This window comes from Crassostrea angulata, chromosome 7 (assembly GCF_025612915.1).
Source record: "Crassostrea angulata isolate pt1a10 chromosome 7, ASM2561291v2, whole genome shotgun sequence".
Lineage (NCBI taxonomy): Eukaryota > Metazoa > Mollusca > Bivalvia > Ostreida > Ostreidae > Magallana > Magallana angulata.
Window position 1 is genome coordinate 14,550,224 of NC_069117.1, and position 58,658 is coordinate 14,608,881.

The 58,658-nt window shown below is 33.2% G+C and overlaps 4 protein-coding genes across 4 annotated transcripts in view; 2 read left to right on the forward strand and 2 right to left on the reverse strand.

The window, feature by feature from the left end:
• LOC128156791 (uncharacterized) overlaps positions 1 to 949 on the reverse strand; it is a 9,274-nt gene extending 8,325 nt beyond the window's left edge. Inside the window, exons 1-2 of the mRNA XM_052819090.1 lie at positions 794 to 949; positions 1 to 417 (exon numbers count right to left, since the gene is read on the reverse strand). The exon at positions 1 to 417 is cut by the window's left edge and continues 718 nt beyond it. Of these exons, the coding sequence (XP_052675050.1) occupies positions 1 to 249 (249 nt within the window). The 5' untranslated portion in view covers positions 250 to 417; positions 794 to 949. The remainder of the gene's footprint in view (positions 418 to 793) is intronic.
• Positions 950 to 4,549: 3,600 nt separating this feature from the next.
• On the reverse strand, positions 4,550 to 28,331 carry LOC128156872 (N-acetylneuraminate lyase B-like). Its single transcript, XM_052819195.1, has 10 exons — positions 28,271 to 28,331; positions 24,491 to 24,555; positions 20,920 to 20,990; positions 20,671 to 20,758; positions 20,269 to 20,323; positions 20,091 to 20,166; positions 19,854 to 19,946; positions 18,757 to 18,896; positions 18,153 to 18,324; positions 4,550 to 4,913 (listed from the first exon to the last, which is right to left on the reverse strand). The coding sequence occupies exons 1-10, from the start codon at positions 28,277 to 28,279 to the stop codon at positions 4,738 to 4,740; spliced, it is 945 nt and encodes a 314-aa protein (XP_052675155.1). The 5' UTR covers positions 28,280 to 28,331; the 3' UTR covers positions 4,550 to 4,737.
• A 451-nt stretch (positions 28,332 to 28,782) lies between these two features.
• Positions 28,783 to 29,452, forward strand: LOC128156874 (von Willebrand factor C domain-containing protein 2-like). Its single transcript, XM_052819196.1, has 2 exons — positions 28,783 to 29,083; positions 29,253 to 29,452. The coding sequence occupies exons 1-2, from the start codon at positions 28,825 to 28,827 to the stop codon at positions 29,405 to 29,407; spliced, it is 414 nt and encodes a 137-aa protein (XP_052675156.1). The 5' UTR covers positions 28,783 to 28,824; the 3' UTR covers positions 29,408 to 29,452.
• Positions 29,453 to 36,931: 7,479 nt separating this feature from the next.
• LOC128157061 (T-box protein 2-like) lies at positions 36,932 to 51,738 on the forward strand. Its single transcript, XM_052819418.1, has 12 exons — positions 36,932 to 37,009; positions 37,631 to 37,661; positions 38,136 to 38,548; positions 41,442 to 41,709; positions 41,829 to 42,028; positions 42,927 to 43,046; positions 43,195 to 43,238; positions 47,629 to 47,727; positions 47,917 to 48,000; positions 48,549 to 48,632; positions 49,644 to 49,745; positions 50,269 to 51,738. Exons 3-12 carry the CDS (start codon positions 38,151 to 38,153, stop codon positions 50,325 to 50,327), a joined length of 1,458 nt encoding a protein of 485 aa, XP_052675378.1. The 5' UTR covers positions 36,932 to 37,009; positions 37,631 to 37,661; positions 38,136 to 38,150; the 3' UTR covers positions 50,328 to 51,738.
• The last annotated feature ends 6,920 nt before the right edge of the window (positions 51,739 to 58,658 follow it).

The following is a 58,658-nucleotide window of genomic DNA, read 5'->3' on the forward strand; positions in this document are numbered from 1 at the left end:
GGGTGCTGGCTCCCAAACCTGCCTTGGTGTAGCTACCGGTTGAGGTTGTCTGTCAATTTGCTCCTCCAATTCTCTTCTCCGGCGATACTCTGCATCTCTGGATGCTTTTAAGGTCTCCAGCTGTCTCCGCAGGGCCTCTACTTCATTGACTGAAGCTGTGGCTTCAGTGATCCCTTGTTCTGATTGTTCCTCCTGTATTCTGCCTTGCTGAGAGGAACTTCTCAATTCCATGTTTGATGGGCCTGGCATGGTAACAGTGATGATATAATATTATGATGAATCTGGAATCTGGGGAAAAAGCTCGGATCGTTCCACTACTCCACCAGTCACACCCTTTTGTTATTCGTCTTGTTATTTTGGTTATAAACAAAGACTTGGGCAGCTTCTCAACCCAATGGATGTATCCGTTTGTTGAGGCTAGATAGATTAAAAGAAGGCAGGAATAAAGCAAACGTCCGGCTGGTTTTATTCAATGATGAAAAGTGACCAACAAAGCTATAAAGAGCGACTCAAGGCCTTACAAATTTACCAATGTTATTACAAATTTCATTCCATCAAAGTTACTTAATTTAAACATGTTAAAGGTATAATAAAAAGAAATTAAACAACATATCATAAATCAATATCTGGATTAAATCAAACCAAAAATAAAACAATGTTATAAAACAAACCTGACATAACCTTTTTCTATACTTTTTCATGTAAACAATGTAACCAATAAAGTTGGGATCAGAGACTCGGCGATCGATTACGTAATACAAATAACTGAAAAGCTTTGCAAATTCTACTTTACCTGACATTGCTTCAAAAATGCGAAAACATGCATAATGCTTAAATGCTTTTGAGAATATAAATGCCATTATTATGTAATAGATCATTAATAACACATCGGCGATCATCTCACTAATATTTTCTAACAATAATGAAAGTAAGTCTGTCCATTTTTGGCAATAATTCGCACCTCGATCCCGATCCCATTGAACATAAAAATTTACAAATTTTACTGTGCAACATAAAAACTATTTCACTACATACCTTCACTCTGTAAACAGGTTTGCATTAGTGATGTATACAAAGGTAACTAACTACACTATAATTATTTCTAACTTAGACAAAGACCAAAGTGAGCAATGACCAAAATTAAAAAAAAATTAAACTTTTAATTAAATCCTTTACTAAATTAATTTCAAGCTCTAAAATTTCTTAATTCGAATGATTTTAAAGTTTAACCACAATAATTAATTACCTAAGAAAAATAGAACTAAAGTTACCTAGATAGATTAAAAGAAGGCAGGAATAAAGCAAACGTCCGGCTGGTTTTATTCAATGATGAAAAGTGACCAGCCGGGACGCGCAACCTGTTTGAATCAAATTTCTAAGATGTCCTTTTTAACCAATCAAAATGATTCTGGAGATATTGGTTGTCCAAAAAAAAGAATTAGATTACAAAAGAACATTTGGTCAATGCGTGTCCACTTAATCTATAAGTCTTTGTGACGCAACTAATTAAACAACACTTGGCCAGGTAAATAATTCTAGGGGCATCGTTAATCCCGTAACAAAGAACTTATTACTCATGGACTAAATCAAATGGATGCTATAAAAACATTTACAACAAAATTACCTCAAAAATCTTGTGAAGCCCACGTTCGAAAAACATTTATCAGGAGAACAAAGAAACCTTAAGTTTGGCATACCCGATAAAATAAAGTTGACATGTGCAATAAATAAAATGACACCTCAGAGTAACCAGACAAAAGCTAAAATAAAAAACATAAAAATTTCTGAACGTTTTTTTCTTAAAGCACCAAAATCATTAAATTCTGTAATAGTTAAATTTATCATAAAATATATTTCAAAGAAATGAAAATTTAACTGTTTGAATTACTAGATTTAAATACATATTTCAGAGATGAATAAGTATATTGAAAAACTGTAAGTTTTTCTCCACGACAAATATACCAGTAAAAAATCTTTTTCAAGCTGATTTGTCTATATTCTTATCCATTATAAGCATAAATAAACAGTTTCTAACGTGTAACACATTCATTTTAGGTCTAAAATTGGAATTTTCACTTCAACATTCAAAATGTAAACAAAAGCTTTGTTTACATAGCAAAGAATTGCAAGCTCTGTAACTTGCTTATATACTAGCGGAAAAAAAGAAAGTGTGCATTATTTAATATATGAAAAAAAACATTTAAAAATTACACTCGAAATTCACTGTTACTATATTTGAAATTGAATTAACAAAATTAATAACGCGTGTGACCACCATTTGCGTTCACGCATGCTTGACAGCGACACCTCATTGATGCCACTAAAGTGTTCAGAAATGCTTGAGGGATGTTGTTCCAGATGTTGGTTAAAGCCTGGCCAATGTCACTGGCTGATTTGGTAAACGGCGTAAACGTCTTTCCATTTCATCCCAGACGTGCTCGATCGGCGACAAATCGGGGGAAACAGCTGGCCAAGGCAAGACATCGAAATTCTGTTGAACAAACAAGTCCCTGACTACACGTGCAACGTGTGGCCTTGCGTTGTCTTGCTGCAGAGTGATGTGATTTTGATGTCTCTGTATGAAGGATATCACATGATGTTGAATAATTTTATCTCGATAGCGTACGCCGGTGAGATTTCCATTGACAATTTGTCGAGGGGTCCTTCCAAATGCTGATATTCCACCCCACACCATAACGCTACCTCCACCAAATTGTCGACGTTGCACAACACAAGCGTCCTGGTAACGCTCCCCAACGCGACAATACACCCTACAACGGCCGTCACTGCTATCTAAATGAAATCTGGATTCATCAGTGAACAGAATATTGGCCCAGTCCTGTATTCTGAATCGCAGGTGTCGTGTGCACCACGCTAGTCTGGCGATACGATGACGTTGAAGCAGTACTAGGCGCACTGCTGGACGTCTTGGTCTGATGTTTTGCTCGTGCAGACGATTACGCACAGTTCTTGGACTAATTGGTCGAAGCCCTGGAATGCTACGGGCAGTCAAACTTGCTGTCTGGAAACGATTTCTCAGATGCACAAGTCTAATGTGGTTGTCCTGTTGACGTGATGTCTCACGAGGTCGCCCAGAGCGCGGTCGATCCCGAGTGTTGCCAGATTGTTGAAAACGTCTCCATAATGACTGGATGGTATTCCGATGAACTCCAAAGTGTCTTGCTACAGTATTTTGTGCCATTCCAGCTTGCAGCATCGCAACAGCACGATTACGTTGGTTTTCGTTGAGTCGTGGCATGACATAGGGGTAAATTTTGTTGAAACTAAAGTGATTTCCTTGACAAAAAAAGTTTAAACAAATCCTTTACAGTTCTTATTCCAAACAGTATTGGCCTGTAAAACTCGTGCGTACAAATTCTTCAATAAACAACAGGTGTTCACCAACCATGAAAAAGTCCGTACACCCGGACGGTTACCATCCGATATTGTCAAAAACATTACCATTATCGATTGTTAACAATAGATATAGAAAAATTATACTAAATTTTATAATGCACAGTTTCTTTTTATTATTTTTAGTATAACTCAACGAATGACACTCAAATTTTAGTTGCCTATTAAAAATGCCTTCCTAAAGCATTGTAAACATTATAATTGGAAAAATAATTTTTGACCAAAATCGTGACCATGTCCCTTTAAAAGGCGAGTGGTTATTGAACATAACAAAATGCGTATGCCGAACTTATAGTGTACGTGACTTCACCTTTCAAAACACGTTCTTTAGATAAAATTGTATTATATTATTATACTTTGAGTTTCAGGTTAAATACAGAAATCTGATTGGTGAAGACGCAGTTTATAATCCTTTCTATTCTCTCAGCGTTGGCAACACACTCAGTTAAAGTTAATCGCTAACACAGTATCACCGACCTTTCTTCGGGTTTTTCATGGACTTTGATGACGTGACCAACATGTATTTATATTACCATATACATCCAAAAATGAGACCTCATATCTTACATAAACCATTGGTATCAATTTGAAATTGTAGGGTATAAAATACATGTAAAAATACATATAGGATCTCTCATGATTTGCGATGGTATATGATTTTTATCCAACGAGTTGTGTGTTTTCTGACGAGGGGATAGAAAACACACAACGAGCTGGATAAAAGTCACATTCCATCGCAAATCATGAGAGATTCTTTTTATCACATGTTTTACCTCATCATTTGTTAAATCTTAATTGTGTCTATAAAATTATTATTGTTAGCCGCACAACACATTTACTACAAGACGTCAACAACTTTACGCACGGAAAAAAGTTCCTTAAAGATAAAGAAACAAACACTTCATTTTGACCATATTTTTTATAAATTCTTGGAAAAAAAATAAAACAGTCTCTCAGTTATAGCTCTACTGCAGAACACTTTTCAACTGAATTGTTTTGTTACTTTTTCATTCTACGTCAATCATTCGCCTGAAGCTACGTATTGTTTTATTATGATGTCACGTGGCGTAAGAACACAGTGGAATATCAAAACATTATCCCATGAGTGACATCCACCGCATATTGAGATAAACGCGTGATAAATGTATTTATTTAGTATACGAAACACGATATCATTCATTTACCATCTAACTGACAACATTTTTCAGAAATTATACAAATGTCATCCTTAATAAAAATGTAAGTTAAAGGTGTTGGTAGATTGATGTTTTGGTTTTGCGTAATTTATTAGTATTAACAAAATTCTATCGTATTTTCAGAATTTTATACAATTGTTGCAGGATCCCATGTAAAGAATCCCAAGTCTTCTACATCTTTTTTAAACTGTCGAGCCTCGTTTTCATTCATGGCTTTCATTGGTTCTCTCGGAGGACCCAGATCGAGACCAACCAGCGGCATGAAGTATTTTAGGGCTGCAACATTTCCTCCCAAGATAGATCCTGAATGAAATAAACAAATCACAACAAAGACGATTAAATAAACTTTGATTAAAAAAATTAATATATCAACTGCACAGGTATGAAACACACCTTTTAGCAACAATAATTAAGAATAGTAAATGGTACCCAATGGCGTTCAAATGATTTCATCGCACATGTTATATACACGTTTCTTTCTTAATGACGTGTTTAAACTAAAATACCAGACACTAATAATACGATTACTCACATAAATAATAACTAATTACCTAGCTAATGGCTATGGACCTTTTTTATTTGACGTCAGTGAATTCATGCTATCACAATATATTTTACAAATTACAGAGACCGTAGATGTAAATGACACTAAAGTCTGTCCCAAGATATTTTTGCCGCATATTTTCTTAATATCCGTGTAAAATCGCGAGAGGCACACCTCGCGGATTTTAAAATACTTAGTATTGCTTAAAAGAATTTCTTTTTCTGACAGAGTTGAACTATATGACATCCAGGATTTGATGCAAAACGGCGGAATTGCGAATCAGAGAACTCGCGTAAAAATTTCTTAATGCAAGGGTAGCTGATCAAAATAGTTTAGAACATGTATGACTTTCTTGGTCTATGTACCAATGTATATGAAACTCTCAGAAAAGAAAGAGTCTGACCTCCTTTATCAAGGATGCTATGGTCCTACTTCACTTAAAATTGCAAGATGACATGGATGTTGATCTTTGATATATGTTATATAATATCATAGTTTATGTTTTCACAAAATTACGTAAAATAATATTGTATTATTAATGTAAGATAATGGAATTATTAATGTAAGATATGGAATCATAAAATACACTGTAACATATGATTCAAGATTGAGTCGTATAGTTTAATATATTAGTCAGTCTGTTTTAACAAATGATGCAATACGGTATCATATTTCATATGAAACAGTATCATATGAAACATTATCTTAAAGTATAATACAATATCCTATCATTTTGAATCATATCAAAGATTGTTAATGAATAAATACATGTATGATGCGATATGATATGATATGATATAATATTTGCATGATTTGAAAGAAACAAGAGAATTAGGTGTTAGACATACTTTTTTCTTAAAATAAAATGACCTTACATTTTAGTTGGTTTCTAATCATAGATTAAAATTATAAAATAGACCATATTTTGATCAAGATGGTCTCATGTCTGTGTCGTCTCGTCTCGTCTACATAGGCGAGCTTTCTAATCAGTTGGTACATGTATCTAATCATAAATTAAAATTATAAAATAGATCATATTTTGATCAAGATGGTCTCATGTCTGTGTCGTCTCGTCTACATAGGCGAGCTTTCTAATCTTCGATTATAGCCTACCTTTGTTTTTATTAAATGTATAATTGTGTCACCGGGTTAACAGCTACATGTACACGTAGGGCTCAGGGGCCAAGCCCTTTTTGACATTAAATTCAATGCCTTGGTCCCTGTGACGTAGGGTTCTGATTTCAGTCAATACATTTGGTTTTTACTCTTTTTAAAGTTAGTAGCTCATATCAAGTAATAGTTTGTACAGTAAAACACGGTTATAGCGAACACGCTTAATTATATATAATATAATGAATTGACGCTTACAGCGAAGTGAATTTCATTCCCCAAGTCTGTATTTCATGTTGTAAACTTGACGGATATAACGATCGATTACGCTTATAACGAAGTTAAATTGTCCGTCCCTGGGACTTCGTTATAAGCGTGTTTTACTGTAATAGATCACATGAAGTAAAATTTACGCGATTAAGAAAGGGTGGGGGGGGGGGGGCAAAGCGACAGAGCCCCTTCCTCATGGTATGGGATGGTTTTTCTTATCTTTTGTTAAACATATTAAAACTGTATATAGTTAAAAATTTTGCTTTTGCAAACTTTTATTATAATATATTTGAATAGATTTTATTGGGAAAAAATAAATTCAAAATTGTATTTCACTACTAAACCGAATGGGCATTTGCGCCATCTTATTCCCCCATCTTTTTTATTACTTCATATGATCTAACTTACTTAGAACATAGCCTACTTTTTCATTGGCTGATCAAAAGTTCTGCGCCAATCAAATATCATCTCTCTATTGTGTTAGCTGTCATTTGAAATGTAACGTCGCTACGAACTTCGAGAAATTCTTAAAGACATCTCTTAGAATATTTAGCGACTTCTGATTGGATGAAAAAGTAGGATATGTTCTTATGTTTAGGTAAGCAGGTTAACAGGTTATGTATTTTTCTACTATGTCGCTTTCTTTTCCAGCACGATTCATCAAGAATATATTTTCATTGTTGCATTTAATGCTATCTAAAAACATTCGTTTTTATTACTTTATCGACAGTACACATTTCCCTCGCAAGGAAACCCAACCTATCGAAGCCAATATTTCTGCAGTTTCTCATCCTATTATTGTACCCAGTTGGACGATATCCAGAAATAAAGAGTCAGTAAACTTTTAACGATTACCAATTTGTACAGTTTATACCTAATGAATGATTTTTGAAGGATGAAAGGGGTAATAAATTTTGCACTCTTTTACTCTTTCCTTTCTTCATATTATAACAAGTTTAGTCAAAATTTGCCAAGCAGTTTTTGCGTGGAGCTATAATTATTTCAGATATTGCAAAAGGAATGCTTGTTTCCCTTTCTTCTATTCCGGTCATGTTTTGGTGAACCATTCGAGGCAATTGTTTTGTTTGTATTCGAAATAGCAAGGAATGAAAATACTTACCTCTTAGTTGGCGAACTTTACTTCCAATTAAAATTCTTACGCATTTGTTTGTAAAAAGCCATTTTATTTGCTTACAAATTACAGTTTACATCAATATCTATACTTACCTGCATCAACTTTTTGCATTTTCCCCGAGCTGCCTACGATCATGCCTGAACTTTTGAGACCACCCCTGTGGTATCATCTAGTGTTTACCCATAATGCACAAGCATACTTCCGTTTCAGTTTTGTTCGGGCATTCGAGAAGAAAAGCCGCGTGTTTTTCTTCGATTAAAATTTCTTAAGCCTGCGGTCTTAAAATGTCTGATTCATTTAAAATTTGCGTAAAATGTAATAGAGAAATGACCGTTTTGGATGACCACGCAGAGGGTTATAGACACAGAGTTTGCAACGAAGCATTTCCATGCGAAGTTTGCAGTAAGTGGTCAGAGGAAAAACGGACGTTGATCAGAAAGATGATCGAGCGAAAGAATTCTGAAGCGGGGAGAAAGTCAGCTACATTGCCAAATCCAGAAGTTCCCTCTGTGGGGAATAGTGGCAATCGTTCTGATAGTCAAGTTTCCTCTGCGGGAAACGTAGCTGCATCAGAAATTCTTTCTCCGACAGAAATGAGTCAAAATGGCGGCGACTTGACGCAGGGTTCAGTCCCACCTCAAGTAGGTAATTTTCCGCCTTTCGTGTTGGGGAATTTCGAAGCCCAATGGCAGCAATATCAAGAGAATTGCATGAAAAGGTTGATTGACGCTAGAATTAAAGAGTTGGTCCAGGAATCGAATAAACAACCGACTATTGCTATTACGTCTGATGTTCGTTCAGACAGGGCGTGTAACAGGTTCGATAGATTTCGACCGTCAGATGATCAACGCTCCAGAGAATCGGATGACGATGATCTGGTAAGCCACAGAGGTGAAACTGATCAAGTCTTAAGCAATTCACTTGATGATGTTATTGATGTTCACGAGGATAATCGTTCAGAGTTTGATAACTCTGTCTTAGGTTCAGTACATACGCATGACACAGACTCTAATGGTTCATGCATGGTAGACTGGACAAATTTTGTTAAAAAAGTGTCTACAGAACTGAACATCAACTCAGTTGATGCCTCTGAAACTCAGAGCCGAGACTTCATATCATACATGTCAAATCGTTTGATTGGGACAAAATCATCTACCCCACAACAGTCTTTGCCTATGGATGGGTACATTTTAAACACATTAACAGATGTTGATGAAGAATTCCAGCGAAAAGGTGCGATTCGGACTTATAAAGCATCAGATGATGAAAAATACCGAGTCACTTCTTCCGACTTTGAAAAGTACTGCACAACGCCGCGCCTTGATGACAACATTGAGGACAGCAGTTTTACAACAGGGAGAAAAGGAAACAAAAATTCTTACCGTTTCCGCAACCCTATGTTGCATTCACGCAACAATGAGTTATGGAAGATAGATCAAGGATCTCGACTTCTTCTAAGAGAGTTGACATATGCCTCTCTAATTACGTCCTACGTTGATAACGTTGTATCTGATGAGGACAAAACAGAGGCCCTACAAGCACTCATGCAGATGTTCAAGTCAATGGCTGATGTTACTTCCCGCATGTTAGTGGGTGCAGTTGCAGCCCGCAGAGCCATTCACATTGAGGATTTGGCTTTTAAAAACAAAGCAACTGAAAACAAACTCCTTGTACAGACAACTCTGAATCCTAAGCTCTTTTGTGGGAAGTATTTTGATATTCTTCACGCCAGTGCAGAAAGTATGCGCGATGCTAAAGAAACACAGCACCTGAGGGGTTCAAAGCAGAGAGATGGTTCAGCCCTCAGTTCTGCAAGAAAAAGAAAGAGAGATGATTCAGTGGGCACCTCGGAACCGAAAGAACAGCAGTCATCCTTTGCAAAGAAGGGAAAGTTTGCTGCAGAAAAGAATCAAAAGACTACTATAGGAAGAGGACGAAATTTCAATTCAAGAGGTTCCTTCAGAGGTCAAACTCGTGGCTCTGCCCAAAATCGTTTGGGGTTTCGTCCCCCAAAGTAATTTTGACGGATCAATTAGAGACTCGACTCGAGTTGCAGAAATCAGCCAAAGTAGGCTGTCGGATCATTTCGTACCACAGGGAGTGGATGAAAATTACATCCGACGATTGGATTTTCAAAATAGTCCAGGAAGGACTCAAACTTGTGTTCATAAAACACCCTCCAAATACAGGAGTAAGAATAACAAATGTACAAGATGTCGTCCAAAGACAATGTATTTTAGAAGAAATAGAAAGTTTATTAGAAAAGCGTGCCATAGAGATTGTTCCCAAGACCCAGGAAGGTCAGGGGTTTTACAGCTCCTTTTTTGTTGTTCCAAAACTAGACGGAGGTTACCGTCCGATTCTCAATTTGAAACCGTTAAATATATTTCTCCAAAATCAACATTTCAAGATGGAATCTCTAAGGTCAATAATACAGGCTCTGAATGTAGGAGACTGGGTGGCATCAATAGATCTAAAGGATGCATATCTACATGTTCCAATTTATCCAGAAGACAGGAAATACCTCAGGTTTTGCATAGACAATATCCATTATCAATTCAAGTCAATGCCCTTCGGTCTAGCAACAGCCCCAAGAGTGATTACGAAATTAATGGGGGCAATAGGTGCACATCTAAGAAGTCAACAGATTTCCATTTATATGTACCTGGACGATTGGCTTCTCAAAAATGCAGATCGAATGACATTAGTTCATCAACTAAGGAGAACTTTGTTTCTGCTGATGGACTTGGGCCTGGTAATAAATCAATCCAAGTCAATTCTGCAGCCAATGCAACAGATAACTTATCTTGGAGCACTATTCAACCTCCAACAGGGTATGGTCTACCCCAGTTTGGACCGTTTTCTCAATCTGCGTGGGGCAATTTCTACCATGGTTATGGAATTTTTTATCCCAGCACGTACATTCCTCAGAGTCCTTGGTTTAATGGCAGCCTGTATAGATTTGGTACCTCTTGCCAGACTCAAGATGCGTCCCATTCAGTTCTGCCTTCTGTCCCAGTGGCGTCCACATGTGGACGAACTGGATCATCTGATTCAAATGGACAGTTTTCTCATCCCACATCTTCTCTGGTGGATAGAGAGAGGGAATGTTCTGGCAGGAACGTCTATTCTGAGCTTCAGAGCAGACCTAACCTTGTGGACGGATGCATCAACGTACGGGTGGGAAGCCCACCTAGAGGATCGCAATGTGTCGGGGAAATGGACGGTAATAGAACAGTCATCACATATAAATCTTTTGGAACTCAGTGCAGTGGAGAATGCACTTCATCACTTCAGGGACAATGTCAAACACAGGCAAGTCTTGCTGAGGACAGACAATTCAACAGTAGTGTCTTACATCAATCGCCTAGGGGGGACAAAGTCTGCAGCCTTATGCGTGATGACATGGAGGATTCTGCATTGGTGTCACCTTCTCGGGATACAGCTCAAAGCAGCTCACATTCCAGGGAAAAAGAATGTAATAGCGGATCAGTTGTCCAGAGGGCGACAAATTCCCAAGATGACAGAATGGAGTCTCAACCAAGAAATAGTTCAGCAGATTTTTGGAGTTTTTCCCACTCCAAACATAGATTTATTCGCAACAAGGGAAAACCGGAAACTAGCAGTGTTTTGTTCTCCGTTTCCAGACCCCTTGGCATGGGAATGCGATGCGGTAGCTGTAGATTGGACAGGAATGTTTGCATGTGCATTTCCGCCTCCCATATTAATTCCGAAAGTACTCAGGAAAGTGGAACAGGAGTCGTGTGTTCTTCTCCTCATCGCTCCGTTTTCACCAAGACAGTCATGGTTTCCAGACCTACTACATCTATTGGTCGACATTCCAAGGGAACGTCCAATAATAAGAGACATGTTGACTCAAAGAAGAGGGCAGTTCATTCATCCAAGTCCAGAAAGTCTGCATCTTGCGGTTTGGAAAATTTCAAACAACAAAGAACAGAGAATAGATTTTCTGAGAAAGCTAAGTCATTTATCTTCAACTCCCGAAGACAGTCAACAAGAAAAATGTATGATGCTAGAATACGAATCTACAAGGAATGGTGTGCCAAGAACCAAAAGGATTCAGTTGAGGCCACTGTAGCTGATTTAGCAGACTTCTTCATCTATTTGCATGAAGAACGTAATTGTAAGCCAAATACTTTAATGGGTTATAGGTCAGCGATAGCATCTATGCATAAGGGTTGGAGCAATAGTTCTGTCAGTAACAACACTGATCTGTCAAAGTTAATAAAAGGAATATACAATTCTGAACCTAATGTACGACCATTACTTCCAAATTGGGATTTGCCGACTGTTCTTTGGAAGTTGTGTGACTCCCCATTTGAACCGATGAATTCATGCGATATGAAGTACCTTACATGGAAGACAGTGTTCCTTGTGGCTCTGGTAACAGCATCAAGAGTAAGCGAAATTCAAGCTCTTTCAATTGGAGAGTCACATTTACGTCTTGAGCAGAATGGAATACGTTTATTACCAAATATACAGTTTCTAGCCAAAACTCAGAGATAAGGAAAGCCATGGAAACCAATATTCATACCAGAGTTTGATAGCTTTGCAACATACAGTAGAGACTTGCTTTTGTGTCCTTGTAGAGCACTTAAAATGTACCTTAAAAGGACAGAGTCTTCTCGTGGTGATGAAAAGTGTTTATTCTTGACTTACAAATCGGACTCGCAAAAACCAGCATCCAAGAATTCAATTTCAAGATGGATTGTGTCACTAGTAAAGTTTGTGTATGAACATAACAGTGAGACCTTATCTCCTGTGCGTGCACATGATACAAGACGATTGGCAACTTCATGGGCCCTTTTCAATGGTGCAACTCTAGAAGAAATTCTACAGACAGCTCATTGGGCAACAGAAAACACCTTTACTTCATTCTATATGAGAGATGTTCCTCAAGGAGAAGCTCGCTTTGCCAAGTCATCAGTTCTTGATACATCGAGATGGGCAAAAGAAATAGAACAAAAATAGAATATCTTTTTGGGTGAGTGTATTCTTTATTTTACTATTATATGATAGTGATTGTAATCTCCCGCCCAATATTTCTGCTACAAATTCTGCAAAAAGTTGATGCAGGTAAGTATAGATATTGATGTAAACTGGAGGTTTTTAAAGGTAAAACCCCTGTTTACGAGATATCTATACTTACCTGCATCACCCACCCCTGTTCATTGGGTCCTAGTTGTGTAGGCCCTCACAAAACTGAAACGGAAGTATGCTTGTGCATTATGGGTAAACACTAGATGATACCACAGGGGTGGTCTCAAAAGTTCAGGCATGATCGTAGGCAGCTCGGGGAAAATGCAAAAAGTTGATGCAGGTAAGTATAGATATCTCGTAAACAGGGGTTTTACCTTTAAAAACCTCCATTTTATTTGCTTACAAATTGTATACATGGTATACCATTCCATTTCATATATAATTTGCTTGAGTAAATATATCAATGCGCTTGATGCCACTGGTTATATAAAACAATGAAGAAAGTTTTAGAATTCGTTCTTATTACGTTATCGATAGTAATTTTGACCCTCGCTCAGAAACCCCATATACTGAAACCAAAATTTCAGCATCCCATTAATGCACATAGTCGCATTGTATCAGAAAGTAGAGAGAAAAGCTTTAAAAATTATCAATTTGTTCAGTTTATATCTTAAATGAATTACCTTTGAAGGATGAAGGAGGTAATAAATCTTGCAATCTTATTTAACCTCCTTCATTTTTTTTTCACTAAAGTACACGTCAAATTAAGTCAATGCTGTATTTTGTCAAGTAGTTTGTGTGAGGAGCTATGCAGTTATTACATGTGTCCATCATTATGTGTAGTCTGGTTATTTCGAATATTGCGAAATATTGCCATGGATGGTTGGGCATAAACATAACGGGAATGGAAGAATGGGGAAAATACATAGTAGGTTTCCATGGAGTTACCTTGGGTAAAAAAGGGGGAAATACCTTATATAGCAGGCTTTCCGTGGGGACAAATTTACTTTATAGCTATTTTCCGGGAGTTGGATACTGCCACATGAATATAGTCATTTTCCGGATAAAACATTGTAGACCTTTGGTACACAAGTTCAAGAACTTGTACTAAAATTAATTCCCTCTGGTTTTATATAAGTTTCGTATAATTTGGAAGGCTAAAACGTGAGGAAAAACCACAGGTTTTTGTTGAGGACAGGATCGACCCCCTCCCCTTCCACCCCCACCCCCAGTATATAGACCCCCGGGACTTTATTTTTCTTTTTCTTTTTTATTAAGTTATCCTTGTATGACCTATTTCTAATCTAATTTATACATTCAATGCCAAAATTACCTAAAGCAAACATTTTTTTTTAAAAATCAGACCCTCTACTATATTATATACACAGAGGGTCGATCCTGTCCTCAAGCACCTGTGGGAAAAACCCTATTATCTTTGAAAATCTCTAATAATATTAGCCTTTCCTCTATTAATAATTAGAGTCTAAGGGACTATATATATATATATATATATATATATATATATATATATATATATATATATATATATATATATACTACGTATAAGCTAATTGTATGGTATTGTCACTTTTGTGCGGGTGGATGGGGAAGCTCCATTTACCATTTTGCTAGAATTATCCAAGAATCTTCGACAATTCAGGTCAGGTTAACGCTTTAGATATTTTCATGTTGAACTGGGTGATTAATCCCACTCAAACAGCCCAATAGACAGTGTTAATTAGTCATAAAGTTGAAAACAATACGTTGATCTAGACATTCATATTAACTGCATCTCGGTATTATTGCTTAGTACGTTTTATACTGACCACATAAATCTATGCATCGGGTTGATTAATCTCATAGACGGCGATGGTAACCTGAACCGTTCATGAATCCGTAACAACCCTAATAAGTGTTTTGCTTCCTTAGGACTATCAGGCGAAACATTTATCTTACAAGAAGCGATGGTCTTCAAAAATCCATGTAAAAAGTGGCCTTACATCTCGTCAAACTTAACGAGGTCGAACTCTTCAAAGTTTCCATCTTGACCTCTCAAATTGTCTTTGAAAAACTTTGCTGCACCCTTATTTATTTACAATGTTTTGTTGGTTTTTAATATTAAAAAACGTGTTCTCCAGTTACTTGGCAGAGGTTTGTTTAAATATTTACGCTGTTAATTTATTCCGCTTCAGACAATATTCAATAAGCAACTACTCTACTAGCTTCTAGCTCCAAATAGTTTAAGAAATTACAGAACGCGGTTTCTGTGTTAAAATGTTCCGAAATGTCGAGATGAGTAGGCGAATCGTCGGCTATATTGCCAAATAATAATTCTCACCAGATGGACATAGATATATTTTACCTCTTACCTCCTGGTAATGTATAAGAAAATCCTCGGTGAACAGCAGTTACTTAGAGACTATGTATGTTCCATTTTACATTACAAAATATTACTTCCTTCTTTAGAGTATCAAGACAGAAGTTTTTGTATCCAATTTGAAACTTGTAAATTTGTTATAAAATGTTTTTAAAAATATTTTTTATGAATTATTTGCAATCTATACAAAGGCAGTCGGTAAGATATAATTGTTACATAGTTTGTAGTTGACCTCTACTCCTCTCCCGCCCCATATGAAATTTACTGACCACGTATAAACCATATTAGGTCAACTGCAAACCCTGTAACAAATAATATCCGACAGTCACGTGCCATGTTTAATAGTTTACTTTTCATTTTTAGCTCACCTGAGCTGAAAGCTCAAGTGAGCTATTCTGATCACATTTTGTCCGTCGTCCGTCTGTCCGTCCGTCTGTCCGTCTGTCCGTCCGTCCGTCTGTCCGTCTGTAAACTTTTTACATTTTGAACTTCTTCTCTAAAACCGCTTATCCAATTTCAACCAAATTTGACACAAATCATCCTTATGGGAGGGCGAATATAAATTGCAGAAATAAAAGTCCGATCTGCATTCAAAGCGGAGAAAACCTTGAAACTGTAGAAAAAGGGGGGTGCATTTTTAAAAATCTTCTTCTCAGGAACTACCGATGCAAATTCAACGCAGTTTAGCATAAATTATCCTTATGGGAAGGAAAATATAAATTGCAAAAATTAAGGTGTAATTCTGTTTCAAATTTGAGTTATTACGAAAATAATAATAAAGGAAAGGCGTGTTTCAATCAGTTTAATAGCTTCGGGTTCGGCATCCGGTAAAATGATTCCATACTTCTAAAACGAGGTTCTTTGTTTCAAGCAGCCATGACATTGTACGAAAAAGGGTCGATCGGACTATGATGAAATTGCTTGTTGTGCAACAGTTCGCGTATGAAGGGAAATTTTGAAACATGCAAAATATATTGGTGCCGATTTTGTGAAGTAAATTGAGGCTAAATATTTCAATGCGTTGACAGTTTTCACACATGACGTTGGTGTTAGCTTGTTCTGATTTTCGTATCGTTTTCATTATTTATGCTTTGTAACCTGGAAACTATCGTCTGTATTTCGTGATTGTTACGTATCAAATCAAACAGAGACTTCGGTGAATCAAACAGTTAACTGTTTTCCTGCGCAAATTAAGCAAAATCTGATGTAGGGGTACTAAAATACAATTCATTCTATCGGTAATTCGGCATTATCTTTTGCGTAATGGAAGATTAATGCAATAGGTTTTGTTGAGATGCTCGGCATTTTCTCGAGTTTATTCAGTTTAAATAGAGTTTGATATCGCTGACGGAAATATGTAGGTATATACATGTATCATATATATGATTCATTTCGAAAAAATAAATTGTGTTTTTTATTTGTTATACATGTAGTGCATGTTTCTTGTGTTTAATTGTTTACAATTTCTTTTTACTAACCATATTTGAGTGTTAAACTTCGAATTATAAGCAAGATACATAGATTTGCTCACAATTCTATGTTTGTACACAGATCTTAAAAACTAAAGATTAAAAAAGTAAAAAAAATGTCAATATTTATGAAGAAAATTTTCAAAGTCTGTTCTTCCAGAAACCAACTTTAACAACTTATTGTATTGTAAACTTAACACCTTTTTAGCTCACCTGAGGGTGGGCCACAATGGGGGGTCGAAGTTTAACATAGGAATATATAGAGTAAATCTTTAAAAATCTTCTTCTCAGAAACTAATCAGCCAGGAAAGCTGAAACTTGTGTGAAAGCATCATCAGGTAATGTAGATACAAATTTGTGAAATTCATGACCCCCGGAGGTAGGGTGGGGCCACAATGAAGGATCGAAGAATATATAGAGTAAATCTTAAAAAATCTTCTTCTCAGAAACTAATCGGCCAGGAAAGCTGACACTTGTGTGGAAGGATCGTCAGGTAGTGTAGATTCAAAGTTGTGAAAATCATTACCCCTGGGGTACGGTGGGGCCACAATGGTGGGTCGAAGTTTTACATAGGAATATATAGAGTAAATCTTTAAAAATCTGCTTCTCAGAAACTAATCAGCCAGGAAAGCTGACACTTGTGTGGATGCATTCTCAGGTAGTGTAAATTTAAAGTTGTGAAAATCATGACCCCCTGGGGTAGGGTGGGACCACAATGGGGGATCGAAGTTTAACATAGGAGTATATAGAGTAAATCTTTATAAATCTTCTTCTCAGAAACTAATCAGCCGGCAATGCTGAAACTTGTTCGGAAGCATCCTCAGGCAGTGTAGATTCAAAGTTGTTAAAATAATAACCCCTTGGGGTAGAATGGGGCCACAATGGGGGGGGGGGGGGTCGAAGTTTAACATATGATTATATAGAGTAAATCTTTAAAAATCTTCTTCTCAGAAACTAATCGGCAAGGAAAGCTGAAACTTGTATGGAAGCATCCTCAGGTACTGTAGATTCAAATTTGTGAAAATCATGACCCCCGGAGGTAGGGTGGGGCCACAAAGGGAGGTCGATGTTTTACATAGGAATACACAGAGTAAATTTTAAAAAATCTTCTTCTCAGAAACTAATCAGCCAGGAAAGCTGACACTTGTGTGAAAGCATTCTCAGGTAGTGTAGATTCAAAGTTGTGAAAATCATGATCCCCAGGGGTAGGGTGGGGCCACAATGGGGGGGGGTCAAAGTTTAACAAAGGAATATATAGGGTAAATCTTTAAAAAGATATGACTATAAAATCATCCTGTTAGAAAAGGGACTAATGATTATAAACATAAGAATATTCAAAGGAAAAAAATGTTTTTAATTATACAGGATCTACATGTATTATTGTACATTGTCCTGATAGTTTGTATAAGACTCCATTAAGCTGATTTTATCATACCTATTGTTCCTCAGGTGAGCGATGTGGCCCATGGGCCTCTTGTTAGATTTTTATTGCAGCGTAGTTGCATCACTAGAAATAGTAGAAATTCTAGGAGATATATTATTGTACGCTGATATGCAAGTCAACTTGTTCATTACTGTAAAACTATACATACTTGTTCATGTATATCTGTAAATCATTTCTTGTATTTAGATTTACCGTATTTGTACATTAGCCTACAAAGCTTTTGAACACGCAATTGTTCCTCTCGTGCTTTCTGCATTTCTCCTGTCTTGATATTCTCCATCATTCTCTCAAAGACTTTTGGCATAAAGTTATGTGTGCTCCCGACTGCTCCATGAGCCCCGGTAACTAACCCAGCAAGGAGTTGCTGAAAGTAAACTTATCTTGGAGAGAAAGATAATGTGTGAGAGAGAGAGAGAGAGAGAGAGAGAGAGAGAGAGATTTATTTATTTTGCAATAAGATATGAATAATGACCATATTCTTCTTTATTTATTTTCCTGTACGTGTTTATTGGCAAAACCGCAAGACACCGTCAACCTATCAGGCTTCTATTCTAAAGCCACTCTTAAGACAAAAAAATTACATATGCGGGTCTGGGAAAACTGTTCCATGCATACAAATCATGTACTTAGTAATTTTCAAAATAGAAAACATAATGCAATTTATTTCCCATGAAAAACTATACTCTGTCTAAAAGATGATTGATAGACTTGGAGATGTTCGATGTTAACACAAAGACGGAGGGGGTGTCATGGATTACGGTACATTATCAGACAAACGGAAATAATTTACATGTACCTCATCGCAACCGAACACAACATTCATGTTATCTTGGAAGACACATCCGATCATATCCACCAGGTCTTTTGATGAAAACTTAATTCCGGCCAGATTTGGAATAGATTTTTTTGCTTCTCGAAGAAAATTTTCCATATTAACTGAAATTTATGAATATGCTAGTAATAAAATTATATTTAACTGATAAATATCATGATAAAACACATAAGGCAATACAAAATACTGAAAAGGATGTCGAAATGAAATAAATGTACATTGTGTGCATATACTGGGTATTTATATTTAAGAAGGCATTTTTACATTATATTAGTTTTCCTGAGAAGAACAGCAATATATAATTAAAGATATAGAATAACGTTCAAATTCTAAAACTGAAATATTTGTTATTTTTCTGTGCTAAATAACAGATAATGGCTAAAACTACGGTATCATATCTAAAATTTTAGGAAAGATTTGATGTATAATTCATTGACCATTCAACCTCCAGATACCACGGTAAACAAAATAGACGACTGAATGATGCAAAGATTAACCTAACAAAAAGATTGTCTAAATCAATATCATAAATGTTAGGTCAAATGAATTGAAGTAATATCTAAATTATGCAACAGTTTCGTTATAGTTCTCTAGGCTGTCGAATGAAAATCTTATGTTACCACTTGTTTCATTTTCTTTAATCCTTAAAGAAAAATTTTGTACAGAAGCTTATTTTTTAGCTGTGAAAGGGATTCTCAACAAAAAGTTGTGCAAAAATCTTATTCGGTTCTTGGTATGAACATTGATGCAGTTTTTCGTCCAAATTTGCTTTGAGCCCTCCATCATCAAACCATTTTGGGCTCAATTTCTAATTAATGAGCAATGCCTGCTTCTTTTTTTTTACTTTGAAGACAAGAAGCAATTTTATTCAAATTCTAACACTGAGGCGAAATGATGTTTACATTTGTTATCCAAATGAAAGGATACAGGATAGTTATAAGTAAATTTAAAATTAAGTCTTGTTATTCATCAAATAAATATACCTTTGTTTTCGCGCAATGAAACAATCCCTCTTTGTTGTTAAAAAACGATCGATAATAAAGTCTACCAACACTACTTACAATCAACACCTGTCATGATTGGCAAATGGTAGTAGTAAAACGGCAGGTGAGGCGCCACGTCGGCTATTGCCTTGCAGTGTTCTATAAGAGTGTCTGAAAATATGTAGGTTTTTTTTTGTTTATAAGCTGCTACTCTGGAAAATGGAAATCATTTATGTTTCTCTCTCTCTCTCTCTCTCTCTCTCTCTCTCTCTCTCTCTCTCTCATTTTGTTCATGTATAACATTTACAAATGTACCTATGCATTGAGGCTTGAAGAACAAAGGTGGGAGCGAAGCTATGGCATCTGCCCCGCTCTCTTCTGCGTGTTTTGCCTACAATTAAATTCATATTGTTAAAATGGATCCTCGTTGGTTTAAACTTATACATTACACACACACACACACACACACACACACACACACACCGGTACATACCAGTTCCTTGCTTTCTCGAACGTTCAAAACACCAACGTGGGCAACAATCTTTAACCTTGATGAAATAACAAACTTATAGGTCAGCGATTCAAGACCAAGTACTCGTTGAACTTAATGACAAAGACATGTGTTTCATAATGTTCAGTTTGATGTGTTAATAATAAAATATTCAGATAATGACTATGAACAAATAAGTCTAAATGCCATCCTTAGTTTATACATTTAGTCTTTGGGAACGGCGTATGATCAACAACAGCTTGTCACAACTACAGAATGCAAGGAAATTATATACAATAATCAATAAAAATACTTTTATATCTTAAGAGTCTCTGTATCTCCTTCTAACAACTTAATATATAATAATAATGTTCTGAACTGTACCGACAGTTCTTGGTCTCGTACCTTCCCTCAGAAACTTGGATCCACTTTTCAAGGATTTTCTTTCTTTCATCTTTGGTCAAAGATTTCCCCTCTCCCGTCGTCCCATTGACTTAAAGGAAGAGTTTTTGAAACAGACTCAATAATATCCGGCAAAATCAAAGTGAACGTTTTATGAAAAGTTAATGAAATAGTTTATTAAAAGATAAACTGAAAAGTTGTTTTGGACCTGTTCAATCATATCGAAATCAAAACAAATTGAACATTATTTACCATATATGGCTTTGATATTGTTTTTCAACAAGTATGCACAGTATGGTTCAATTTTGAACAAGTCAAGCTCTCTGAAATTAAATTAAATGAAAGGGTTGTGTAAATTTGTACCAGTTCAAGTAGACAATTTAAAATCCATCTGTTTAGTTGACTGGATAATCATGGTCATTGTAAGAATAATCTACTCTATTTAAATCTAATGAAAAATACATGTATTCAAATTTTAAAGCTAAAATCTCGGGGGGGGGGGGGGGGGGTTACACTAAGTAAAAGTTTATAGCTTAAGAGGGATCGCTGCTCGAGGTCTTTCTTAGACTGCATTGGTGTCTATATGAAGAAGAGCTCTACTCTCGTATATATAAATGTAGGAAAAATACCCAAATTTAAAAGGTTAGATATTGGATCTGTTCCTGCTAGATAATAGTTTATAGCTTAACAAGTCATATCCTAAATTCTAAGCAGATATGATCGTTGTTGATCATTCAGCCTCTTTACAAAGTTATGTCTAAAGATTTGAGGAAGGTCTGATGCATGGGTGATTTGTTTACCACCTAGCAACCTTGGTTGAATTCGTCTTGTGAAAATAAAAAGGTAAAATTAACTTAACAATTTATTAATCAAGTTCACCAATTTGTTTGACAATATTTAAAAGGAGTTTTCTATATTTTATGTTTTCAGATTTAAATTACATGTATAAAGTAAACAAGCAAGTCATATATTTCATAAGCGCAGATACTTTTATTAGCTGTGAAACACTATTATGACAAACATGTATGTTTTCTTACTTTTATTATAAAGAGACACTCCTTTTAATTATTTCGATATCGCAATACAGGCACGTAGCATCATGGGGGGGGGGGGAGGTAGGGCCAGGGAGGGAGGGGACCTGCCCCCACCCCCGCACTTTTTTACGTAGCAAAGATTTTTCTTAAATTTACATACAAACTATTGAATTAACATGGAGTTCCCCCTCCCCCCCCCCCCCCCCAAACTTTTCTGTGACCATGTAAAAATTGAATTGAAAATAAGGAAATGAACAGTGAAATTGAAGAGAAAAGAATACCTGCCTCCCCCCCCCCCCCCCCCCCCCCACACACACACACACGGATTAGGATTTTCAGGATTGTGGAAAGTAACCTTTTCCCTTTATTTTTTTACTTGTCAAGATTTTTTGGATGAGTCTAGAGTCTAGACTAAACGTCAAAAATTGAATTGATATTTTTCTGCGTTAATGATTAGCAACCCTTTATGATTGATATTAGTCTTTGTTGATGGTTTAAAAAAAATCACTTAACATGGCCAAAATAATCATTGAGAAAAAACCTGATCCGTTTGAATAATGGTGTTTGCATTCTTTCTACAACAGATTGTACTAACTTTAAATTTGCTGTCATCGACATTGCTTTGAATATCCAGCAATCCAAAGGAAAGGTTATTTTGATATAATTTTTCTATTTGATAGTGTAACATCATTTTCATCTGCAACTTAAACAATCCATAAGCTCGATCTTCAATCGCAACTTCTCGGGCCTTTTCGACAAGCTCAGATACGGAGAATGTCTGACATAGGGAGAATGTCACAGAAAATGTATAGTTTTATGTTTATTATTTTCAGTTGCTATATTGTTTTCAGAATTGGTGTCCATATTGATCTGAAGCAAAATGTCAGGATACATTTTTTTTTCTCTAGACAGGGGAGAATGTCACAGGATTAATTATTTTAGTTAATTAGTATTCATAATTGCGTTCATTTATTTCAACATTTCATGTTTTCATTTTCCATTGTTCATTTGTTTACATTCACGCCGCTTGAATTGCAAATTGAAAGTGGGGGCGGGGGGGGGGGGGCTAGACTAATCCTCAGAAATTTTGACAAGCAAAAAAAAAAATAAAAAAAACCTTATTACTAAGATCATGAAAATCCTAATCCGTGGGGGATAGGGGGGGGGGGGGGGAATAGTATGATTCAAAAAAAAAAATTCTTACCTACTGTTAACTTTCCAAAAAAGTGGGGGGCTAGATCACCTGTACTTGTGGAAACCATCTACTCGATTATATTCGAATACAACAATAAATTCAGCGTCATTTCCACAAAAAGGTATTGGAGTTCTTGTTCCCAAATGTAGCTTAGAAAATATATATCACCTACCCCATATACCCCATGACAAATACAACACGTTTTACGATCTGTTTAGATGTGAGCTAGAACCTCATTAAAGTCAATTATATACCCTAAAATATACCACAGAAGCGACACACAAGGCTGTCAAGTCGATACTTATTCTAATGGGAAGCGACTCCATTTTAGTTAAAATTCCAACATCAGGTAATGTTAATTAATACTTTCGAGGTGTTTTTCCGAGTTTGCCGAAAAGGCACGAGAAGTTGCTATTGGCTCGATCTTAACGAAATTCAATTAAACCGGAAGTGTTTGTAATATTTAGCAAAGGTCAAGGTTTCGAACCGCAACCAGGGGGCAAAGTCAATGCTTAACCAATTTGAAAGTAAAGTTGAAATTAGTCACTCCGTCGGCAAGATAAATGTGATTATTTCATTTAGGAAATACATTATACTGGGTAAACACTTAGAAGTTTTGTTGAGTGTATATATATCAACAGTAAATTAGACTTGAAAAAATTCACTTATATATTTTTTTCGTGTCTTGTTTGGTGTTTGTGGATCTTCCGTCATGCGCCAACCATCGTTTTTACTGTAATATCGCATATTTCTTTAAAATATATCACGTTTTCGGATAAGTGATATATGTTTTTTCCTTTCTTATGGATTACGTATTCGATTAATTGATATCACAAATTTAAATTAAATAGGTTATGACACCTTTTCGAATATAGTAGATTATTTCATCTGGTTGGAGGATGACATCAAAGACTGAAGTTCAGTCAAAGTTGAACACTGTAGTTAATACAACATAAATTTCAGAAGATGATTCCACATACATTAAAGCAAGACCCAATGATACAAATAATAGTAATGACAGTAAACACTTCTGCTCAATATGTATGGTGTACAATATTCATTGATATTTCTATTGGCGTTGATCAATTTCGTAGTCACACAAATGAAAAGTGTTTTGTGTCTTTGACTAAGACGAAAAGCGGTCGAAAAGGGAGAAAGATATTTAATATTCCACAAAACCTATTTAAACAATATGAAAAGAATACACTGCAGGGTTGTTGACCATTTAGCTTAGAGGAGGGGCACTCGTATCTTGATCTCAGCTTATAAAGTGAAAGAAAAATCTTTTGTACGGAAACGGTGGCAGAATTCAAATCGTATTCACATAAATCGATCAACCTGTACATGCACAGGTCAAATCTTGTCTGATCTAAAATCTAAAATTTGAGATAATGGTATATGTCCGAGATTTCAATGGTTAGCATGCATATTTTCTGATTTTCAACCTAAGATCAAATGGTTAGTTTCGAAATATACAGTGATAAACACTTGTGTTTTTTCTAATTTACTTAGTTTGTGTTGACGAGAAAAAAAACCTCTGTGGAAACGAAACGATGACAACATATTATCAAACATTTTCCAACAATTAACTTGCCCAGATCGATCAAAGGGAGTGAAAACAGCTGGTACAAGTCCCTCAAGCCAAAAGTCTTCAGGTATCTAAAAAAAAGATAAAATTTAATTTAAAAAAATATATAAAAATCTAACGTTTTTTTATCTTAGTTGTGATAAAAAATGATATTTTAAAATGAAAAATATTGTCTCATAACTGCAACAGTGTGAGATACAATATGAGTAACGCGTGCAAGTCTGATTTTTTAGCCAAATTTTGCAAATATTTTGCCTTAGAAGTCCCTTCTCTTTTTTTTAAACTACGTCACTGACCCTCATGTTTTATAATGTCAATTACATACTAATGACATAATTGTTTAATCCAATTAATAAACTCTCTTACTTTGAAGAAATATATTTAAATTGTAGTAAAACATACAGTGACTTAATTGAACAAATCTTATGTACAATAAAAAAAATCGTTTAAAATTACGTAACCATACTCTATATAATCATTAGAGCCTGTCTTACCACCTGTACCCCTGAAACAGGGTTAAAAAAATTCATAATTTTGAAAGAGGACTCTTCCTCATCATAAATATGTGCTCAATTCATCGGAACAATACCCAGGAGCAGAGGAGAAAATTTTTAAATGATTACTGCATTCACTTAAAGCTCCATGCTAACACAAAAACCCCGGTTTAAGGGCGGGACTCTAATGATAATGTAGAAAAAATGCATTAATACTTCAAAATTTTTTTCCTCACCTCGATATTGAGCAGATAAACAAAGTATATAGTAATGATAAGAAAGAATGCCTCTTCCAAAATTATGAAGTACATGGCCTCCGGGTTTTTGTGTTAGCATGGAGCTCTAAGTGAATGCAGTAATCATTTAAAAATTTTCTCCTCTGCTCCTGGGTATTGTTCCGATGAATTGAGCACATAGTTATGATGAGGAAGAGTCCTCTTTCAAAATTATGTATTTTTTTAACCCTGAGTCAGGGGTTCAGGTGTTAGGACAGGTTCGAATGATTATAATTGTTAAGTTCATGGACCCTGGGTCAGGGTTCTGGTTTAAGGGCGGGACTCTAATGATTATATAGAAAAAATGCATTATTACTTCAAAAATATTTTCCTCTCCTCGATATTAAGCAAATGAACAAAGTACATAGTAATGATAAGAAAGAATGCCTCTTCCAAAATTGTGAAGTGCATGGCCTCCGCGTCTTAAACCAGAACCCCTGACCCAGGGGCCATGAACTAAACAATTTCGGAAGAGCCATTCTTCCTTATTATTATACAAATATTGTCTGGGGTTGAGGGCAACTTTGATTATATTAGCCCTGAGGGACGAAATATTGCCCGACGCGAAGCGGAGGGCAATATTTTCGTCCCAAAGGGGCTAATATAATCAATGTTGCCCGAAAACACAGTCAACATTTGTTTTGTTATATAAAGGAACAAACCAAAATTTAAGAAAGTAATTGAAAACAGATCGCCGTAATTTTCTCAGCTCAACAAAGAATTCACGAATTCAATTTTGTGCAAAGTTCATTTCCAAAGTATCCCCAGCATCAAACGGTCACTGGTGATATTCCACCGACCGTAAGAATTAACATACAGATGTTCTACCTGATTTTACTTCACTCTTTTCTCGTAATTATTTATAACGAGATCTTTCCTCGTAACTACGAGATCTTTTCTCGTAATAACAAATTAATAAACTCGTAATTACGAGATAAAAATATTTTTTATGTGGCTCTATTTGTCTTTCGTAGCATTTAGATGACAATATATTTCATTTCCATGGTCACTTTCTTGCCTTGTAAGGGAGATATTCTAACATGCATTACTCCTTTTTAATTACAATGGATTTTTAATTTCAAGCCTGTTGTAATACATAACAAAACTAGCATAAGCATTTTTACTTGATCATTAAATAGTTCTGGCGTTCATTGACTGGACGGATTATATATCTCTCTTTATATTTTGCAAATTTCATTCACTTGCAGTATTATATGACGTCAGACGTGACGCCATTGAAATAAAACTCGGAATCGAAATAATTTATCCCGTTTTGTCTTTTGGAGTTGGGTAATAACATGTCCGGTTTATTACTCCCTTTTGATTACTTGAGATGTGGGAGTATATAAGCAGCGACGAAGTTTTAGTTGCAATTTAAACGGTCACTTTATACTAGCTGAGGACAACTCCTTGATTAAAGGGATATGTCTTTGGTGCCTGGGTAAGGCTTTAGAGCCTTCAGTTGATATTGTATTTGCTATGAATAACTGTTGGGGTTAATAGGAAGCGCGTTCACTCCACGAAAGAATGGGATATTGTTGATATTAATTTAAAAACTACGGTATTTGATTGAGAAAAGGTATTGTAACATGTAATTTATTGCTGGCGTTCTCGAACGCTAGCAACTACGTTAGTCTCTTTTACTGGAATGCGCATGCTCGACTTCATAGTAGGGGATTCTGTATAGGAATTAATAATGTAATACTGTAGATGAACTGTACCATGTGAATTTCGTTTTATTATCTACACATGATTTGAATTTTTGTGTTTTATTGTAAATGTCAACGAAAAAGTAACAGTAGCTTAGGTCTTACAATGCCAAGTATTTTAAATATTACAATAAACAGCTAGCTTTTTCTTAACTATCTTCAAGCTCGGAAAACAACCTCGGATATGTTTTCCGAGCTTGCCGGAAAGACCCGAGAAAATACAATTGCTACAAAACAGTACCAATCGTTTTTCTGACCTAGAAAATTTTCATATTGAAATTGAATAATGCATAATGATCAAACCACAGTCAATGAGCTTGCCATTGCTAATGTGAAGCCCACTCTAGATTCACAATTTTAAATTGAGACCCCACTCCAGCACCGCTGTGCCTTCCTATTGATAATTAATCGATTCAGAAAATTAAAACAATGTTTTAGAAATCTTCTTCTTTGTTTTATGATGGCTACGGCGCTAGCTTACCAATCTTTTAAAAAGATAATCTTGTATATTTCTAAAATAGCTTAGGTAGAGCAGCCGGATAATCTAAACCCAGAAAAGTGACACTATATTAAGATTTCAGTAACAAAAAATGATTTTTCCTATCTTTGTTTGAATACGAAGCTACGAAAATACATAATTTATTACTATGTTTTTATTTTTATATTGCGTTTTATTTCATAATTGATATCGAAAAAAGTTCTTGAAGGGTACAAATGCATTGTATTTCAACAGATTGCGCAAAGACATGCGCAATGGAAACTCTACCGTAAGATATAGCGGTTTTTGGATAAGTGACAAGGGGACATACATACGTGTTTATCACTAACGTGTCAATTGTCGAATGTTTAATGGATTACTTTAACGTTTGACTTATCATCGCTAAATACTCCGCGGATTTCTGAAATGCTATAATTGTGTATGCCAAATTCCGATTAGATCAACCGATCATATTGAATAAACCCACATGCTCAATACGTACAAACGCTTTCCATCCCTTCAGATGCGATGTAAGCTTGACATGATATAGCCTGTTAGTATTTTGTATACTAATCATCTATTTTGTTTAATAACCAATATAAACTATGCATGCATAAAATATTATGATTTGTAAATTGTTGTAATACTATACATTCAAGTATGTCAGTATTATTCAAATTTCGCAAAAGGGACCGGTACCTTCCCTTTAATATATTGATGATGCATTAAATTCAGCATTAATAATTACATCTGTTTCAAAAAGAAATCGTACCAACGTTAAAACTAATAAAAGCAGAAGGTACTACATGTATATCGTTTGTATAACGTACCTTCGCCATTGTCACAGGTGGTCAGATAACTATGACTGTATACATGTATATTGACCTACAAGTTTATCAGTAAAACTCAAAACAAACCCACAATCTCTATGGCAGTGGCTGTATTTAATTGATCAGATGCTATACGTTCCCACAAATGTGTGAATATTTTTGCAAAGAAAAAGAAATTGCATATTAAGGAACAATTAAGTTTCAATCAGATCTACTTTAGAAATTTAGATAAGATATCTTTAGCAATGACATGTTACATGACTATAGTAAAGAAAAAATTTCAAATATTTTAGCATTGAAATTTGGATATTTATTTGTATCTTTTTATAGAACCATTTTTCTCAATGAATCTGAATATGGCAAGTGCTCTTAACCTCAAAACCATTCCACACCAAATTTGGAATCAATCTGAAATCTGTTAAGTAGAACTGTAATTAACAGAACCATACGTTTGCTTATATTGCAATTTATGCTTATCTATACAACATCTAAGAAGCGTTGTAACTAAAGATAAGCACTTCATTCCTTCCAACGACACTTGACACACAAACAAGATGGTGTCTCTAACAATACACAGCCTTTGTCTTACAGCCGCAATTTTTCTGACGGTCAGTGGTCAGGACCTTGTCACATCTTCAGGCTGCCTTTACCACGGTAAGGTCTACCCGGTCGGGTCCTTCCAGGCCTCCCCATGTGAGCCCTGCCAATGCACGGCCTCAGGACAAGCCTACTGCGCCGTTGTGGACTGCTTTTTTGGTGGTTGTGTCGATGCCGTCCACGATCCTAACCATTGCTGTCCAGTGTGTCCTAACGGTAACAATTAACTCAGCATCATTTTTTTGTGATTTTTCTTCATGTTTTGTTATTATTAGGGTTGTTCTTACGATTAAATATGTAACACTTTGTATTAAAATTACTTTTTTCTTTGTTGCAACTTTGAGTAGATTTGAAATAACCATAATGAACTTATAATGACTTGTAGGTCGAAATTGCAAGGCTCCAGATGGAACCATTATTAAACATGGCGACACCTACTCGACAGCTGATATGACGTGTCATTGTTCACATTTCGGCACTCATGCGGAATGCGCCTACAAACTGCAGCCTATTCAGGTCGTCGACCATCAAGTTAGCTAAAATGTAGCCAGCAATAAATTAATACAGAATGGTGTTTGTCTTATATTTGTTTGTTTGTTTTTTGTTTGTTTTATTTAAATAAACTAGACTTTGACCTGTGCATTCACGGGTTGGCATTGCATATGATATCGGACAACTACGAAGTAGATACATCGACACACCGTTTTGTTGACATTTACATAACCAATCTTTAAGCCTACAATAATGCTATTAATTTCAGTACACTCTGCTTAGTTAGAATAATCTAACTTAGGTCCGTCTAACTGTGTCTCGGGACAGGCCTTCACTACAGTAAAATGACTCTCACTTACCCGTAATGTAGCAAAAACTTGCAAAATGGCTCCGAAACGGTTTTGGAGAAAATCAATAAAGCGGCAATGAAAATAACAGTCAAGTTATTCAAAACAAACCATTTTGATGCTGTAAATACATTTTTATTTAAAAATTTAATTCATATTAATAAAGGATTCAACACTTTTTCACCAACGTTTTTTTTTACACACAATGTTGACATTCGGAATCACGGGATTTTTTTTATTAAATGCACAGAGTTAGAGTTATCTCCCGTATTTTCTTTCATGAACAGAATTTATCACAAATTTTCAATGAAAATTTTTACGTATTGTATAATCATTTCTGAGTAAATCCATGCAAATGTGATATTGTGGAAACATAAACTAAAGAGCCTTCCGTGATTTAACGTGGATGTATCGCGCATGCATATGATTTTATAATCCAAAAATTCCAGATGATATCCGGATATTTTAAAGGATTTTTCGTTGATGATTATTTAGCGAAGCTTAATTTAGAAAAAATAATAACAAATTGGTAATCCTTAAGTACCAGTGATGTTTAAAATGCATAAAACAAAAGACGGTACTTCCGATTTCTCGGTATTAAAGCCTAAAAATTCGAATCTGTTATTTTGATATAGTAGTATAGATTATATTCAAGATCTCGAGCACATGTCGTTGGTATTTAAGAGCGAACTTGTTTCATTAGAAAAGGTTTTTTGATAGAAACTGCAATATGACAAGGCCTTGTTTCGTTGTTGTTAAGTTATGAGCCTCCTAAGACATGCTTCTGTTGAGGTATGATGATAAGTTTGAACTCAAAGCATGACGATTGTTGATTGTTATCGTATTAAACGTGGCGATTTTCGATAACTTTGTTGAGTAAATGTATGCTCAATGTCCTGTTATGTATATTTAATTCTTTTATTATCCAAATATATCGAGAAAACATCGAAAAATATTTATCATGCATCACCAAGTTATCTGTTATACCTCACAAGGTACAATGCACACATTGCAAGATTATCGAAAGTACATCACAATATATTTATAGATTACAGAATCTAGCAACGGTACACACACAAATCAACATCAGTTCCAACTTAGCAGGGCTGGGTTTTGTGTTATAAACACCCTTACGGCTAGATAAAGTTAAAGCCACAAAAAAAAAGATTTTAAGCTCACTTAACTTTTGAAAAGTATTGTGGTTTTTAATAAATAAGGTCACAAAAAGAGATTTTATTACTCACTTATGTGTTGAAAAGTATTGTGTTTTTGAATAAAAAAAAGTCACAAAAAGATGTTTAAAGAAATGATCGTCATGTGATATGATGATATGATTGGCCAGCTTCGTGTTACAGCAAACTACATTGAAGCGTTTAATAGGGGTTTACTCCAGAAAAGTTTCTACGTAATGTTTTGACTGACCTTTGTCCAATCAGATCGTAGCTGGGCGGAGTTGAGACATTACCGCTCGTGATTTAACTAGAGAGAGAGAGAGAGAGAGAGAGAGAGAGAGAGAGAGAGAGAGAGAGAGAGAGAGAGAGAGTTAAAACTGGTTAATGGAGTAAATTATAGCCTATAGATGAGCGAACTATATATCAACAATAGTCATAAAATGACAAATCATTGTCTAGTATATCTTTTAAAGAAGATGGGGGAATAAAATGGCGCAAATGCCCATTCTGTTTAGTAGAGAAATACAATTTTAAATTTATTTTTCCCCGATGAAATCTATTCAAATATATTATAATACAACTTTGCAAAAGCAAAATTTCTAACTATAGTCAGTTTTTAATATATTTAACAAAAAATAAGGAAAAAAAATATTGTCGGAAATTTTGGTGGTATCGAACCCGTAACATAAAAACCCTAGATAAATACGATTAGCTTATGCCAGGTATTTTAACCACTGAGCCATTTCAGACACAACAAAGGCGGCTTTTTAAATATTATGTGTGACTAAGGTCACGAATTACAGGACTTGTATTATTTTTTCAATACGTTCAGTTGTTGGGATACAAAATGATATTTTTAATGTATAGTGGGTCATCTCTCCACGTTTTTGTTGATTGAAATCGGTTTGTTTTCCATTAGATTTTATCATTTTAATTTTTATATTCAGACCTTAATTAATTTGTTTGCAAGTGTATAATTAATGATAATTTCTTCATCGGCACCACTTAAAATTTACTCAATTCACTCTCTCTCTCTCTCTCTCTCTCTCTCTCTCTCTCTCTCTCTCTCTCTCTCTCTCTCTCTCTCTTCCTCACTTTCTCACATTCAAGTCACGAACGACAATGTCTTAACTCCGCCCAGCTACGATCTGATTGGACAAAGGTCAGTCAAAACATTACGTAGAAACTTTTCTGGAGTAAACCCCTATTAAACGCTTCAATGTAGTTTGCTGTAATTACATGCAATAGACATGATAAAAATGATCAGTTCGGTTTCCAGATAGAGTAACTATGCGATATGAAAAAAATTAAGAATTGTTCCCATGTCATTGTCTAAATTCCTGCAGCACTGGGACAGAGAATGAGAGTTTTCTTCATATAAAAGGCAAATACAACGTTCATGTGCATGTTATCTATACAGTGAAGATTTCCCATTTCATTAGGTTGCTGTTTAAATTAGTGTCATTTTTTCATGAATAATTCATTGATATAATAAGAATGTTTCGAGCCTTATCTCAGCATCTGAAACTATCTATATGTTTGTCGTGACTGCTCATTCCTATAAGTGTGCGGGCTTTTCAATGTATCCTGACCATGCATTACATTTTTGTTTTCAATTTTACACTACCTTTTCCTTAAATTTCGTCTGCAATGCATTTAATGCCAAACATTCAATTATATATTTTCCTTTGCAATCCCTATAATCTTTTTAATTTTGCTTCTTTCATAGCACCTTTGTTTTTTTTTCTTTCTAAATTTACATCATGATCATGTTTTAAGGATGACGTTTACTCAGAATGAAAAAAAATTCCACTGATGATAATGAAACCCCATCTATTGTATGTTATAGACCTTTGATTGTAGTGTTATTTTTCACTTTCAAAAAAGTAGGTCAATGACCTACTTTTTGAGTAAATGGCCATTGAATATTTTTTGAAAAATCAAGAAAAATCCCATAAAATTTTACACTACAATTGACATTTTCTTAATTGTAAATATATTTCAAATAATAAAGCACTTTAAAAAATGTAATACATTTTATGGATGGCAGTGGCACTAAATAGGTACAAAACATTAAGATTTCAGCTACAATTTGAAAAAATATTCCAGTCCGAATTTCCTCTATCAGTTTTCAAATTCCTACCCATTTTTGATCTAAGTTTACAAAAAATTGAATGATGATAATACAAAAACATTTATAGCATTGAACTACTTGTATTGTCCTTATTCTGTTGGCATAAAATTTATATTAGGTAAATGATCAAAATTTTGAGATATGGTGTCTTTTATCGTTTTTAAGCATTTTTTAATATTTTCGCAATTCGTACCATACAATTATTTTAATGAATAAGTGAGGTAAAACCAGCAAAAAATATGAAAAATTATCTAGACTAAAATATAAAATCTTAACTTTCAATATTAGAGTACTTCCAAAAATGTTTTAGCGGAAAACAAAATCTGCAAAATTTAGTCCGAATTTCCTCTGTTTGGCTAAAAGTCTATTTTTGTTTGAGCCTAATTACGTAATAAAGTAAAAATATCAAATGTTTTGTCAATAATAATTCATTTTATTAATACTTTTTTTGTTTAGAACAAATTTTACTCATTACATTGAACTTTATAACAATCCGAATTTGAGAACTCAAATCCTGAGTAAACAACACCCTTAAATAAAAGGTCAAGATCTATTAATGATTCCAGAGTGTCTTTTTGGTGCTAGAACCATTATGACGTCATAATTGACTTGATGAATCTTTTCCCGTACTTTACGGCTTTAAATGGAACCATGTAGTAAATAAAACAATATTTTGACATTCTATATTTAAACACGGGAAAAGTAATACCGGTACCTATATTCAATTTGACATCATTTTAAAGAGGAGGTCAAGAGCTTGTTTGTTTCCATTTTTGGAGAGACTGTAGGCATTTTAGATATATTTCAATAGTAAAAAAAGGACAAAACTCCGAGATTTGTTACTTTTATCCTTCATACTTCATAGAAAATGGTTGTTCAAAACATGATTTTTCATTGTGTTTACCAAAAATTTAAGCCCCGGTACACCCTATGAAACAAAAATATTGTTATGAAGCATCATTAAAAGAATTTATATCTTGAATTTCATAAACTTGTAGGCACCTTTTATACGACTCCAAGCAAAACAGGATACGATATGCGCGTGCTTAGTACTCAGCGAAAATGTCCAAGTTCTTCAACATTTTTTTAAAAATCAGAACTTACACCTCTTTCAGAAATGCAACTTGGACTCGACTTATTATTGGCCTAACTTCGTTATTCGGACTAACTTAAGCCCAAAGAGAAGAGTAATGTTTGGGCCTAACTTTCGTCCAGTCCGAGGACTTGCAGCGAAACTTAGTCGGGCGTATTTCGCATTTTGTAAGGAAGGAGTAAACAAATTGGCTATGGCTATGGCGTAAGTCTTTGACAAGGCAGCACTGCATTTTAATACATGAAATTGTTTCAATATCGCAGTATTACAGTATTTCTCGAAGAACATGACTGACTCTCCTCGCGACTTCAAACAGGATCACGACCTGATATATAATAACGCCGATTAATATTTTTATTGATGTAAATATTTTTTAACAGTGAAATGAATTAATTAATTACATTACTACTATACCATGGTTGAATTATTTGAATAATGTTCATTTTCCTTCAAGAATTTACCGAACAGTAAGCACATAATATTGAATTTAAACTTATTAAATAAATAAGAAAATATCGGAATCAAAAAGGGTACAAGTGTTAATTTTCTGGAATGGGTTTTTATTTGCAGTGCAAAACACAATTGTATATCAAATGAATGCATTTTTGATAGTTAAAGTTATCACTTACATGTAATAAGGGGTAAACATCTTCTACATTGTTCAAAAACAAAAATAAATGCCACGTATATAAATCGGATAAGTAGGCCTTTGATTACATACTTAATTCTGTAAAAAAATATGTCAATTAGGCCGAAAACGAAAAAGACACAACAGTTTCCTCATGTATCTTTTTAAAAAAAAAATGAACGTATTTATCAATGTGTTTCAATTCTTAGACTCTCTCTCTCTCTCTCATGCATATTTATTTAATTTATCAGTATCTAAGTGTGGCAATACTTTAAATTGTATTAAGAAATAAGGAATCGTTCAATCATTCTTTAAGTATTATGAGGTGATAATTTTGGTTGGGGCAAAATCAAATCCAAGAAAGCCCGAAGGTCTCGCCCAGACCAAAATTATTTCCTCATAACATTCAAAGAATGATTCCTTATTACTAATATTTTTATAATTTCCAGCAATTTGGATGATTAAAAATCTAAAGATTTAAGTATGCAAATCCGATTGGTGCTTCAACAATATGTCGATTGAATTTACTGGGCTGTTTTATACAAAATCTATCTGTAGTGTTATCACAAAGACACTGAACAATTAAATATTTAGTGATAAAACACAATTGCCATTTCAAGTTCTTTCTAATTATTTACGTCCGAACTTACGCTTATTAACCGTAGTCGGGCGGAAAGATGTGCTCTTATTAATGAAACACAAATATGCTCATTGTTCTATATATTTCATTAGAAAAGCGTTAACACAGCACCTCAAACGATGCAAAGTTTAGAGCGGTATTGCATACAAATAGCGTAGACAAATTTGATAAAAAAATTATACAATGAACTGTACATCCTTAAAAATAAATTGCTAAATTTTAGGGCATGTTTTCTCGTGAGATATTTTATGGGGTAAACCCGCGACCCACCTTAATGATGTACATGCATGTTTTTGTTTTTTGGTTTTTGTTTTTTTACTTTTTGTCTTTTACATCATTAAATGACATTTGTTCATTTCAAAAGATGCGGTCACACGATACGATTTTACAATCGATTTTCGATTAATAAAACCTATTCAACATTTTTGTTGTACGGGAAAAGTCATTGTGACCACACCTTAAATCTGGTTTGTTATTAAAACAAATAAAATTAAAAAAAAAAGTTAAGGTATCTTGACCTTTAGTAACAAAGTGACATATTAAACAACATTTTGTATTTTGTTAAATATTTAATTGTTAGAAGTATTTATACCGCACCAAATAACCGATTCAAGGAGATCGGTCAACCCAGGCAAAATACAGATGTAATCTAGAGGGCCTCTGCGGAGGTTCTGCCCTGATTGTTGCGTGTAAAGCGTACGGCGTTTGAACATAGATATGGTTAAATAAATAAATCTTCTTATAGAAAAAAGTTTTTAAAACATTTTAGTGCATATTTTGAGCTGAAGAGATGTTCGTGCATCATTGAATTTTGTACTTGCTGGCTGCTGTCTAGTACATACATCTTGGTGGTATTTACGAATTGTTTTTCATCAGTTTTAGTTTATTATTACGCTCAATCATCCCCTATTTTCAACAGATAAATTAACATCTAAGCTTTGGTATTTTCCTGTTGCCAATAGAAACAGTCTTTGTTTTAAATGCTAAAGCGATATCGTCTTCATATTTCTATGGAAACATTAATACTTTTGAATTTAAATAATAATATAGTTAACGCTAAGCAGGAGACAATATCGATTTTTAACTTTTCAATGTTTCGAAAATTGTACAAACTAGCGATGTATCTATTTTGTGATGACGCAGTTGTGATCTTTTCTCGTCATTTTGAGACAGATGGTTGATCACTTTCAACAAAATGAACTCCAACGCAGAAGATAAACCAAATATGAAATATCAATGAACTTGTTAGATTTTTGAGCCTCTTACAATTTGTTCGTGTACAATCTACAATTTCGAATTAAAAACTTCTAGTAAAGTGCATTTTAAATAATCGTCAATAAATGAATAATTGTAGCTGTTTATAACTTAGCCCCCTGAAAGAAGTTTGTAATTAAAAAAGTACCAATTCTGCCTTAAAAACTATTTTGCAAAACAAAATTTGAAGCAAAAAGAGTTAACCAATCCCTTCCCAATACCGTAAACAATTACCCACGAACTGATTTTCTCCAGACTTAAGATGTGTTAATTTGTTGTTTAACAGTATGTATGTCATATCATGCGCACGTTTCTAGATACCTTGAAAGAGTGTTAACGTTATTGCGAAGTTTTATACATATTAACATCATACAGCGGCAATGTAAGTATGAAAATTTTGTATGGCGACATCTTGCAATTACAGTTTCTTTTTTATTAAAACTCTTCCACTCTAGATTTTAATTAAATACCATTAAGCATGTTATTAGTTCTTTATATTTTTTAGGTACAAAAGTAACATTATAATTTTCTAATCATTACGCATTATTCATTATTTCCCAACCATTTTTGAGAAAGATATGAGGTTTTTTTTTTAAATTAATTTTTCTTTTTTTGTTTTAAATTTTTACTTAAAGCGACCAAAGGAATTTGTTTTTCATTTTCGTTACCTTTTATTTTTCAAAATGCGAAATATATTTCCTTCATCGGTCTCCCAATGACCAAAAAAAAAACCCAACCCAAAAGAAGACGAAACAAGTTTGTTGCACATCGTTTGAATAAAGTATGTCAAACAAATGACATAATCTTCCTGAACTCATTCACCCTTAGTTTACGAAGAAAACTGTGAACCATTTCCACCTTGCGTCGTGTTGCGATCGTAAATTCTATCATTTCAAACATTTTGCTTGAAGTGTTCAGATAAATCGATCGCTGAATATAAGTCAAGTTTTTTTTTTAATAACTTCTAAGTCTATGACGGATTTATCATACTTTTGTTTTTCAGAATTCGGATCAAAGTATAATCAAATCTTACCGTAAGTATGATATTTGATTTAAAAGAAAATAATCTTGATTATTTTTTTTCCAGAATATCTCTTATTTGTATTTTCTTTGCCTTATTTAAAATATAAGTAATAGGTCTATGGTTTTTTTTACTATCACTCGAGGAAAGGCTTTGATTACACTTTACCAATTAAGCCTATTTGATAAAACTTTTCTTGCAACAACATATTACAGTAGTTTATGATCATTTAGAAGATAAAAAATTGTATTGTTGTGAAAAAGTGAAAATCAGAAAAGGTTCAAAGCTTATTCTCCTTGAATGGATAACGCATGCTGGGTTAGCAACAGTTTGAATGTTACAAAAGAAGGTGTTTATTTGTTATCTCGTGAACATTTTTGCCTTATCCAGATAGATGGTAACTTTTAGCGCGCACATAATACGTAAGTATTAAAGCACTTTTTATTCAATTAATTTATTAAAAACTGTTTTAACCTTTTCAATTCAGGACTTTTGACAAACTATGGAGAGTAAAAGTAATTCTCTCCGAATTCCAACTGGTCCTAATATCAAACAAGCCAAATTGCATGATGCCGAGAGGAAAGGTTCCAACAAGATGGTGCTATCAAATACAGCATCTTCATCTCCTTCTTCATCGAACGAATCATCGTCTTCGGAAATGGAGGTCCAGTCCTCTGACATGGAAATGTGTCAGGTATACGCAAACTCTAGTTCTTCTGGCTACTCCGACATGCAGAGTTCTTCTTCGGATACTGGGAAGTCAAGGGATGATCTTTCTGACGATAAAGATGATTGCATTCCTCTGATCAATGGCCCCATAACTTTATCACTGATGGAAGCAAAACTTTGGTACAAGTTTTTGGAGGTGGGGACAGAAATGATCATTAACAGAACAGGAAGGTTAGGCTTCTTGTTTTTATACATTTTATAGCATTCTGAAATTATTTGTTGGTCTTTTATGAATTTATTGTAAGTATTGTTTTTCTTTGAATTATTTTAACTTGCAAACTGAAACTAGTAATATTTTTTTCTCTCGTAAAAGTATGTAAGAACACTATTTCTTTCAGAGGATAAGTTGTTAGACTTCTTAAAAACATGTATAAAATAACAAGAACTTCAGGTGAAAAATTGATAAAGTGGGAGTGACCTCATTATCACCAAAGGGATTGTTCAATGTTTTTTCATTTGCTGAAAACTTGATGGGGTGGTAACATTGGAAGCTAAGCTGTGATATACACATTTATTTTTCCAAGGAAGAAATGAAATTGTCAATAAAATGTTAGCCTATAAAAGACCGAGTGGCAGCGATGTACGATAACAGTTTCTATTTGAACAACCATTCAATTTTACCAATAAAACACGTGTAGGTTCATATCGTTATAAACTTAGCTCGGGTTAATTATTGATGTTCTGGTCGAACCAAAAACAGTATTTCAGGTTTCCACTTTACCAGTACTTTAAGGGTATATGTGGCGTTTTTTTTTAGTGAATAACAATAATAAGATCTCAGATTATTTGCTTCATTACTTTATTTAAAGATAGGACTTTCAAATGAATTACGCTGTATAAGTCAATCGCATAACAAACATACAAGAAATCAAAACAAAAAATATTTTATTTTTTTACTTGTCGCAAACAAATACAAACGATTTGAATAATCCAGCCTCAAATGGGTCACGTGACATACAACTTGTCTATCATCAACAATGGCGACAAGGAGAAAAAGGGATAGACCGTTCAATTTGACAGATTTGGCAAGTAAAGGAAAAAGAGACAAACTGACAAGGATAGGAACAAAGTGAAAATGTCTTAAGAGACCATGTAGATTGATGGGAAAGGGATTAAAGCCAAATAAAGCTTAAGTTTCCATCATGATGTTGTAGGGGTTTTGCTAGTCAGGTCCGTGCTCCATGTGTTCTGTGTCTTTACTTTTTAAGTTATAAACCAGAAGTAGATTATCGTTTATAGGAATTTTTAAGGAAGGAGTCTTTTCATTATCAAACATACTTCTTATAATAAGAAATGCATGAAATTTTGACACAATCAAACGGATCATATTACTTAATGATTCTATCAGTTTAATTAGATTTGACCTTTTTGTTTTCGGATAAAGGTCAGGTCAAGGTCACTACCTTTTTCCTCAACGTAAAGAGTGATAAAAATAAGTGTAGCTCTTTATAGTTCTGTAGACATTTGTTTAAGATTTGAAGATTCAAATCTTCAATGAAATCATAGACCATGAGAGTGTCTATCAGCTTATACTACTAAATTGGATTAATATTTATACTGAAATTGATATTGCATAGCCCGCATTTCCTGTAATTTTCTTAAATTTTGAAGAAATTTTGATTATTTTTTTATGCTTCCAATAATAAAATATTTCTAATTTTGATGTATTATGAAGACTTTATATAAAGATATAAATTGACAGAAAAGCTAATATATTGACCGCTTCATTAGAGAGAAAAACTGATTTTAGTGATTTTTTCACAAAAATCAATGTATAGAATGGGCGCTTTTAAAAGCTTATAAAAATGTTATTTGATAGGCAAATCATATTTTACAAACATATTCTGAAACCCAAGTATCATATTATTAGTTCACATTAGTAAAAAAAAATCCAACATCATTGTTATTGTTTTTGAAATGCTAAAAAAGACTCATTATATATATATAATCTGCAGCAATTCTGAATTGCGCAACATGTGATATTTTCCTACGCCAATATTACGCTAAAAATATAGTTCTTGTTCCATTCTAAACATTGATTACATTTTTCTATGCCAAGTTGTATGATAGTAAAAAAGAAAGAAAAATATAATTTTTTAATTTCCTTTCATCTTGATTTAATGAACAATTAATCAAATTTACGTTTGACAAGTCGAAAACCAGAAAAGACTCCTTCCTTAAACAAAGAATAAATAAATACTCTAAGTACATGCATCCCTCAGGGAGAGGGGTATTTACTCCATTTACATGTTTACCGAGTCGATGATGCTAAAATCGTGTTTCATCTTTCTTGCACATGATTAACAATTTATATTGTTGTACATTAATATACCGGAATCGGAATAATAATGCTTCGAGTATCATCTGATATAAGAATCATCTAATTTAAGACATGAAAAACATGATTTTAATTTGTAAACAAACTGTTTTCAATTCTGGGTTTTCCTGCACTCATGCGCAGTGGTGTTATAGATGGCGGGTCACGTTAAATAAAATATTCGTCAGATGTTTAGCAAAGTTTGAAGACAAATAACTGAAGACAAAACATGTTTATTGGCCTAGAGTTTGTGGAACGTCTAATCATAAGAAGCAAGATGTATATTTTTACTCAAATTCATGTCAAAAACTTTACTCTAAATACACTTAACTTCTAATTTTATATCAATATTGTTTCAGATAAAAATGGGCTTAAGTATTCAAACGCATGATCAAAATGATTTTCATAAATCAATTTCAAACTCGGGGTAATGGAAACAACAAATATATTTTTAGTATTTATAAATAACTGATTTCCGCCGTTGTACATTTTGACATGTCACAATAAATTATAACACTTTGATTACAACATAACGCAAAATGTTATTATGTTGCAGAAGAAAAAAATCCTTGCTGCATTGCTTGCTTGTTTTTTATCCCTTAAACCATGATTTTTTAAAAGCAGCATATCCAGCTTCTTCCTCCCAAAAACTCCTTAAAAAGATTCCAAAGTACTTACTGAGCATCGATTGTTTAATTTTAATTTGAAAACTCTTTTCTATCTATGTTTCATATTTTAAATACTCAGGAGAATGTTTCCATATGTCGAGTTTTCCCTCCGAGGAGTTGACCCTGTTGGATTATATGACGTCATATTTGACATCATACCCGCTAGCAGCAAAAGCTTTAAGTTTTTGAACAACAAATGGATTCCAATCGGAAGGAAAGAAGAAGAATTCAAGAATTACCCATTCAAACACCCGGACTCTCCAAGAATAGGATCTGATTGGATGACTCGAAAAATTTCCTTTGAAAAAGTGAAATTGTCAAACAAACCTGGCACAAAGGCTGGAATCGTAAGAAGTTGTAGATCACGATAGTAAAGTCTACATAAAAGATTGAATTAATCGAAAAGTAATGCATTTTTGTCAAAATGACACATGGTTACTTAGTAAATCATTTTATACTGTTTTAGTTTACTCTGCACACACTGCAAAAATACCTGGTGCGTATCTCCATCGTTAAACACGAGAGAGACGATGAGCTGTCGGTGGTAGAGTTCCCTATCCGAGCCACCACATTCATCGCGGTGACGGCTTACAACAACAGAGAGGTCACCAAACTCAAGATCAACAGCAATCCATACTCCAAGGGGTTCCGTTTCCCTATGAAAAGGTACTTATCGAAATCCAATAGTTTGATATAGGAAAAGATCCAAAGGATACCCATTTTACTATTATACAATTGATAGCTGGATTTCAACAGCTCACGCATTATAAACCGCAAACATATTTTTTGAAATTAAGAAACTGTTCCGAAACAGTTTATATGAAAAAAAAAAGTCAGAAGAATTTTTAATATTTCCAATCAGTACATGCAAGACAACTTGAGATTTTAATATAAAACAAGATGTTGCAACTTTAAAAGTTATAATTGTTAAAATATATTATTATAATAATATCATAATGTAAATTAATAAGTTAAAGACGAAATCATTTAAGGCAAACAAGTTTACTCATATTCACTGCCTAATTAGTATAAAAGTCTAAGCCAATCAATTAGTGGGTCACAAACGAAATTTGAATGTTATTTGCTCTACAAACTTTACTATTTGTGATAATATTCAATTCACGTTTAATTCGTAAAGCATAACAAATGTGGAAAGTTCTATGTTCGATTAACATGTATTAACATCGCACTCCATGCTCTTACACAAAGTAATTTTTGAAATTGAAAAACAAATTGAGAGTAAACTGTCATGCGTTTCTATTAATTTTCACACTGTTTTACAGTAAGATAGCAACACAAACGTTTTCTAGATCTCTCATAAAAATGTTTTACAATACATTAAAAAAAATTCTGAAGTTTCAACGTGGGATCATTTTGCTTTATTGTCAATTATCCTTTTGAAAGAAAGAAATAAATAAATATATATATAAAAAAGAAAGAAAGAAAGAAAGATAGTTAGATAGATAGATAGATAGATAGATAGATAGATAGATAGATAGATAGATAGATAGATAGATAGATAGATAGATAGATGGGGTTGCAAACATGTCTATTTACATTTTAGACTGAAAAATCGTGCCTTTGAACAACTTGATGCAAAGGAACAAAAGATGCTTACTCTTGAAGATTCCTTGTCGAATTCTGTTTATTGTCATCTATCAAAAGAAATGCCAACATTTCCTCGGTGAGTATATGCAATGTGGTAATAAGATAAGTAACATTAATAACACGTGTCGAAGACGTATTTCTTTATGTTTTCATTAATTTACGATTAAAGATTATGAAGTTGTGTGTGTGTGACATATTGTAAATTGTATTCCATTTCATTTCAGATGCCCGCTTGATTTATCCACTAACAAGGAAAAACACAAAACAGGTAACGTTTTAATTAATTTCATACATTAGTGTAGTTTATTTGATTCGAAAGGTTTGATGACAAGTCAAATATACAGTGGTAGCAACGTTATTGTTGACAAACAACACGCACGTTTCTGATACACGAACGCTCACGCACGGTACACGAACGATCACGCACGTTACACGGACGATCACTAACTTACTGAATCTTCACGATACACGAACGAAAACGATTAAACACGCAACCGAACGATTCTACACCATTAAACACGCAAAATCAAAATAAAGTTTTAAGATTAGAATTAAGGAAACGTATTACTTTAATTTGTATTGCTTTATGTTTGTGTTTTATTGAAAAGCAGCATGTACTTTAGTCATGCACTGTTTTGTATTTTACGAGTTAACATTTTTACACATCCATACACAAATATAAAGGATTCACACACAAATTATTTTTTTTGTCTCCATAACGAATATTATTAACTTCTATCATAAGTTAAAGAAAATTACGTGTAATAGAAATGAAGATAATGCATAAACTACACAAAATTATTTACATACGAGTTGACTGTTTATGTAATTAAATTCTCTTACGTACGATTTAAAAATGCGGGATACAGGTAAATTTGTTACCTTGTTCCATAGATTTTCGATTTTTCACATCCAATATTTTCATAATTTACAGTACATAATTGATTTATTTCTATTTATTCTAAATTTTAAAGCGTCTAGATAAATTTTATTTCAAACAAATGTGTATACAATCTATTAGATAATAATGCGTATCGTATTCTCATCTGAAAGAAAAACGTTGGGAATAATCGTTTAGTTTAAAATGGGGAATGGGTAAGCCTGGCCGCTCTCACTCAACGTGTCGCTTTTGCTAATATGATTGAAATTATTTGTCAAGACACAATTGATGCTTGATATAGGCTGATTATAAAATTAAGCAAAACTAACTCGACCGAACAAAGGATTGAATGAACTGGAAATACAAAAAAGTATTTAACGACGAAAGAGAGAATGAATGTAAACAACTGTCAATGTTCTTATATAAAAACAAGTTTTAATAAATTCACATTGTTTTACAAAAACTACTTGTCTTTGTTTTAAGAATAAATCCTGGCATTCCGTAAAAAAGTTACAAAACGAAAAAACCGCACGATCACGCACGAACACGCACGATAAAAAACGCAAACCAATTTTCCTGATACACGAACGATCCCGCACGTTACACGAACGATCACCCACGTTACACTAACTATTTAACACGATTGGCTTGTCAACAATAACGTTGTTACCACTGTTTATCTCATACGTGTGGTGTATATTACCCGTGTGATAAACCTTTGCTATATCACACGGGTGATGCTATATCAAATACTTCCGGTCGGAACTACTTTTGACACAGTCCCTCGCTTCAACGCTTCAGTGACCTATTTTCGAAGATTTGTTAGTACTTTCAACATAACTAAATCTACTACAAAAATTAATATAAAATTGATTTTGTCAAAGATTTAAATTACAAATATGAAGGAAAACACGTAACTGCGTAGCACAGGCGTCGGAACCGGGGGGGGGGGGGGGATGGGTGGGTGGGTTAGCCCCCCCCCACCTTTTTTGCAAAGTTATTCATAACCGTAACCACAAGACCCTTTTTTCTTGTTTGTCAAGATTTATGATAATTTAACCCACTTCCAACTTTCAATATGCTTTGTGAAGTTTATAAAACTACAAATTACGTTAACTATCAAGGAGTTCATCCTGACGACGCGATGAAAACAGAGCGCTCTGGTTGTGTTTATATACAAGAACTTACCGAACTAATGTTTCATGCTACTTTTATTCCACCACCAGTAAGCATCCTTATTCACTATTATCAATTTTGGTTCATAAGACTAGCCTAGTGTTTGTTTTATTAAACATCATGCATCAACAACTGTTCCTCGTTCGAGTCAATTCAAACTAACGAGCATTCGCAACTTTGTGTTTGTCAACAAACTTGATTATTCAAGTCTTCTAATCGGAATTTCCATTTAATCAAGTGAATAAGCTCTAAGAAAAATTATCTAGAGCTAAAGAATTATTTTAAGGTTTATTTCAGTGAAACTTTACATTAAGATTTATCTCAGGAATGACGTACTACATTGTATTGCGCAAGGTCACAATAGCCGCATAACACAACGTTGCATCATCGTTTTTAATCTTTGAAAAAAAAAACCAATTTGGGTCACACAAGGGACTGTCTCAAAAGCTTCATAATATAAATCAAATTGTATGAGATAAATAGAACATCTATAATTGTGTGATTTTATATTTGCTTTATCCAACTCGTTGAAATGGTTATATTCGCTCGGCAAGCCTCGCGAATATATACACCATTTCAACTCGTTGGATAAAGCAAATATAAAATCACACAATATAGATATCCTCTATATATCAGGGTAGTTAACATGAAATTACTAATATTATTTTCAAGACGTCAGATCAAATTTTATTCATGAATTTTCTAATTAAAAATGATGTTTCCGAAACAAATTGTAATTTCACAGGTCTAGGCAACCGACGTTTTTGAAGGATATTTTTTATCCCCCAATATTGGATAATATTTTCAAATACAGGGCAATTGATTCTGTTTAATGTGTAAAATGTGTAATTATCAGACAATAAAAATCACCTTATTTAGTTGTCAACAATTAATTATTGATAATATTTCATTCAAGTTGAAATAACTGGAGGGTTGGTTCTAAAGAAAAAAATATTTTCGAAGGAAAGGCTCACATTTTTTTAAATTTAGCATTTTATATCTATGAATGAATTGATGCTTAAAATTTGACAATGTTTTTTGTGTTGAGGTATTTTTTTCATAATAATGATTAAACTATATATTGATTAAGGAAATCAGAGTTATAAATTTCAAAAGATAGGCAAACATTTACTTTGTACAGGTAACATCCATTATGTATGTCTAAATGTGAAACATTTAGACATACATAGACTTAGAAAATGTGTAACATCCATTATGTATGTCTAAATGTGAATTAATTCAAACATGTTTGAAAGAGAATAAGCATCACCATTTTATCTATGCTTCTATATTAAAATAATATTACTCGAATTTTTGGGCTTTAATACCGATAAATCGGAAGAGTTCTGTCTTTTGTTTTATAAATTTTAAACATCAATGGTACTTGAAGATAACCAATTTGTTTTTATTTTTTCTTAATCAAGCTTCCTTAATTAATAATCAACGAAAATTTCAAAAACAAATTCCGGAAATCATCTAAATTTTTTGGATTTTACAATCGTGCGCATATGCATTACATTCACGCCAAACTACGGAAGGCTCTTTATTGTATGTTTCCACAATATCACATTTGCATGAATAAACTTGGAAACGATAAAACAAATGCGTGTTAATTTTCTTTTGAAATTTTTTCTGTTCATCAAAGAAAATACGAGAGATAACTCTAACACATTGCATTTACTGTTAAAAAAATCCCGAGAGTTTCGAATGTCAACATGGTGTGTAAAAAACGTTGTTGAAATATGTTGAATTCTGCAATTATAGAATTAAACTTTTCGAAGAAAGGTATTTACAGCTTCAAAATGGTTTGTTATGAATAATTTGATTGTTATTTTCAATGCAACTTAATTTATTAATTTTCTCCAAAATCGTTTTAGAGCGATTCTGCAATTTTCTTCTACATTACGGGTATATGGGAGGCATTTTAACAGTGGTGAAGGCCTTTCCCTAGGCATATATTATTTCAATTCAGCAGAGTGTAGTGAAATTAATAGCATTATTGTATGATTGAAGTTTGGTTATGCAAATGTCAACAATATAAGGTGTTTCGTATTTTAGTGTATCTATTTTATAAATGCCCGATATCATATGCAATGTCAACCCGTGCACGCATGGGTCAAAGTCTAGTGATTTTAATAAAATGAAACAGATGGAAATTGTCTCGGTCATTTGAAAACTGAGCACCAAACCTACAAAGTTTTAAAGTATATTGTAAAAATACTGAACATAGAATTGCAAATCGCCGCAAACATTCATTAGGTTGATTCATTAACTTTAATTTCGTTATGTTAAGGTCTGGCGCTTGCATTTATGTATTACAGATATGCACAAAGCCTTTGAACTAAACCCATGCTATCCTCCAAAAATTGAGGTTAATTCAATCACAATGTAGTGCAACTTTTTGTATTTGTAAAAATATTGGCAGTCATCTTGAAATGAAGTTATCCCCCCCAAAACGGAGATTGCCTAGTCCTATTTAAGACCTAGCAAAATGTCACATTTGGGCGATTTTTTCTTTGAAAGTCAAAATGACAATTACTTTCACGGTGCGCTATTTACTATGGATACCAAGCTTACGTCGATTTCTTTTTAATTTTCACAGATCCCACTCCCACTACCGAGGACGTAGTGGCAGTTGACAAATCTACACAGACGGAAATAACAATAGCAGACATCCGATCGTGGTTTTATTTTCTTGGATGTAGGCTATTTCATATTTTCCTTTACATGCATGTATTTTTATTTTAATACCAATTGTAGGTTAAAGTGTTTTGGTTTTTTTTATCAAGAATAAAATACACAAGAATTTTTTTTTCGAGAGTCCCGGTAAAGTATTTTATTGTGTTTGCTTATATTTTCATTGAATAAATACCTTTTTGTACCTTTTCAGACCCACTGACTGACCGTTATACGGATCTGAATATGCCATTTTATCCTTTTTATCCACATATGCAGAGAAATGCATGGGAACAGGGTACATATTTAACTTTGTCAGAGTTAGCAATTTACAAAGTAACTTAAGAAGTGTTTGAAACTATTTCGATTGATTTACTTTTCAACATCTATAAAATTCCAGAACAGGGAAATCTAATTAACCCGAAAAAAAGGATAGCTAAGGAGATTCAAAGTTGTTTGACTAGTAAATTCGCAAATATATAATGATACTAATGAACATGCATTTGTAAAGGCTATTCCTTAATCAAAGGATTACTGAGTACTTACATCTTACATATACCTAGATTGTGAAAGATGCCTAGATGAAACTATGTAAAAGAAAACCACGAATCTAAAATACTTTGCTCATAATCATTGCATATATGTACTTTGTACCATGTTTGTGTCTATTTTGTGTCTGTTTATGGTGTTTACTCATTTTTTAAAACGGTTAATGCACTAAATGATGAATGCAAAAGGTTGTCATCTAAGCCTTGAATCTTCATGCTTTTAAAGACATTGTGTATGTATTTTTTACTATGTTCATGACTTGATTGCAACATTTTTGATTATCTTTTTTTTTATTAGATGCATGCAGCAATGGTCAGAATGGCGAATTTTCACAGATTTATCCAGAATCAAAATCATCAAATCAGCATACAATCATACCTTGTATGTAACTTATTCATTTGTCAGCTGATATGATTATTCTATAAAATCCTGTCTTTCTATCTAGATCGTATACCTTTCTCCTACTCAATCAGTTTCAATGTATTCAACCCTCAATATAACGTTCAAACACACATATCTGCTCATCTAACAGTTTTAGACACATTAAAATCACTTAGAATGTTAAACAATGGAAGAATAAACCACGTACATATATCTTACATGAGAAAACCAGCAAAATATTTCTTTATATTTTATTGCATGATAAAGAAAGTCATTTTCCCGCATCACCAGAAAAGCTAGCTCACTGGCACGAATGAATGTTTCATAATTTTTTTTTCTATCCATGCTTGAAGGCTTTACTTGATCTTTTAAACATCCAGCGACTTTTCAGTGGCTAAGCACTTAAGACGGTATGATTTGCCGTTTTCGGTGAACCGAATACAATGTATCCGAAAACGACTGGCCATAAAGCCCAAACACAGACAGTCCTAGGAGTCTTGAGGACTCTTCTGAAGACCCGTCACCGAGAGTCAGAGTCATGTTATGTCCAGCGATCTCCCACCTAGTGCTGATCACACTTGCCATTGCTTTAGGCAGCACGATTGAGGACACTATAGCGCATAGTCAGAAGAGCTAGCTTACTGGCGAGGCAGTAAAGTTTCCTTTATATTATCTGCAGCAATAATATTCTTCATATACATTTAATGAAGCTAAGAGGCATCATTATATTACTATATACATGTATAAGATGTGAATGTAACTAAACAATTAAACTTTGTAATTCTTTTTCTTTCATCATTAAAAACGAGTTAAATTTGTCTTTGTTTCTGCAACAGAAAAGTTCTAATAAACAAATTTTACAGGTTCGTCTGCAGTACTTTAATTGCTCGAAAGACATTTAAGATTTTCAAATAGAGTACTAGTTTCAGTGCACCAAAGGTATGGATATTATTTCTTAGTTTAAAAACTACTGCATAAAATTTCATTTTATATGCCTGTTATTTTCAACAGCGAAAGAAATTGAAAAAGAAAAGAAACTTGCAAGTCAGACGAACGAGCGCGAACGTGGAAAGAGAGAAGAAAGACTAATGGAGTATAATGCCAGAATAGAAAGTATGTGTTCAAAAATAACTGCATGTCATTGTTGTAAATCACTTGAAAATTATAAAAATTGATGTGCACCTCTTATTTGTTCAAAGGGTAATTGTGGTTAGGATTGACAAATGGATGAGGATGTAAACTCGTTTGGTATTCCCCTTAGTAAACCTATCTGAAATAAAATAAAAAGGTGTCACAATTCAAAATATACATATATGTGATGTCTTGTATACCATATATTACTGGCAGCCTCTTCGTGACCTAGCGAAGAGAATCACACTTTCTAAATATGAAATCAAAAACCTAAGTTGCATCCTCCCCAAATACAGAATTAGACAATAAGTACATTGACATTAACGCGGTTCATTAGCTTTTTTCAAGATAAACTTGACTTAAGCGAAATGTCAATCATTCATTGATTTATATATGATAACAAATAACATTCGAACATTTTAGTATCGTTCTTATTCTAAACTCAAATAATACAAACACATTCGAAAGCAATCAGGCTTACATCTGTCTTTTATTTTTTCCACAGTGTGGAAACGAGACAGAGACACTTCTCGTTCTGACAATCCTGAAGCAATGAAGAAATGATCTAAAAAATCTTCATCACTGTCCTCTCCATAAACAATTTTTGGAGTATACAGAATTCGAACTTGTGTGTCTTGATGTCTGTTTTACCTGTTATCCGTCTGTCCATCTTGCCAACCGCAAGTCACATTATTCGTGTCGTCTTATCAAGTCCGGTACAATTCATGGAAATGATGACGGAATCCTCGTTGAAAATCATTATTTTTTTCTGAATTCCGTAAGATACAGTTGAATGATTTATGAAACTTTTAGATATCCGCAACATAGGATAAAATGAAAATATTAGCTAAACGTAGAGTAGAATGTATTTCAGATAGTTGAGATGTATAATATGGGGTTTCGATTGAAGAATAAGCCTTAGGAGTTTAACATTAACTTTAATTGAGGAATTGATCAAAATGACTTTTTTTCCTATCTCAAATTTTTAAGTTTTGAATGCATGGTATGGAGTATTATGTAAGGAATAATCTCATCCCCCTTCTTTTCTTCTTGAGCTGTAGGGCTGTGTTACAAAATTACTGTATTTTATAATGTTGTATATGTGGGATGTGGGAGAGAGCATTGGAAAAAGAAATACTAATTGTGAAGTTGCTATTTACGGAACTTTAAAGTTAATCTATTTTTCGTTAAAAGATTTAGGCATAAAAAAACATTGATTACTAGCAATAACTTAAAAAAACATATCGTTCTCAAATCATGATAAAAAGTCTTTAAAACTGAATTGCAAATCGGGACAAAAATTGAAAATAATTCTCATCTATGCATCATAAATAGGGTAGGATACTAGTTCTAAATAATTTACATGTTTGTGTTGTTTGTAGAATGTATTCAAACACTTAAAATTAAACTATGACCTAGACCAAGACACCTGTGAGATATATCCAAATCATAGAAAATGCCAGTCCAGTCAATTCCCATTATAATGTACTGCATGATTGTCTCGCTCTGAGTTTGCGGTCTCTAAACATATTTTGATCAATAAAATGTTGTGATACATGTTGTTTATTGAACTTCATTTCTTAGCAGTAGGTAATATCAGATAAAGTGTTGTGTTGTTAAAGTAAAATTTGTCGTAATTTTGATACATTTTAAATTCAAATTTTTGACATTTTAACTCATTTCAACATTTGGAGAACACTAGAATAACACTTGACACTCGATCGATCATACTTGAAATCTATTAGCTTTTTGCAGAGTTCTGTAAATAGATTATTTGGAGAAAAAAATCATGTTGATTTTATACCAGTTTCTGGTGTTTATGCTTTTATTTACTTGTTTGAAAAAATTCTTTCACCATGCTCTCACGCACATCATTTTATCGATATTTCATTGTTTCAAACTTTGTTTGCTTATAATGTGTTTAATAATTCAATACATTTTGTTATGAATTAAATATGAAATTGTTGAAAAATAGTTTTATTATTTTTATGCCATGCTGGGTGACTTGAGAAACTTTTTTCAAGCTGCTGTTAAATTTATCAAGAGGCAATGTAGATTGATGAAAGATGTGTGTGCGTCATTATAATATTTAATCTCTTATGATTCATTACACTTTCCAATCCTAATAGTTTGGGATTTTGCTCAATGTATCTTGGAATCTAAGCTTTTGTTAAGAATTTCCAGAGTCGCATTTTTGATTTTCACTCTCCTCAACGATGTCTTCCTAGTCCTGCTGTATACAGCTACGAAATACGTTAGCGGGTAATTAACTAAATTCCCTCTGGAGATTCGTGGTATGTATGATAAACAAAAACATTCGTTTAAATATCAAACATCTACTAACTTTCATTCCATCGTCATTCTTCTTGCAGGATCCTTTCGAAATTGTTCTTTTTTGGAAAAATGGAAGTTTCAAAATAAATTTTAAGTATTAAGTAGACAAAATGATGAAAGTAAAGATAATGAATCTTTAACAAAATAAATGTGAAATACAATGTGGAGAGAAATATTTATCAATAAAATGTCAATATTTCAAAGATAAGTGAAATGTTTTTTCAAGATTATTTTTCAAAGATGTTTTTTTTTCTTTTAAATTTCTCTGAAATTATAGGCATATGTGCATTTCATATGTATGAGTGAATTGAAGAATGAAAGACATGATTTTACAATTTATACAGTTTCTTAAATTCAGTAGAATATTATCTTTATCTTTTATTATCAACGCACACTTATTAATTATGGAATTTAGTGCAAGCCAATGTTGCCCTTATTTATTAACTAAATGTAGTTGTCATGCTAGTAAATTTTAAGATAATGAAGATTTTTCGATATTTAAAAATCAAAGTAGCTAAAAATCAACTAATTAAAACTTAATTGATTTTTTACTATTGAAATGGACATAATGTTGATAATGTTGGTCATACGTTGAATAGGTAAGTTAATGAAAGATTAAAAACATTTAATGTTTGCATCTTTTTTCGAATTGAATTATTTGTCTTTGTTTAAATAAACTTTTTTTTGGTAAAATAAATTTATATTTTGTGTATTTTGATTCCTTTTCTTCTCTTATCAGTAAAAAATTGTCCTTTGAAACATTGTAAATTGAATAAAATTTATCTATCTATTTTTTAAGTTTTTATGATATTTTCCTGTTTATGAACATTGTACACTGTTAAATCTTTTTTCTTTCTTTTCTATGTGAAAAACGTGCTACGTGTGTTCATCAGATCATTATTCCTGGGGTAAATTAAGCTGAATTTAAATGAAGTCAACTGCAACAATGAAGAAAATCAACCAATAGCTGAGTTTAAGTAATATGATAATTATGTTTGTTTATTTTAGCTGAATCACAGTAACATTGTGTTAACCTTAAAGGTTAAAAAAATGATATGACAATGTTTACAATATAATATCATAATATTTATATCGAATCATATTTTTTCTTCAAATGAAGATATAAAAAAACAAGTCATTATTTTGTAGCATGAATCATATCAGTAAGAATAGGGGCTTCTGCTCTGAAAACAGTTTTGTGACATACTGATACATTATAAAACATTTTTTTGCAGTACACTGGATGACAATTTTGGAATGCCGGATTGAAAAAGACGCCCAGTTTCTGTGAAATAAATTTGCGAGTGAACTTGGTTATTTAAACTTTTTAAGATTTAGACTTTGGTGATATTTTTGTTTCAAACTGAAAATGAAATAAGAAATGAAACAGAGTGTGTTCTAAAATGCTATTTTGGTTCAATATCATAAAATTAATAAATGATGATATCAGTTATTTTAATTATTATAATGTAACATATTATATTAAATCATATTATATCATATTATTTTATATTACAAAATTCGCTCATAATATGATCCATTATTAATATGGTGCTAACAAGCTAATCGTAAACTATAAAAATGAAAGTAAATATTAGTAACAATTAGTAAGGAGGTTTGAACCATTATAGAATTATTTTTTTTTGTTATTATATTGTTGTTGATTTTTTAAAAATAATTTTTAAGATTCATATAAATATGAGATATTTACACTTTAATCGAAACGGTACATGTAAGGGTCTGGCTTCTAATTATAATTTATAGACCTATATATCTACTATTTTTCAATTAACCAAAGGTAAAATATGAAATGAGAAAGATGGGTTGGTATATTTTCGGAGGATTTTAATATCGAGTAATGGTGCACTGGGAAACTGAACTGTCACAAATTGATGTTATCGTCGAAAGATAAGAATAAACTAAGTTTTAGCAGTCGTCGATATATAATAGTTAATGAATTTAACTAGAATAATACAAACATGTAAAATTGTCAGTGCCAAATATAATTTCAAAAAAAAGTGTAAATATCTTATACAATCTTAAATGATATCTAAACGAAACTTTTTTAAAAATTTTGGTGAAATCTTTTCAGGAGGCTGGATGGTCAACAAAATTCCTTATATTTCAAATATAATTTGTTTAGATATAAACTATCATTTAGAGAGAAACAACCCTTATATTATGGCTCAAAATTTCAACATTTTCACATAGTTCCATACAGAGCTCTTCTTCTAAAGGAAATTATAACAGTCTAAAATTGTCCATAACCATCCAGCCCTTTTGATATTATCTACAATTATTATGTGAAATGCAATTGTATATGTTGATGTAAGAACTCCGCTTGGAATGATTTACAATTAAGCTTCGGAAAAGGAGGCTGTAACAATAAAGTTTCGATTTGGGGAGGCGGGTGTATTTGATGTAGATTTATGTTAAATATATCCGACTGAAATAGCTATTTTATAAGTTAGGGTCAGTATTGTTTTCAATGAGTCTTCAGATGATTAAATTCCACGAAAATTCTTTGATAAAGCTTCACAAGAATGAAAATTTGCCATATACATTTGTAAGAAAACTTCAAATTAATGTATCAAGTAGGTGTATATTTTTGGTCTTAAATTAGAAACACGTCTGCCGACTTATCTAATTTAATCATTTTGATTAAAAAGATTTTAAACATTAATTTAATCTGCTTGTAAATGAAAACCTAAAATCCCCAGCTTTTCTATCATTTTTTGTATAGCACCCATCTGTATTTATTTTGTTTAACTTTTGTTTAACTTCTTCTCCAGTTCCACTAGGCTATTGTTGATCAGAATTGTCCCAGATCGATTTGAGTTTACTCGTTTGTCCAATTGTGGGTTTACTCCTGCGGGTGTAGAGACGATAAAAGGGGAGCTTAAAAATTCTTAAGTTCAAAATACTAGTAGCATTGATTTTGCAAAAAAAAAAAAAAAAAAACACCATTCATGGAAGTTTCTATATACATGTGTTTATCAGATTTAGTATATTCAAATTATGACCTCTTGGGGAGAAGAGATGACCATTAGCGGGGATTCGAATATCATCATTAAAATTAATAATTATTTTTTCAGAAAGTAGCAGATATCATGAGGCTGTTTAAATATATTCATGCTATTACACTGGGATCAAAGTATCTGGAGAAAAACGGTCTAATTTTACACAGAAATTAAAGGGGGGAATTATTTTAGAGAAAATGCGGAAAGTTTAATAAGTGAGAGTTATGTGGAAGCATTATCAACACGTGTTACATATAAAATCATAATTTTTTTTGTCATAATTGGTGGAGATGAGCTTTTTTTAATTTCAAATTTAAATTTAAAAATGTGGAAAATCTTTTTAAAACAACTATGTACTTTTCAGTTTAGTTGTTTTGAAAGGAAGCTATGTGGAGCTATTTATATATATACGGTATTCATTTGAATTACAAAAATCCAAAAAGGTTGTCGGAATGGTGTAAGTTCTCTTAATTTTACGTATAATCCCTTCGAAAAAAATGAGGCTGTATTTTGAATAGGTTAGTAATAAAAATTTCGATATCACTTATACTTTCTTGAACACCTTAAAAAGATTAACATTTGAAATATGTAGGTCGACTATCCATCGAATCGATAACTTTCCAAATTACATTTTAAGATATTTAGGTTAAAGAATAAAAGCGGAGTTCTGATTCAATTAATTTTAGTAATGTGAACTTAATGTGTATGTTACATGTATTTATATTTTAAACTATAAACATTGAATTTTAACAGTGCAACAGTTAACGCCATTATAATTATAACTATACTTTGTATATAAATACATTTGTTATGTAAAAATATGTGTGATTTTAGCAAGTATAATTATATCAGTATTTTTTTTTTATTATTCAACATTCAAACTGTACACTTTTTCTCTTTTGTTTGTTTTTAAAGTAAAAAAATGTGGTATAAATAAATAAATGGTAATGTTTAAAAACTGTGTTCCATTATTCTATCCATAAGGCATTTATGCATTTGTACATATAACTTGTGGCAATGATAGAAATAAAAAATATTGAAGATAGTCAGAGCACTTGTTTGTTGGTTTTCATTTTGGGGAAGGCTGAAGATATCATCTCATTATTTACTTCTTTTTAAAAAAAAAATCTTTCTAACCGTGTGTGGAAATGATAAAATAATTGTATACAAGTGGTCGTCAGTGGAAATAATGGTGTATGTAAAAGAGCTCATTGCAAATGATTAATACACCGTGTATAACAAATTTGATTCATTACTGTAAAATAATAACAAAATTTTTCCGGGGGGGGGGGGGGTGGTCCGACGGTTTATTAAGTTTGCCCGGGGGTGGGGGGGGGGGGTGGAGTCCGAGGCATATTTTTGTTATTTTTATAATGTAATTTTATATACATTTGAATTTTACAGGGGTCCCAAAATTTCATTGAATGTTTGCCATATACTATAACATTTCTTTTCAAAAGATTACCTGTATATAACAAAAGAATTGACCTATAGGGCCGGTATTGATATATTGATTTCGTTCCATTTCATGATATTAGACCATACCCAGTAAACTTTTCTAGTTCTCATAATGTATAGTTTTTTGAAAAAAAAAGTTTCACAGTCGTTGTCTGTACAGTATGAGTTATGGACGCTTTTTTATTATCTTTAAATTTTATTTACAGTTTACTTTCTGAAATACGATTCATGCAGTTTATATGCGTTTATTTAAAACCAGGGACATATTAGCAACTATCGAAATTCTCGCGTGACGCGATTTCAAAGATTGTTTTATGCATCAATTTTCTTTTATTCCATCGAAACCATTAACACCATATTGTTTAGAAGATAAGGAAGGTGTTATTTTACTTCAGTCCCGTATAGGATCATAGTTAATGATTAAATTTTCACATATGTCATGTCCAAAATGTTATTGCAATCGGGAATATACATATCTCATTCAATTTAGAACATTATTTTTCAAAAACAGATCCGTATCAACAAAAATAACACATAACAAATTCTCAGAAGCAATCTTATGTTTATACAAGATTTTTTAAACAAAAATTTTCATTTCACATTAATGTAAACATGCAGGTAAAGGAGTTGTTGACCCCATTAGTGTCCTTTTACAACTCATTTCTTTGGAAATGATACATTTAATTTCGAGAAATTTAATTGGTGTAAGAAATGCAAATTATTAAAAAAAATTAATTAAAGAAGTGTTTCGATACTGAAATGTAGCCATATCGCTTTAAAAAAGGGCAGACTATAGAATATGATCAGTTATTCATTAAAAATTTAGCACCGCTTTTGGTTGTCAATTGGCGACGCCTCTGCTCTGTTCACAGGCTCCCAATGTTATATATTTTTTTCTCATGTAAAAATAACTCCTACTTAAAAATACACAAAGTATCCGTCGCTGCCATATAAGATTTTTTGACCACAGTAGACTCGGCCTGGATTTTTTAACGTGGCACCTGTCTCGATTTGGCAATCGGCTTTCATTATGCGCTAAGTGACTGCAGTAAAGGCTGGGCTATTCAAAACATACAGGTGTAACAGGTATATAAGTTTTAATTATTTTTTAAACAAATTTTGACCTCAAGGCAGGGGTGCCCCTAAAAATCATCTTAATTCATCCCTTTGATAAAAACCTATCAAAATATCTTAGTTTTTTTAAGGGGTAGGTCTGTCCTGATGGACTTCTAGGTCAAACTTCTTACAGAAATAGACTGTTTTACTGCAAAAATGATATTAAGCCAACTTCAAAGGTTAATATAAGAGCTAAACATGCAATATAAGTTCTAAATGAAAATCTTAAAAATTTAGAAATAAGGTACAGTAAAAATTGTAAACGAAAATTGATTCTTAAAAGTGTTTTTTTTTTCGGGAAATTGGTCTCCTCAATAGGTCAATTCTTTTGTTATATACAAGTGACCTTTCAGGATCATAAACTCCAAAATTTGAAGTGTTGAATTTATCAATATTTTCAGCAAATTGCGATAGTTCTACGTTGTGTAATGTTAATATTAGTTTTTGGATTTATTTCTGTCTTTACATTTTTGAAGAAACTTTGCAAAAATATTCCATCAAATTAATCATTTTAGAAAATTGAAAATGGCGTAAAAAAATCACTTGAAAAGAGCATATGAAAATATTTTGCTTGTAGGATAAGAAAGTGGCAACGGAAATAATATATCTGATAGCGGGCATGTTAATGTTGATGCGTTAAAACGCAACCAAAAAAATTATTGACAAATAATCTTACACTGCAACGTCCCGATCCTCCTTAAGGTCAAGATCTAGTGAATGAAAGGTGCCTACAGGTCTATAAAATTCAAGATAAAAATTCTTTCAGTTATGCTTCACAACAATAGCTTTGTTTGACAGGGAGTACCGGGTTTAAATTTTTGTTAAACACAATGAAAAATCATGTTTCGAAATATCATGTTCTACGAAATGTGAAGGAAATAAGTAACAAATCTCAGAGTTTCGACCAATTTTTACTAATGGTATACGTACATGTATATATCTAGAATGCCCACAGTCTCTTCAAAAA

Excerpts from the sequence above, each read along its gene's own strand:
- LOC128157061 (XM_052819418.1), top strand. The coding sequence starts at position 38,151 with ATGGAGAGTAAAAGTAATTCTCTCCGAATTCCAACTGGTCCTAATATC. Across the intron at positions 47,728-47,916 it reads GTGGTTTTATTTTCTTGGAT|ACCCACTGACTGACCGTTAT; the intron begins GTAGGCTATTTC and ends GTACCTTTTCAG. Across the intron at positions 48,001-48,548 it reads GAGAAATGCATGGGAACAGG|ATGCATGCAGCAATGGTCAG; the intron begins GTACATATTTAA and ends TTTTTTTATTAG.
- LOC128156874 (XM_052819196.1), top strand. The coding sequence starts at position 28,825 with ATGGTGTCTCTAACAATACACAGCCTTTGTCTTACAGCCGCAATTTTT. Across the intron at positions 29,084-29,252 it reads CTGTCCAGTGTGTCCTAACG|GTCGAAATTGCAAGGCTCCA; the intron begins GTAACAATTAAC and ends AATGACTTGTAG.
- LOC128156872 (XM_052819195.1), bottom strand. Across the intron at positions 20,991-24,490 it reads ACTCCCTTTGATCGATCTGG|AGAGCTTGACTTGTTCAAAA; the intron begins GCAAGTTAATTG and ends ATTTAATTTCAG. Across the intron at positions 18,897-19,853 it reads AATCATGACAGGTGTTGATT|TTAATATGGAAAATTTTCTT; the intron begins GTAAGTAGTGTT and ends CATAAATTTCAG.